Below are 72,089 nucleotides of genomic sequence, written 5' to 3' on the forward strand. Positions count from 1 at the left end.
TTTGAAGATGATGAAGGCAAATGAGAAGAAACGAAAAACAAGTTGGCTAAGTCCAAGAAAAGGAAAAAACAACTTTGGAATACTCTCATTTGTGTATGTATTTTGGGTGTTAGTTTTCTATTTCAATCCATGTTCTTGAAATGAGCTCCAAGAAGGCTGCCCTAAACTAAGTTGCTTTGTTTTTGTTATGTTTTAAGGGGCTGAAATTTATGTCAATTATTAGGTGTTACCTTAGACAAAACTGCCAGGTTGTGTAATTAAATTGTTGTGTAATGAAATTGTAAGGTTGAACTTGACAGTTTTAGCTTTATTTTCTGTGGTTCTTTGTGTTGCAATTTATATACAACATTACTGGTTTAGGAAAACATCTCTAACAACACAAATCTAAGGATGTATACAAACTGTAATGTTATATACACAAACATTACATCTCTCACAACACAAATTTAACATTAATAAATGCAGTCATAGCTGCTGCACAAGCATAAACACAAATTGTAATGTTAATTACACAACCTGAAACCAGTAAACTTCATCTCTCACAATACAAATTTAACATTAATAAATGCAGTCACAGCTGTTGCACAAGCACAAACACAAATTTCAGCAATAATAAACTTACAACTGCATAATCATTAACCAAAAATGAGTGCAATTACATCTTGTTGTCAAATACATTTACAAAACAAATCAGTACTGTTAAACTAATTACAGTTACAAAATACAGTCAAAGCTACCACTAATAAATTATTCTTAAAGCAGCCACAGCTGCCAATATCAGTGAACTACCAAAAAACAGTCTTAAATGCAGTCACAGTTGCCAACCCAGCTACCAACATTAATGAATTATCAGAAATATAGTCTAAATGCAGTCACAACTATCAATATTTATACAAGGAAAACTATCAGTCTACACCAACTTCTTATAGAGATTGAAAATTGGAGCTTTCTTGACTCAAGTGTGCAGCCTTGGACCTTATTTCCATTTATTTTTTGCCTCTCATTTCTTGTAGTTGACTGGAGGTCATAAATTTTTTTTCTTTTCATTTTACACCAGTTTTGGGTGTATATCCGAGATTTTCAGTCACAATTGCTGAAGATTTGGCAGTTTTTAATCTCTCCCTAGGCATTCCCGGCTGCTCAAATGAAAAAAGTGTTAACATTTATATAAATAGTAGTAAATAAAATTTAGATAGTAAAGGGACTAATAATACACTTACTAGCTACTACAATTCATCAAATTACAGGGATATTGCATTCATCGTTTAGCTGTAGCTAACTGATTGACACGATTAACAGTAACGTAGCCACGACTATACGAGCAAATTCACTTGCACAAAGGAAGAAAATCAAATCCTAAAACAAAAATCAGTAACAAATCCTAAAACTAATGCAAATTAGCATAATAATCATTAATACTAACTAAAAAGGTGTTGTCGAGGGTCTGGGATTTCAGTAAAAACTACTAATAACACACTAGCTACTATAATTCATCAAATTACAATTATAGTAACAATGCATTCACTCGTGATTCCTGCATCCAACACCAACTAATTTACAATTCTGTTGTAGTTAACTGATTGACACAACTAACACCAATGCATCCTCGACTATACAACCACAAAATAGAATTATCCATATGTCAAACAAGTACAAAAGTAACAAATCTTAAACCTGATGTAAATTAGCATAATAATCAACTAACAAACCCTAAACCTCACGAAAATTAGCATAATAATCAGCTAAAAAATCCTAATCCTGTTGTACATTAGCGTAACAATCAACTAACAAATCCTAAATTTATCGTAAATTAGCATAACAATCACCTAATAAATCCTAAATAGCAGAACAATCAGCTAACAAATCCTAAACCTGTCATAAATTAGCACAATAATCTGCTAAAAAAATCCTAAGCCTATCGTAAATTAGCATAATAATCAGCTAACAAATCCTGAACCTATCATAAAATAGCATAACAACCAACTAACAAATCCTAAACCTGGCATAAATCAGCACAACAATCAAGTAACAAATCCTAAACCTATCATAAATAAGCATAATAATCAGCTAACAAATCCTAAACCTATCGCAAATCAGCACAATAATAAGAAACCCTTAAATATTACTAACCGAAAAGGCGTTCACGAGGGTTTTGCGAAGCCTCTCGAAGAAATTGATCTACAATATTAGCAGCATCCTCCGACGACACACCCCCTGAACCACCACCACCACCATCACCCGTACCGGTACCTCAAGAATCAAGCAGCTCAGATTGATCATCATTATTATTATCAACAGATAAAGAATCAATATTATCCTTGTTCTTCTTCGAAGACGATGAAAATATAAGTCACCTTATACTAGCATCTAAGTCAGCCACCTCCCATGACTCCGGTGGAGCTCCAAGATCATCCGTTACAGAGCCCTCCATCGATTCAATTTTTTTTAATCAAATTTAATAATTTTTTTTTTAAGTTAGAGAATCATCGAATTAGGATTATGGGAAATTTGGATATAGAGATTTGGAGAATTTTCATAGAGATTGAGGGAGTCTAAAAGGGGAAAAAGGGGGGGAAATTGTTCTAGGGTTTCGAGAGAATGTGTGAAGGGGGTATAAGGTATTGTATAATTTTTGTGAATTCTCTATTGGGTTTGTGCTCTCATCAGATGAATTTTGGTTTGGATGGATGTTTTAATAGAGCCAGGGTAAAATATGAGAGTTGGGTCGGGTCGGATTAGATGGGTTAAAAGAGTAATAGAGTCGGATTAAATTTTTAATAAAATAGGAAAATTAATTAGACACGTGGCAATACAAGAGGGCGAGTGGAGTGTACTCCACTCATTAAACTTGGGCATGGGTGTCGCGGGGAGGTAATAGTATCACTTTTATATAATTTAAGTTTGTAAAAGGTCACTTAGATAGTTTAGATATGGCTTAAACTTTTCTTGTATAGTTTGGGATGGAAACGACGTCTTTTCCTCAAAAAAATTAATTTCAATATACCCCTTAAAGTTGTAAAGGAGGAAATTGACTCGGTACCTCATATATATGTTTCAAATTGAAATGACTACATAGTTTCACTTTTCTAAGATGATTAACTTTTCAAAATATTATTTCAAATTAAAAAAACTTTTAAAATATTACCGTTAATAATAACCATAATTATTTTTCAATATCCCTCTGCTGGTTTGATAAATAAAAAATATATTCTTGTATCCTCAAACTATTCAAGAAATTATTTATTACTCCCCTTCACTTATAGTGGAAAGAAAATAAGTTAGTCCTATTTAAGAGTTAATATATTTAAGGCTTTGATACATATTTATTAGAGAAAAGGCTCAAATATGCCACTGAACTATCAGAAATGATTTATTTATAGCATCGGTTAAAAGTTCGGCTCATCCATGCCATCACCGTTACAAAATCAACTCATCCATATCATTACTTTTTAACAGTGATTTTTCAAAAATAGTTTTGCCATGTGGTCTCTTATTAGAGATCCACATCATTACTTAAATAAATCATTATTAATTTCAAAATATGAGACCCATTAAAAAGAACCGATTCATTTAACATGATTCGACTCACATCCATTTAATATTTCCACATTGTCGATCAAATACCCATTTAATATCCTCACATTATTGATCAAGCAGCCTAAAAATTTCAAAAGCCCTTAGTCCATCTATTTAATTTGTTTTATAAATAACATAAATACCAATCCTTTTAAAAGTAATTACACTCTCTCTCACTTTTTTAATTATTTTACTCTCTCCCTATTAATATACATAACATAGCCGACATATAGATAGCATTCTGTGTAATGTTGGGATTTTTGTAATATATTTTGGGGAGTTGAGATTTTTTGTAATATTGAAAACATAAGTTGTGTATTTGTGTAATTTTTAGTTTTTTTTTTCCTCCAACTTTTACCTTCGATTTCAAGAAGACGAAGGAATTTCTCATGTTCGTTTAAGAAGTTAAAACCAAAATTACACCTAACTTTACACTGTTGAAATATCGTTTGCATAAGTTTCTTTAAACATGTCAAAATACAAATATATTTGTTAGTTTCTTGATTATGTTCTAAACCATGTTGCTAGAATCCTTCAAAAATATTTTACCCGTTTTGGATGCTCTAAATTTTGAGGGTCCGATACCTACTTGATGATATTTTTAAAAGTCTTCAGCGAAAATCTTTTATTATCGACCTTTAAGAATAACTTTCTTTCATATAACTTTAAGACCATCATCCAATTCTAAGATATTTAATCAGCATTTACTATCATTTAGTGATAGATTAACAAAAAAATCATGTTAGCTACATACATGCTATTTGGCGATGTATTTTCGTAGTTTCCTGATATGGGTGTAGCAAGCTGCCCAACAAGTTCACGATCATTCACACGTAGCTAAGCTTCGGAGTTACAAAAATTTCAAGCCTTGTTCATGCAAGTGGCCGTTTGTGAGTTGGTGATTGATCCACGTAATGGTCTAAAGGTTTTTAAGTGTGAAGAGGGGCCTTGAAGTGTAATAAACTTACACTCCAAGGCCACCCCATGGAAAGGGCAATCTGGTCATTTTCTCCTTCATTTATGGTGTAATATAAATAGACAATATTAAGGTTATTTGGCAGCTGCTCACACGTTGAAAGTGTTGTGCACTTGATATTCCGGTGGAATGTCAATCTTGTAGGCGTTGTTATTGATTTTCTCATGTACTTGGAATGGACCATCACCCCTCGACATCAATTTGGACTTTCTTTGAGATGAAAATCGATCCTTTCAAAAATGCACCCACACTCAATCTCCCGGTTCAAGAATGAGTTTCTTTCTCCCCTTGTTGGCTTTCCTTGTAATTTCTTGGTTTTTCTTCTCAAGTCGAAGCCGCACCTTCTCATGTAACTTCTTCATAGAATCTGCCCGCTTGCTTCCATCTAAGCTAATCATGAGATCACTTGGCAGAGGCATTAAATCCAAAGGGGTAAGGGGGTTGAGACCGTATACACACTCAAAGGGAGTCATTCCCGTACTTGAGTGTATGACACGGTTATAGGCAAACTCAATCAATGGTAAGTGATCCTCCCAAGAAGTCATTTTTCCCTTAATCATGGAACGTAGCATAGCACCCAAAGTCCTATTTACTACTTCCGTTTGGCCATCAGTTTGTAGGTGGCAAGACGTAGAGAACAACAACTTGGTACCAAGCCTACCCCACATGGACTTCCAAAAGTGACTTAGGAACTTAGAGTCCCTATCACTCACAATGGTCCTCGAAACGCCAGGCAATTTGACAACATCATCAACAAATAAAGAGGCTACGCTAGGTGCGTCATCATATTTAGAGGAAGGAATAAAGTGCGCCATCTTAGAAAATCGATCCACTATAACAAAGATACTATCCCAGCCTCGTCTAGTCCTTGGCAGCCCCAACACGAAATCCATAGATATATCAAGCCAAAGACGTAGAGGGGTGGGCAGCGGAGTGTACAACCCATGAGGTAGGAGCCGAGATTTGGCTCCTTTGCATTCTACACATTGGCCACAAATCCTAACCACATCCTTGTGCATTCTTTGGGAATAGAATTGCTCCTCTAATATTTGAGGGTCTTTTTGACCCCAAAATGACCCATTAGACCGCCATCATGTTCTTTCCTAAAAAATAACTCTCTCAAAGAGTTAGAGGGTACACACAATTGTCTACCTTTAAATAAGTAACCATCAAACTTGGCATAGGGATTTGAACTCCTAGCCGAATCCCACTTGTCCCTACCCAATTCTTTGCATTCCCTATGCATTCCCTATATATAGGAGCAAAGTGAGTGTCCTCGGGATACAATCCTCTTAAGCTCTTGAAACCCATCAATTTTGATGACTAAGTGGACACAAGAACATGTTTTCTAGACAAAGCATCGGCTACTACATTGTCCTTACCCTTCTTGTATTGTATAACATAAGGGATGGTTTCAAGAAACTCAATCCATTTGGCATGCCGTTTGTTAAGCTTGTCTTGTTCCCGAAGATGCTTTAAGGATTCATGGTCCGTTCAAATCATGAATTCCTTAGGCCATAAGTAGTGTTGCCAAGTGGCCAAGGCTCTAATCAAGGCATACAACTCTAAATCATACGTGGAGTAGTTTAGAGTTTCTCCTTTGAGCTTTTTGCTAAAGCAGGCAATAGGTTTCAAATCTTGCATCAAAACAGCCCCTATGCCTACTTTACTCGCATCACACTCGACTTCGAATGTCTTATCAAAGTTGGGAAATTGTAACAAAGGTGTGGAGATGGGCATAGCTTTCAAAGCTTCAAAAGCCTTAGCTTGCTCGTCACCTCACTTGAAGGGTTGATCTTTCTGTATGACCTCGGTCAAGGGGGCTGCTATAGTGCTAAATCCTTTGACAAACCTTCTATAAAAACTAGCCAACCTATGGAAGCTTCTTACTTCTCCAACGGTTTGTGGGATTGGCTAATTTTTGATAGCGTTTATCTTGGATACATCCTCTTCAACCTCTCTTGAACTAACAACAAAACCCAAGAAAACAACTTCATTAACACTAAAGGAGCATTTTTCCAGATTTGCGTACTATTTTTCCTTTCTAAGGACATCAAATACACATTGTAAATGCATCACATGCTCATCTAAAGACTTGATATAAACCAAGACATCATCAAAATAGACAACAACAAACTTTCCAATAAATGGCTTCATCACATGATTCATTAGCCTCATAAAAGTACTTGGAGCATTTGTTAGTCCGAATGGCATAACCATACATTTATAGAGATCAAACTTGGTCTTGAAGGTGGTTTTCCATTCATCACTGGGTTGTATTCTTATTTGGTGATAGCTATTCCTTAAATCAATCTTGGAAAATAAACACTAACCATTCAATTCATCAAGCATATCATCTAACCGAGGGATAGGGTGACGATATTTTATCGTAATCTTGTTAATGGATCGGCAATCCACACACATATGCCACGTTCTGTCTTTCTTAGGCACTAGTATCACCAAACCGTGCACGAACTCATGCTCTCCATGATATACCCTTTGTTGAGGAGTTTCTCAACTTGACGTTGCAATTCCTTGGTGTCCGTAAGGTTGCTTCTATAAGCCGGCTTGTTTAGCAATTGTGAACCTGGCACAAAATCAATTTGGTGCTCAATTCCCCGAAGTGGGGGCAATCCTTGCGGAAGTTCTTCAGGAAATACATCTTCATAATCCTGCAACACACAAGAAATCAAAGGAGAAATGGAAGAATTAGTGGGGTTAGTGTTAAAACAATGAGCCAAAAGTAGCATAGGCGTGTCCTCATCATGATCCACAAAGATTTCCTTTTTTCTAACCAACATCACCATGTTTTCCTTCCCCTTTGATGTTGAGGCATCCTCGTATACCCCTACTGCCCCATCGACGGGTTCCCTTATTTTTTCTTTCTTTTCAGATTTTTTCCCCTTTTTCTTCAATTCTCTCATCTTTTGATGCCACTCATTTACTTGGGAAGGCAAAAGAGGATGAAGTATGACCTTTCGGCCATCCTTCTCAAGTGTATATCGATTGGACCTCCCATCGTATTTGGTAGACCTATCATATTGCCAAGGTCTACCTAACAACAAGTGATACGCTTGCATTGGTATCACGTCACAAAGCACTTCATTGTGCTTGTTTCCCACCTTAAACCGTATCACACATTGCCTTGTGACCTTTAATTAACCACATTCATTCAACCATTGCAACTTGTAAGGAATAGTGTGCGGTGTAGTTGGCAACTTTAAAAAGTTTACCATAGCAACACTAACAACATTTGCACAACTACTACTATCGATCACCAAAGTGCACACACTCCCATTTACAAGACATTTAGTATGGAATAGATTTTCCCTTTGACTTGGGTCATCTATTGCCTTACTAATCATGGCGCGCCTAACTACAATGTTTGGAACCACACACTCCCCTTCTTGCGGATAAACATCTTCACCAACATCATCATCATCATCATGTGGTCCATTCTCGGGTTCCTCTCCATCTTGATGCTCGGCCTCATCCTCCTCCTTTTCAAGACCCACATCTTCACCAAGGTAATACAATCTCCCTTCCCGTAGAATCACGTTGCGTCGGTTTGGACATTCATTGGCTTTATGTCCCCAACCTTAGCATTTGAAACATTTGAATCCCTTTGGGTTAGGATATTTATGAACTTCTTTCTTTGGAGGAATTTTGTGGACTGTTTTAGGCTCGGGCAGCCTTGTAGTGGTGGTTTGGTCCTTGTTTTTGGGCCAACCTGAAGAGGATTGAGCCATCTCCTTGCTTCTAGGCCAACCCGAGGTGGATTGTCCCCTTTCCTTGAACGACGACCTCTCTTTAAGTTCCCTTTCAATCTCAAGAGCCTCTTGAAAAATACCTTCAACGGTATCAAACTTGTGAAATGTTAAATGAGTGGAGATTTCTTTGTTCAACCCACACTTAAACCGGATTATGTCATGACTGATTTTTCCCCCACGATGATCAAGATTCAACATGAGTTGTTGAAACTCATTATAATATGCCATCACACTTTTGTTACCTTGACGCAAGTTGTACAATCTAGTAAGAAACTCATGGCAATAACTCTCGGGAAGGTACCGTTGTCTCATCAAGTACCTCAATCGAAACCAAGGTGGTGGCTTCCCATCAACTAATTCATTACCAAACCGCTTGACGTACTCCCACCAAGTGTTAGCATTACCCTCAAAATGTACTATGGCATAACAACTTTTCTTTTCTTTCGAGATATCATTAACCTGGAAAACTTTGTCACAAGCCGATTCCCAAGCTAAGTAGACCTCGGGGTCACTTTCACCTTAAAGATTGGTAGGCTCAACTTGATGGTGTTGATGCCTACATCTCTCTCTTGGTGTCGGTTTTCTCTTTCTCCATACCCTCGATATCTCCTTTGATCTCCACGACTCCCTCTCATCTCCTCCTCCCTCATGTAAGCATCCTTAAAGGCTTCATATACTTCATATCCTTCTCTACCATATTTCTCAAAGTGGGCTGGATGGTTTTGGACATTTTGAACTTGATTTGGAGGAATTAGATTTTGTGGAGGTGGTGGTCTTTGGTTTAATGGAGCTTGGAAGGGAGGGTTCGGATTTAGTAGAGGTACTTGACATCCAAGTATCTCTTGTGGAACTTGAGCAGTTTGGAAATGTATTGGTCTAGTGGGGTCATGGTTTTGAGGGAAAGGAGGGGTTTGGCTTACGACATTTAGTGGAGCTTGGGGTGGATTTAGCATTTGGTGCACTGTTTCGGGAGTGATGATTGCGGATGAAGTTCTATCATGCCCACTTGAAGAAACATGTAGAGGAGTAGATGGGTGAGAGTTCCTTTGACTCTCCACTTGTTCTAATCTCCCACTAATAGCCAACACATCTCCCTTTATTGTTGTCAAATCCCCTCTCACAGCTCCAACTTCCGTATTTAACCTTTCAAGAGTGGCCCTCATAGAGTTAAGAGCATTAGTATCTATATTTTGGGACGTAGTCCCCTCCACTGTCAAGGTATTACCTACAAAATCAGCAAACAAGTTAGTGAAAAAAAATTCTCTCCTCACTTACACTCTTTCGATCACCTCACACTTTAGTTCCACAAGTGTTGTAAATTGGTTAGTAACCCGTGAATCCTTAAGGTATGAGTAAGCTCTTATCCGGAGTGGATTTTTTTTTGAAGATTCAAAGAATTCTCGTCGGACTAGAACCAAGAAGTAGCAACTTATTCAAAAGATAAAAATACCCAAGTAATCATTGACACGAACAAACGGATTCAAAGGACTAATTGGCAACCTAGTAGGAATGTACTAGTTAGTTAATTAGTTCTAAAACCAAGCAAGGAAACCAAGAATCAACAATTAGAAACTAGAAAATATTCAAATTTGAGCTTATTAGTGACGTGGCAGTAGCAATTGTGACATGGCAGCATGTAATTGGTCTTGGTCCCACACAATAATTTTTTTGTCACAAATTTGAAATTTCAATATTCACACAACTTGTGATGGATGACAATTGATTTTGGAGGAAAAGTAAAAGTCTTGTACTCTTTTTAACTTTTCAAACTCAAAAAGGTGAGATTTGACTATACTAATTCCACAAAACAAGGTCCCTTGATTTAAGGAAAAGTGGTTGTCAAGTCTAGGAAGTGATGTGTGCAAGTCTTCTCACCAACAACTTTATAACTTTTGTCTTACAACCTTTTGGATCTATTTTACACCTTTGTTGTCTTAAGTTGTAAGAATAGATGATGAACAAGATGAACACCACAACAACCTTCAAGAACACAATATCAACTTCTTCAAGAACACAACACAAAACCACCAATTGTCATCAACAAGGTACAACCTACGACCCACTTCAAGTTGCCACAACAATGGTCAATATTATAAGCTCAACTTTAGATCTAGACACTTTTAGTGTTGGTGAGAAAGAAACCAACACTAGAAACACACTAAACAAGTAAAATAACACCTAGATCTAAACACACAAACACCGATCTTGGCCAAGACAATAAGATGGACAGATTTCTCTTTTTCTTTTTCTGGAATTTTTTTTTTAGTGATAACCAGTTTGAGATTCATGTATGCTCAATCTTATAAAAACAAATGGTACATACATAAATCATAATAAGGAACAAGGTTGTAGGAATGGATCTTATTATACATAAAAATGTAACAGGATGGTCCTGAATATAATTATAGTAGGTCAAACCCATCGATAGGACCTTAAATTTATCCTAAAAATTCACTTAGACCCCTCAAGTGTTAAAATTGGTACTTATCAGGCACAAAATGCTGATTTGGCAAGGAGAGTGTGTTACACTCTCCTTGGGCACGTGAACAGTAGATTAAATAATATTTTATTTTTTTAATTAAAAAACTTATATTTAAATCATTTTATTAATATTATTTTTAAGTATTATAATTTCTTAATAAAAAAAATAAAAAAGCACCCCGTTCCCCTTTCATCATGTTCTTCACCCCCCACCTCATCATCTTCTTCGCAACCCCCACCCCCATTCATCATCTTCTTCACAACCCTCCATCATCAGCGTCTTCCTTTGCAAACCACGGTTTCAATCATCATCTTCTTTAGCCATTTTTGAATGTATTTTTCGGCGAGACTCCCCAAAAAATTAACTTCAAAATTTCAAGATTGTTCAAAATTACATGTTTATGAACTTAAATAGCTCAAATCCAATATAATGGGGAATTATTTTCTTGCAAAAAATGAAGAAATTGGTATCCTTGATGAAGAAAGTATCATGAGAACTTTTCTTTTTCTTTTTTTTTTTAAGTTCTGCTGCATGTAGAAAATGGAGAATTTTTTTTTTTTCAAAGTTTTGCTTCCTTCTTGCAGAGCAATGGAGAAGAAAATGGAAGGGGAGGGGGGGGGGGGCGGGGGGAACAACGGGGGGTTTTTTTTTTTTTAGTTCATCTTTTTGGAAAAGAGAATGGAAGGGGTGGCGGGGGGGGGGGGGGTTGAAGGAACATTTTTTAAAAAAATTATAATTAATTTTTAATAATTATTGGACCTACAATACCATGTGTCAGCTTCTAATTAGCCTTTCTTGCCACATCATCGCGTGTGTATTACGCACACTTGAGATTTTAGTTGATTGGATAAAAATTGCTCAATTGGAACCAAATTAGGGAGGTTTAGGGGTTTAATAGGTACAAACCTTAGTTTAGGGGTCTAAGTAAATTTCAGGGACAAGTTTGATGAGGGGCTATCGATGAATATGACCATTATAGTACAACAAAAATAACAACTATGCCTCGATCCCTAACTTGATTACAACATACTATCGGTCCTATCAGACAGCCCGCGGAAGACGTTGACAGGCACAGAAGGCAGCCTATGGCGAATCTCGGATGTCTCATCATGTAGATGCCTATCAGGGTAGCAGGCACTTTTATTTCTTATTATGCCAGCCTAAGAATTTTTGATAACGAAATAGTCCTCCATACTTATAATTACAAATTTTGGGCATCGAAGTTCGAAGAAGATGATATATGAAAATAGTATTAGGATTTTTTGGAATCTGATTGATCCCTGCATGGGAGAAAAAAATCTGAAAGTGGGTTAAGATAATAAGTTAGATGTGAGTGGATTTTTTTAATGGTTCAAATTTTTAGTTAGTCCAATTTAATAACGTGGATCTCTAATAAGTGGTCACACGATAAATTTGTTTTTAAAAAACCATTGTTAAAGAGTAATGACATGGATGAGCCGATTTTATAACAACAATGACATGAATGAGCTGAATTTTTAACTGATGGCATAAATGAGTCATTTCTGATAGTTCAGTGACATATTTAAATCTTTTTTCTATTTATTAAGATGATTAATTAATCCCTCCGTTAATATTATTTGGCCCCATTCTAGAACTAATTATTTCAGTTTACTCATCTAATTTATAAAATAAAATAAAAATTATTATTATATATTTTTGCCCTTTCTATTCTTATAATTAAATAACGACACAACATATAACGGTCAAATCTATGATTAAAGTTTTTCTTAAATAGTGTGCTAGGTCAATTGATGTCAGATACTATGAATTGGGGTGGGGGGAGGTGGGGGGAGTATTTAACAACAGAAATGTACATATTTCCTTCGTTTTCTTTTATTTATCACTAATTTTTTAATTAACTTTTTATTTTTACTTATTATTTTTGACATATCAAGAAAAATATAATTTCTTTTTTTTTCATTTTATCTTTAACATTAATTGTTTTTTCTCCAAATTAATATCAAGATATAATGTAAATATTATTTAATAGAAATATTATAGTAAAATAATTATGTTATTAATTATTTTTTTAATAAATGTATGTGACAAATAAAAACAAATGAAAGGAGTATTAGATTAGAATAATCCTTAAAAAAAGTAATGATAACTATATGTCCTATTTCAAATATGTAGTAAAAATTGAAGAAGAAAAAGAATTAGTGTCTTTTTAATCTTTTAAGGTAACAAATTTATTGGAATTTTTCTTTTTTACTAAATAAAATGACATTATAAAAAGGACCATAGTTGAGAGAAAATAGTACACAAAAAAGATTGATGGCTTCCCTAATTATCCCCCCCTTTGCCTTATACTTTCTCTTCACCACATTAATTTTCTCCATCAACTTTTCTTCTTCTGCATACTTTAGGAATTACAACTATACTATTAAGCTGCAGAACAAAATGCCACAAGCTGTGTCAGTCCATTGCATGTTGAATGGGAAAGAAGATTATGGGAAAAGTACCATAGGTGCTCTATATTTTGTTTACTCAGTTCATGTTGATATTCGTTATAATATAGACTATATTGTTTTGTGTGCACTGAATGAAGGGAATAAAAAAGGAACATTTAATGTGTTTGATTATCAGAGAGATCAGAACCTTTGTACTGAAGAAGATAGTGTTTGCTATTGGACTGTTAATTATGATGGACTTTGTTTTGATGATGGAAAAAATGGATGTCTTATTCACTACAATTGGTGGTGATTTAGGTTCTTCCTAAGTGTTGTTTATAATGCAACAAGTATAATTATATAGTTAATTAATAAAAGTTACTTCTTTAATGACTTTAAATTTCAAATATTGTTGTACATAACAAAAGTTTATTTCAGTTGCTTGCACTTTTAGTTCTACAAATCTTTAAGTTTATATATAGAGAGTGTAAGTTCTATTCACTGTCAATGTATCATGCTATAGCAGGTTACCAGGGGCTTTTGCACAGTAGGTGACAAAAGACTTTTAAAATGAGGTGTGGATGACACAAGTCTTAATTATTTAGTGGAGCTGATAATTACTATATTATGGATTAAGAAAGTTGAAAAAGTTTGAAAATAACCCAAAAATTTTTAAATTTACACTTTGATCCCAATGTTTACCTAAAATAACGGAAAACGGATGAAAAAAAGCGTCTTTCTCTCTCTTCTCATTCATTGTTGTTTTCTCTCTCTTAACGATTTTTGTTGTTCATTGTTTCCGCTGCTTTATTCATCATCTTCTGCTTTATTATCATCATCTTCTACTTCATTATCATCATCTTTTTCTTGTCAACCATTTGTTATTGTTGTTGTTGGTACAACTGCTATCTGACCAATTTCTTAGGTCAAATTTTATTTAATACATCACTTTCCACTTTGTCATTATTTCATAGGTGACTTTGATAAGTAAAATTATGATTTTTGTTCGTATTTGTCATCTGGGTACACTGTTGTTTTTTCAACAATGGATAAAACCCTGATCATGAATCCAATATAAGTGCCCACAATTTAAACAGATCAATCATCTGGTGCATCAGATGAGTAATCTGTTTCATCAGAAGATTTATCTCTTGCATCAGACTGTTTATCTGTTGCACCAGACTAATTATCTGTTGCAACAGATGGTTAATCTGTTTGGAACAACACAAATCATCCCCTGCCACAAACCCAACAGATAACCAATATATTTCAACTCTTGCTATTTCCACTGGATTCAAAATTATTCCTTATGTCTAATTATCCGTCCCAAATTTCCTAATTTGATTTCTCATTTTACTTGTCTTTTTCATTAATCAATAAAAAATTAAAAAAAATCCACGTTTTACCCTTTGCATTAATCACTTTTTCTTCAAATTAAAATGAAAACATCATTTATGAAATTTCGATTGAATAGCAAACAATGGTTATTTCAAACACGTCTACTATCCCACCAACTGATCAGTGGGTTATGGTAAACTAAACATGTTATTAATTATTTTTCTTAATCAATGTGGCATCTCAATTTGGGACGGGTAATTTGAGACAGAGGGAGTACGAATTAAAACGTCAAAGCCAAGCAACAAACTAGTTATCTGTTGAAACAGACTATTTATCTGTTACATTAGACTGATTATCAGTTGCATCAGACTTCTTATCTGTTGCAACATATGAGTAATCTATTTTAAACAACACATCAACGCCTGCCACAAACCCAACAGATAAATCTTGCTATTGCTACTTGTAGATATAAATTATTCCTTTTTACGTCGAATCGTTGACATGGTTGTTGAGAAGATAATAGACAGAATGAAAATTAAATATGGATTAAAATGTCAAAGATCAAACATTGTTTTTTTATTAAACAAAAACAAATAAAAATACATATAATAGACTAAAAGGAAAATAATAATCTAAATATTATTATTATTATTATCATCATTGCCAGCCGGTCAATCTTCAACCGAAAGTAGCAAGGCCCTCCTCAGCCCGCGTATCTCGCGGACCATTCTTGCTCTAACTTCTCTCAGTTCCCATTGCAGGTCATGAACTTGATTCTGAAGTTCATTCACGGCGTCTTGCAGAAAAGCAACGTCCCACACTGAGTCAGCCATAATCTAGAACACATGTGAATTGACAAAAACCTTAAAATCAAAAGTGAAGATCTTAAGAATAACCAAATGTAATACAACGTAAACTACAAATTGGCAAGAAAAAACTTACCTTAGTCAGGGAAGAGAAAGTGGTGGAAGTGCAGGTGTAATATGAAAGACGAGATGCAATAAATAGATAGAGTGTAGTTGAATGAACGATTGAGTAAGGAGGGACCTATTTATAGAGGATTGAATTTGAATGAGAGGCAAAAAGGCGCGACTGTTCACCTCCATTCATTAATTACATTTTTGATTGAATTAAGAAAATAAATAATGTGATAAGTCATGACTTTTCAGATTATTATTTAATTAGTTCTTTCCAAGAATAATTTTTATTGAGTTGTGACAACAGATTCTATATATGTTGCATCAGATAACTCATCTGTGACAACAGATATATCATCTGTTGCAACAAATATAAAATCCGTTGCATCAAATAACCTATCTGTTGCAACATATAATCTAACTATTCACCTCCATTTATTAATTTCATTTTTATTACTATGAAAAGTAATGACTTAATTAAATTAAGAAATATTGAGATAATTCATGACTTTTCAGATTATTATTATTAATTAGTTCTTTCCAAGAACTGTTTTTATTGAGTTGTGACAACAGATTCTATATCGGTTGCATCAGATACTTCATCTGTGACAACAAATATATCATCTGTTGCAACAATAAATAACCTGCTGCATCAGATAATATATCTGTTGCAACATATAATCTACTTTTTTTTTTAAAAAAAACTATCATCATATCATTAATCCAAATTTGCTGACTTTTTTATTTTATAAATTAAAAAAAATACCTTTTCAATTTTCTTAATAAAATAATAACCATTTTTATTTTCTAGCAACAGATTATATATATGTTGAATCTAATAAACCATCAGTTGCAACAGATATACCATCTGTAGCAACAAATAGACGATCTATTTTAATAGCTTTTTTGATTTCTTCTAACAATTGATACATCAGTTGCAACACATGGGGAATTTTAATGCATCAGTAACACTGTTGAATGTATGTGTTTTTGTTTTAGACAAAAAGTCAGGACTCTCTTCACCTTTTTTTTAACAATCATCACATAAGTTAATTAATCCAATATTGTGACTTTTTTTATTATATAATAAATAATTTTAAAAAATAAATTCAAAAATAAAAATGGTGAAAAGTCACGATCAGTTATTAAAATTAAATAACCGTTCTTTTACGGTTATAAATTGTGTTTATCATTTATTTCCTTATTATTTATTTACGAACCATTTTTCATATTAAATAATCAAAAAGTCATGTCTTTTCATCCTCTCAATAACAATAATAACCCTTTTTTATTAATAACCTCGTGTACAACATATGATCGATCTATCGCATCAGATTAACCTCTGCTGACATAAATTGCTCAATCCCTACCACCAATTGTCGACATATTGAGAATAAGGAATAAACATAGTGATAGTTAAATACTAAATAAGAATTAAAAATTCAAAGCCGACCACCAAATGAAGCATAGATTTTTGAATCCCTTGGGTAGATCTGATATATAAAAGGAGGAAAATACATACGCTAAAATAAAAAAAATTACCTAATTATTATTACTACTATTATTATTATTTTCAATAGGACATTTTTCATCCGACAGCAGCAGAGCCCTCCTCAGCCTTACTTTGAAGTCAGCCAAATCTCTCTGGAGTTCATTAAACTGCCTTTGAAGTTCCCGTAAGGACTCGATATGAATCTTCTTGTACGAATCTGGATCATCCATATTTGTAAGGAGGGACCTATTTATAAATTATTATATCTCGGAAAGAAAAGAAAATTGTTTTAAAATAAATATAACAGATGGGTAATCTGTTGCAAAATATATTCTTTCTGTTAGATAACTTATAACATATTGACAATATGTTGCAACAGATGTATATATATTTTTGATTTCTCCAATAGATACGTCATATGTTGCAATAGGTTGATCAACTGTCGTAACAGATGTCTTCAATTATTTGACAATATAAACAGATGTGACATCTGTTGCAACTAGCTAGTCATCTGTTTATTCAATTTAAGCTATAGATGGGCTAGGAAGAATAAGGTGCGTGCAGATGGATCCACTATCATATGTGTGGGAGTTAAATATGTATTACTAATAAGGTCACCGGGACAACACATACAAAGTACAATATTTTTATGAATGCAGTTTTTAACCGATTAGGCACTGATCACTCAAACAAGATCTTGCATTGTACCGTTAAGTTTGATGGTGCACACACCCTATTATGAATTACTAACGGTTGTTGCTCGTGTTTATGCATGTCAAGTTTTGAGAAGGGATCAATATTTGGTGTCATTGCAGAGATCCAATAGCGATTGGACTCAACTTTAGGTGTGCATTGGCCTCCGAGAAGGCCTTCGATGCATCTCACTGCATCAAACAACAACGAAAAACTAATAGAAATTCCCCTGACCCAAATTTATATGGAAGGGTTATTCGAGAAGATGATTATACGCCAGAAGGAGCCGAAGGAGAATTCTTGCGAGGGAAAGAGGAGTTGATGAAAGGCTATATCATCTGAGAGCTAATTGAAGAGGAGACATAGGGTAGCAAGGAATTTCTAGAAAATCTGACTGATGAAATTATCTTAAAACATGAGAAATCTAAATCAAGTGCAAATATGAAAGTGTTTACGGTAATGTAAATCCATCTGTTGTTTCTCTCAAAGAAAAATAATGCAGATGGACACTTTGCTAGGGAGTTGCGACTAGGTAGCGTGGTCGGTATTATCACCTAGATAGAAAATAGCAGAAGACCAAGAAAGCCTCCTTAAGGGAATCAAGGGTTGAAATGTTGTACAGTAAGTCCAGAAAACTTGCGCCAACAACAACTGCAGTTAAAGTAAGGAAGCTAAGCGAAGGCGGCAATTTTTGAATTTTAAATTGCATCCCATGCCTTCTTGTTTGTGGTTCTGATTAGGTCCACTGTTGTTGACCTGATCGGAACCACAAACGACATTGAAAGAAAAATTGAGTATCATTGCTTCCTTAGCAATATGGTTATAATTGATTATGTTTTCTTGCCTTAGCATGCTTTCAACATTCCTTGGAGAAGATTAGATGCTTGTTGTAGTATGTGAATCCCGATAATTTTCAAGCTTGCCTCCAGCTTGCTGATTCTTTAATCAAGCTGGTCGTTGTCGTCTTTGAAATTGGTATAGATTTTCTGATCTCTTGTGAGCTCGATCAGAAGCACTACCTTCAAAGTTGTGGTATTGAAGAAGGCCTTCAAAACACTTTCTTCAGAAACCTAAAAGGATACATGGAGGGTTTCTGTGTTTATTTTAGGTCAAAATGTGTTGATGCACACTCAAGATGTGGTCCCAACCGTTGAACAACTTTCAAGGGATTTGATAAATTAATAAGCAAGGAGTTACATAACATTTGCTCTAAACCGACTCTACAAAGCCTATCAAATGTTACGTAACTCCAGGCTCATTACCCTATTAAAAAACTTTGCCCAAGTAGGTGGAAAAATCAAACGAGCTCAATCTCTCAGCCTTTCTGCAGATCGCTTTTCTCCAATTATGGATGATAAGATATCCGTCATGCAAAAGTCTACAACGTCACCAGAAATGCTTGCCAGGGCGCAAGTCTTCAGAAGGCATGACTAGTAGTCTCTCAATACCAAGGAAGTCTTGTACGAAAGTCTTTAGAAGACATTCGAAAATAAAGAATTTTTTGAAGATGACTACACATAATTATGACATGAACAACCTCACCAGATTCACTCCTCGTTCAAAAGAAAGGGTAAAAATATTTTCATTTGCATTCGCATTTCATATTTGTTTGGTTTGTTAAATAAATAACAATCGAATGCAAATAAAAATATTTCTACCTTTTCTTTTGAACGTGGAGTGAATCTAGTGAGGTTGTTAATGGTAATCATGTGTAGTCATTGTTGAAAACTTCCTTATTTTAGAATTTTTTTGATGACTTTTATACAATACTTTCTTGGAATTGAGAGATTACTAGTTATGCCTTCTGAAGATTTTTGTTGTGGCAAGTATTTCTGCTGATGGTGTAGACTTTTGCATGGCTGATATGTTGTCATCAGTAGAAAATCTTGTCGTAGCGAAAGTATTGGAAAGACATGACTAGGAATCTTTCAATATAAAGTGATATTGAAGGATTATTGTTGATGCCTTCTGAAGACTTGCGCCCTGGCAAGCATTTCTAGCGACGTTGTAGACTTTTGTATGGCGGATATATTGACATCTATAATTGGAGAAGAGCAATCAGTAGAAAGGCTGAGAGATTGAGCTCATTTGATTTTTCCACCAACTGGGGCACAATTTTTTGATAGGGTAATGGGCCTGGAGTTATGTAACATTTGATAGGCTTTGTAGAGTCGGTTTGGAGAAAACGTTACGTAACTCCTTGCTTATTAATTTATCAAATCCCTTGAAGGTTGGTTGACCAAGCTGCATTGAGCAGCGTTCGATAAAAGTGAGTTGTTCAATGGTTGGGACCATATCTTGACTGTGCATCAACACATTATGACCTAAAAACATATACAACGACCTTATATATATCCTTTAAGGCTTTTGAAGAAAGTGTTCTGAAGGGCTTCTAGAATGCCACAGCTTTGAAGGTAGTGTTCTTGATCGAGCTTACAAGAGATCAGGAACTCTCTACCAACTTTAAAGACGACAACGACTAGCTTGAATACAGAATCAACAAGTTGGAGGTAAACTTTAAAATTATCAGAATTCACATACCACAACAAGCCTCTGATCTTCTCCAAGGAATATTGAAAGCATGCCAAGGCAAGAAAATATAATCAATTATAACCATATTGCTAAAGAAGTAATGAAACTCAATTTGCCTTTCAATCTTGTTTGTGGTTCCGATCAGGTCAACAGTAGTGGACCTAATTGGAACCACAAACAAGAAGGCATGGGATCCAATTTAAAATTCAAAAATTTCTGCCTTCGTTTAGATTCCTTACTTTAACTGCAGTTGCTATTGGCGGAAGTTTTCTAGACTGACTGTACAATATTTCAACCCTTGATTCCCTTATGGAAGCTTTCTTGCTCTTCTGCTATTTTCTATCTAGGTGATAATCCCGACCATACTACCTAGTCGCGCTCCCTATCAAAGTGTCCATCTGCACTATTTTTTTTTGTGTGAAGAAACAAAAGGATTTTTCATTATCGGATACATTTTCATTTTTTCACTTGATACAGATTTCTCATGTTTTAGGATAATTTAATCAGCCAAATTCACTAGAAGTTACTTTCTACCCAATGTATCCTCCTCAATTAGCTCTCAGATGATATAGTCTTTCATCAACCACCCATTTTCCCTCGAGGGCATTCTCCTACCGCACCTTCTGGTATATAATCATCACCCCGATCAACCCAATCATAAGAATTTGGGCTAGGGCAATAACTATATTGGTTTTTCGTTATTGTTAGATGCAGTGCTAGGCTTCAAAGGCATTTTCGAAGTCCAATTCACCCTAAAAGTTTGTCCAATCGCTATTGAATCTTTTTACAATGACACCAAAACTAGATCCCTTCATAATGCTTTACAAATAAACATGATCAACAACGACATTAAATCTTAATAGGGTATCCGAACCATATTCATGGTCCCTTAGTCTTATTAGTTCGGACCTACCAAACTTAACTGTAAAATTACCGATATCTTGTTTGAATGATCTATGACTAATCGGTAAAAACAACATTCACAAAATCAGTGTACTCTATGTGCCTTCCCATTATAACATCATCAGTAATACATACCTCCCAAATATGAAGGGGTTCCATCTGCATGCAGCTTATTACTCCAAACCCATCTTTACTGCAACCTCTTGTGATGGTCGGGTAAAAGTCGATCAACTTTCAATTCCTTAGATATACAAAAAAGAGGAAAAAAAATTAATGTCACCGAGAACATTATCCATCTATTGGAACAGACGTGGAGTTTGTTGTATCAGATGTGGAGTCTGCTGCAACAGATGTGGAGTCTATTGGAATACATCAAACCGGCCTTGCTGGTGGTTTGATTTGTTCCAACAATTTCTCCATCTGTTGCAACATCAAAAACAACATAAACTACAAATAATAAACATTAATAACAAAGAAACAACAACATTTATTCCAACAATATCATCAACAATAAAGAAGCAACATCCTTTATTCCAACACCATCAACACTACCACGCCACAAGTTCCAACAACACCAACCCCACCAATAACATCAATAACAGCATCAACAATAAAGAAACAAACAAAATACATACATAAAAATGATACTGCCAACTAGGATTTTAAACTTCTCCCAACAAATGACTTTTTTGCATATTGTAATAAAATTCTCGGTTCATTTATTCAACACTTAAAAGTTCCTTCAAATTTTCAAAATAAATATGCTATGGGTAAATAGTAATTAAATAAAAAAATAGATATAAATGACTTGCAAAGAAGAAGACGAGAATGAAAGAGCAATAATGAACCATACCTTAATGTCAAAAAGGGGATCAAAATAGCAATTTCAGTCGAAGAAAGATATGGATCGATTTAGATCCGAAAGGATCCTTATGAGAAGAGAAGTGAAAGAGAGAAAAAAAAGTTGTGATAACCCTAAAGAGGAGAGAAAAAAATGAGAGTTAAATAAAATAAATTTAGGGTTGCAGCTGAAGGAAGAGAGATGAGATAATTTCTATAGATGTATTGTGTACGTAGACATGAGGGTTTTCAATATCATTAATTAATATTCATTAATTTCATTAATAATTTGAGGGGCATGAGGAAGACTAGTGACATTGAAAAGACAAGATAAGACTGATCAATGAACTCACTTTTGAGATATCTAAGAAATATTTTTTACCGCCTTTAGTAGTAAGTACTACTTTATCTACTCGGACAGAAGATTGCTTTAAAATTAAAAAAAAAAATTCAAACAGATATTCCATCTGTTGCAACAGATATAAATATCTATTTAAAAATTCAAACAACTCACTCATCTATTATAACAGATATAAATATCTATTTAAAAATCCCAACAGCTCAGTCATCTATGAATATAGATGAAAATGTCTATTTGATAATTAATTAAATCAAATATGTCATCGGTTACAACAGATATAAGTAGCTGTTTAAAAATTTCCAACAGCTCAGTCATCTTTCACAACAGATGCAGATGTCTATTTGATAATTAAATAAGATATGTCATCTGTTGCAACAGATATGAATATCTATTTGAAAATTTCCAACAGCTCAACCGTTTGTTGCAACAGACATGAGGGTTTGCGTTTAGGTGGAACTAGGGATTGATTTAGGTGGAACTAGGGATGAATGAATAAGATCATAGGGTCAACTACAAATCCAATTGAGTCTTTGCAATTGCATGGTGTTGGTATTGCGTTCATCCCGACCTGAGTCATCGATCGATCACTCTAAGTTGAAATGATTTCTCATCAACTCAATGTTAAGATAGTGATAGTACCTAAATTGATTTAGCTGGAACTAAGGATGAATAAATGAGCTCATAGGGTCAATTACAAATTCAACTGAGTCTTTGTAATTGCATGGTGTTGGTATTGCGTTCATCCCGACCCGAGTCATCGATCGATCACTCTGAGTTGAAATGAGTTCTCATCAACTCAATGTTAAGATGGTGATAGTACCTACATTGATTTAGGTGGAACTAGGGATGAATGAATGAGCTCATAGGGTCAACTACAAATCCAATTAAGTCTTTGGAATTGCATGGTGTTGGTATTGCATTTATCCCGACCCGAGTCGTCGATCGATCACTCTGAGTTGAAATAAGTTCTCATCAACTCAATGTTAAGATAGCTATAGTACCTAAATTGATTTAGGTGGAACTAGGGATGAATGAATAAGCTCACAGGGTCAACTACAAATCCAATTATGTCTTTATAATTGCATGATGTTGGTATTGCGTTTATCCCAACTTGAGTCGTCGATCGATCACTCTAAGTTAAAATGAGTTCTCATCAACTTAATATTTTAAAAACTAATCTTTTAAATTTTTAAAAACTAATTAAGATCAATTCGGATCAAATTAACAATTTCAAAACTTGTCATTCTTTTCTAAAATTACAAATCAACCCATAAAAATCATCTATTTTCCCAAAAACTTTTTATTTCAAATCTGAAGTTCTCGCTCTTCTCTCTCTCTCTCTCTCAACAATACAAACAACAACTACTCAACATATTGCTCAACCCTCCAAAACAGATTGATTTTCTTCCCATTTATGACCACATATAGTTATTATTTTCGACTTCATTCCCGCATGTATCTGTTGTTTTCTCTGTCTTAGTATGTAACAGAGTTTGAGAAGATTTCTATATTTGTTCTTTATTCTAAAAAATTGGGATTTTTAGTTAATGATGAAAAAGAAGACTTTTAGTTACATTATCTTCAAGAATGGGTTAATAATTTTGAGTTTTGATGCTAAAAAAGTAGAAAGAACCCGAGAAAACCCTAGTTTTTCTCTCAGTGTTTTGTTGACTGTCATGGTATTGTTGGATGGTGTTTATGAAGTTGTTGGTGGTGTTGGTATTTGTATTTTTTGGTGGTGGTGTCGGTTGTCTTGGTATTGGTATTGGTGGCATTGGTGGTGACATTGGTTGTGGTGGTAGTGGTGGTCCATCTATTGGAATGGGTGAAAGATTTATTGGAAGATATTAAATAGGTCTTCAAATAGATTCCCCATCTGTTTCAACTGATGGGTTATCTGTTGGAGTATTTTTTTTGTAATGTGGTGTAGAATATTTTATTGAAATTTGTCCATCTGTTACAACAGGTGGAATATCTGTTGGGAGATATTAAATAGGTCTTCAAACAGATTCCCCATCTGTTCCAACTAATGGGTTATCCATTGGAGTATTTTTTTTTTGTAATGTGGCATAGAATAATTTATTGAAATTTGTCTTACCTTTTTAAAAAAAATTATGCAGACATCAAATGCAATGTACTTTTTTCTATTGTTTGTAGTTAAAAGATGTCTCTCAAAAGAAAAGAAACTGAATGTGGATCAACTTCTGACCACCCAACAAAAAAGGTTAAAGTACAGATAGATTTGGAGGAACTTCCAGAACAATCTCAGTCAGGGAAAAATGAAGCTGAGGAAAGTGATTACTCCTTCTCACCAATGGGGAGTGAAATAATATAGAAATCCCAGCATGATTTTGTCAAAACTATTAGTATCCAAGGGTTTCGACTTACGATGTCGATGAATAGCCCTAATGCAATATTTCATGATGTTGTACTTAAATGTCAGTTGGGAAAACCTTTTAACAAACTTAGGAGTATTATGAAGAAGAAAAACATAGATGGACTTTCTAGGAAGAGCTGCTTTGCATACTTTCTTGAGCTGTCTGAGGCTCGCCCTCTTCGTTTCCCAATGATCATGGTATATGGCCTTCTCAAGTGCAGGATCAATTATGCGGGGGATGATGAAGGTTCGAAGGAGGGCAGAAAAAGATGGATGAAGTCTGGATCAACTACTGTGGCATGCCAGTTTATTTTGGATTGAAAGAGTTTTCCATAGTGACGGGCTTGAGATGCGATCGTCCAGAAGAACCTCTCATCACGGAAACACTCCAGAAAGGGTCCACCAAACGGAAGGTAAAAAAAGATGGGTTGTTAGGCATTGTTGGACCTAGCTATAGAGGGGAGAATTTGATGGTAGATCTCGAGAATAAAAACATACCAAAGCACTACAGGGAGAAATTGTGCTTATTTTGGTTTGTCCATTCCATTTTATTGGCAAGAGACGTCAGGAAAGTCATAGTAGATGATTTGTTGGCACTTGCTGATATTTTGGCAAATTCAATGATTATCCCTGGGGTTATGACAGCTACTACTTGACTGTCGAATATTTACTAAAAAAGCTAAATCCAAAGACGACCACATTATACGACTTTTCTTGGGCTTTCATGGTAAAATTGATCACTATTTTTAGTCATTCATTAATTTATATTGAATATAGCTATTATGACTTTTTTTTTACTTACTTCCTGTTTACATATTTTAGGCTTGGACATGTAAAGCCATTCCTCCCCTTCGAAAGCAGTTCAAGAATTACCCGGATAAGGTTTCTCATCCAAGGATCCTTAGGTGGTTGGCTGCAACGAAGAGCAGCATAAAATATATTAAGGAGGATGCTCTCTTTAACCCTCCGGATGATGCAGTACATCTTCTTTCAACTAAAATAATTCGCCTCAAAAAAAGATATTGAAATAAATGTTCCATTTGGTGCGATAGATGGGTCGTCTGTTGCAACAGATTACCCATCATCTGTAATTGGTGCAACAGATGGGTAATCTATTATGATAGACGATCCATATTTTGCAACAGATTAACCATCTATTGCTCGGGTTCTCTGAACCCTACTCAACAGATTACCCATCTATGCAAGTTATGCAACAGATAGGTAATCCTATGCAATATATTATCAATCTGTTTTGACATACAGATCAGCTGTTGCGGCAGCTAATCATCTGTTGCATAAGTATGCTGTGTTAACATCCATGTAACCCGAGCTCTATGTAACCCAACTGACTATAAATTATTATTATATGATTTAAATGCCTTCTATTTTTTTATAGGTTGTGCATCCTTGGATCGTGCCTACCATTGATGAGTTGGGGATGACTTCTTTTCTTACTCTGGGCCTTGTTGATATAAAAGAAGACCCAACGGTGGAGTTAATAAAGAAGGAATTGCCTAAAGCAATATTCATAAGAAGAGCAGTTAGGCAAGGTCAGTCTAATGTTGAAGCTCTTCACGACCAACCTCAAACTGCAACAGATCTGGGTGCTTTTTCTGGGGGTGTTGCTGGTAGAGTTGTTTGTGATGGTGGCAGCCATCCTAATGCTGCTGCTACTACCAGTCGTGATTATGAGCATATTGGTGCTCAGCAAAAAATAAATACTTTTGAAAATACCCATTGCACAGGTCCTTCCTCTCACTCCTACATCAGTCCTTTTCACCCTTAAGTAGTCCCTCTCACCCCTCCTCACCCTCATGTTCTCATTGAAAATGCAAAGTGTGCAAGGACAGAGAGGATAAAATCCTTAAAAAGCTAGAGGCTATTGCTAAAGTTGCCAGGGAGTTGAAATCCAGGAAGGGTGTCATACCATCCAACGAGGTGAGGGAGCCATACACTCCTACAGTGGCGGTTAGAAGGAAGAGAAGAAAAATTAGACAAACTCTCTCCGTTCTGAAATCAGCAAAAATTACAACTCCTCCCACTCCAAGAGTTGTTGAAGTTCAGGGGCCGTCAAAGAAGGTGGACATATTCACGGTGCTTGGCAAGGAGAAGGAGAAGAAACTGGAAGAATTCATGAAGACGAAGGTTCAAAAAGAATACATCATGCATTCATTTGTCGCCAAAGACTTCATGAATATGACAAATATGCGCGTGTGGTCCGAGAACAATGTAAGTTTACTTTTGCTAATCTAGCCTTCTAATCTACTCCATGAAGAAAAATCTACACAACAGATATGTAATTTGTTGCAATAGCTTGGTATTCCGTTGCAACATAATACACATCTTTTGCATAAGTTGAGTTGGCTGGGTAATCTGTGAACAGATTCAGAGAACCCTATGAATCGGATTCTTTCCACTATGTTTTTATTCTTTACAATTACTAACCTATTTAAAAATTATCTTCTTATACCACAGTATGTTGATGAAATTCTCTGCCTCATGAGGGACAGACAATTAGCATACCCAGATGTTTATGATGCTGCCGATAGGATAATGGACCTCAATTTCTACAACATTTTCAAGGAGAGGTACACTAATCTTCATGAGCTAGCTGATTCCGGTAGCCCGAGATTTGATGAGTTAGTTTCTACATTTCAATGGGATGAAGAAGCGAATAAATATGTTAGAAGGAAGAGGTCATATCCACACGGCAAGAGCTGGACCAAGGCAAAGAGAATCCTTCCAGTCATGAACGTGAATATCACATATTTTCTCGCTGTTGACATACTACTATACGAGGAAAAGATTAAGGTTTATGATTGTAACTTGCCTGTCTTCAGTGAGAAGACATTTTTAACCCACATGCAACCACTCTTGAAATTTTTGCACAGGTTATTGACGCAGAGTAAGCTGATGGATCATTTGCCGGCTGAAGACTTAACGAAGGAATCATGGGATTTTAAAGGTCGAAATAAGAACATCCATCTCCCAAAAAATACAATCAGTGCAGCGTGTGGGCCATACTCGCTTGCATACATCGAGTGTTTACTGACCGGTACACAAATGACCGGTGTGTGCGACGCCGTTGTGGGAAAAATGCAATGGGTTTGGGCATATGGGTTACTAACTAAATGGTTGGAGCCCGTGTATAAAGAAGAATATGTACAAATACAGAGACGGACATGATAACAAATTTTCATTTCAAGCCAATTCACTTTACATGTAGTGACAATAATTTTTATGTCTGGCCAAGTTGAATTTTTATAATGCAACAGATTTTATATTTGTCGTAACAGATATAGTACCTGTTGTGACAAATTGATTATCTATTGGGATAGGAAGACCTATTATATAAATTTCAGTAGATGACCTAACTAAATGGTTGGAGCCTATGTATAAAGGAGAATATGTACAAAGACGGAGACGAACACAATAATAATTTTTCATTTCAAGCCAATTCACTTTACATGTAGTGGCAATACTTTTTTTGTCTGGCCAAGTTGAACTATTATAATGCAAAAGATTTAATATCAGTCATAACAGATATAGTACCTGTTTTGACAAATTGATTATCTGTTCGAATAGGTTGGTCATCTGTTACGTTATGCAGATGTTCCCAGTCTGTTTGTCGCAACAAATATACGATCTGTTGTAACATATAATCTATCTGTTGCAAATGATCGATAATCCATTGGAGAAAATAAAAAAGTAAGAAGACCTGTTATATAATTTCCAGCAGATAACGTACGTGTTGCATCTCATGTTGCAACATATGTCTAAATCTATTTGATAAGATATGTCGTCTGTTGTAGCAGATGTATTATCTGTTGCGATATTTGAATCTAGTACTCCATTTCAATTAACATGTTCAAAATTAAGGATTAAATTATAATCATAGACAACATAAAATAAATCGAATTCTTCGAAAATTACATAAAATAACTCAACAAATAAATAAAATGTAAGAAAAATCATTATGGATACAAACGATCTACTCTACAAATAAATCAACAAGTTAAATCAAGGAGGATAGGTTATTACATTGATGGACTCAAGCTATAAAGATCAAATCAATATGGATAAGTTGTTCTTCATCCAATGCTATGGAATTCAGCTTTGATCGTCGTGATCTTTAATGTCACTTGCGTATGGCTTCTGAGCTTTCGCTTCTTCATATTTATAAAAAAGAGTAGCATATGTTTTGCGGAGTAATCCGGCATCAAGTTAATCATTTGGTACTAGTAATCCATTGCTTAAGTACTCGGCGTAGGTGGCAACAAAAGGACCACAATTCCTGCGTTATAAAAAAATAGATAATCCATATCTTGCAGTCTATGCAAGCGTTGTGAAATTTGTGAAATGAAACTAAATCATGACACTTAAACTTACAGGTTACCAATGGTTTATTGATCAATATCTTCAACATATTGTACATCAAATGGATTAGCCATTTTATCCTGGTATGCTTTAATTGTCGACTAATCAGTACGAACCTTTTGGTCCAAAAAGCCACTCATATCAAGGTAAGTAGATAATATTTTGGATAGCTTTTGTATCTCAGACGACAGCCCAGAACATCTCGTACGCGACATCGAGTCATAAACTTGGATGCGCCTCTCTTTTAGAACGACGAGAGCCAACACCTAATGGAATTCATCACCATAATTGATTGGGATGTACACTTCGTCGACCAAATGCCAACGTAAGCCATCCGGAATGCTAAAACCTTTGATGTTATTGATTTAAGCAATCCTTTTTTCGAAAACCTTTCGACTTTTGTTGACAATACCTATCGTAGAAATTATTGATGTAAACTTTGTACAAATAATTACCTGTCGTATATTTGTATTGTTCTTGTGTTTGCAACTTGGCCTTCTTTTGGAGGTAGTAAAAAATGACATTGATGTGTTGCACATATTATCAAACATTTTGGATTACGTGATGAAAAAATTAATACACAGATGCAATTAAATAAAGTATTAATTAATAGTAATATGTATGACATTTAAACCTCATCATTCCAGCAAGTTTGGGCATATGACATCAAATAGAACCAATTTTTCATTTCGGGATGTGCAACAACAAAGTCGAACATATTAGAACCAAGACTCAATTCATTCACTTTGTAGCGTTTGTCATTTAGTTTTCTACATGATGATTTATATGTGTTAATGTCACGTTCTTACAATAAGAATAATATAAACCAATATCTTTAAAAATTGATTTATGTACCTGCCGGCATGATGCTTTAACAACCCATTGATAATCCATTCTGAATAGTCATTGATCAACTGTGTTAATTTTATTGGAGCCTCATCCGAGATGTTAAACCCTTCAAAAGGGTCATGCTTTCGTTCTACCGAACTGACAGGATCCATTTTTTCTTCTTCTTTGGAAGCATGATGGATTATCAACGGTGATATTATTCTCTTCAGCGGTGACTTCTATTGTGACATCTACCTGAAAAGCCAGAATTTTCAATGCTAATTACAGATATATAATAGATTGTCTATCTGTTGTAACAGATGAGCCTTATGTTGCAACAGATGGGATCATCTTTTGGGACAAATTCAAACAAGTAAATTAGAGTAGTACGATAATTTTGAACACATGACTCATCTTTTGCAACATAAGACTCATCTGTTATAACAGATAACGAATCTGATGCAACAGGTTAGACAACAGTTGCAACAGATGTATATATTTGTTTGATAATTTTCAGCAAATGTATCATCTGTTGGAATAGGTAATGTACATTCACCTTCTTCGGCTCATATTTCTCTCTTGTGGACCTTGCACACTGAACATCGGCGCAAGACAAAGGTAGAGGCATTGTAATTTTATTTTTTTCGATGCTTGATGATGCCTTGGAAGTATATTTCCTTCTCCTCTTAGCCGCCTTGATCTCTAGTGAAGTTTATGGATATGTAATCCTCTTTGATGGAATGACACTCCTATTAGATGCCATTTCCTTTACAGAAGTAGTTAGTGCATTAATAGCATTAATCACTCCATCGTGTTTCGCCTTGCAGTCTTTACATCTGCATGCAAAACATTCTCTAGATGTGGAAAAATATGGAAAAAAATTTTTACAACCAGTATGATCATAATCAAAATGGCATGTTGTTTCAAAAATGGTAAGAGGTGCATCATTGGCCCCAACAGCATCACCACTACCACTACCACTACGACTACCATCGTCAACAGCAACAAGCCCACCCTCCAAAATTATTTTTCTTGCAATGGTTGTTGCTCCAAACAATTCTATTTTTATTCCATCAACGACCTTAGGGTCCGATAAAGTTTGCACAGACCGTAAAATAAGAAAAATGGCATCTTCAACTCTCAGTTGGTCGGAACAAGCCACGGATGGACAATCTAAAATAAGTCGGTACATATATTAGAATGATGATGAAATTATTTAAAGTAATATTAATTAAAATAAAAACTCGATTACAATTGGACTTACTGCTTTCTTGGGGGGGGTTGAAAAGATCAAGAAATTTTACATTTCTATCGGTTTTGGCCGACAACCATCTCAGGATTCTTTGACAAGAAACTGCTTACTGGTAGTTCATTGCCTCAAATAATGAATGGCTTCAAATGCCCAAGCCTATAACATAACTTCAATAAATCAAAAGCATTATTGAATAAAAAATTGATGAATCATATCATGATAAAAGAAATATTTACCATGAAGGCCCATGAAAAGCCATATAAGTTTACTCTTTTTGGCGTTAACGGAGTCAACAAATATTGGACACTCATTTTGAAGCTTTCATAACCCAAGGATAGCTGTTAAATGCCTTAAGATCCTCAGAGAGCTTTATTAATCCAACACTTATGTTAATGTTAACGTCTCTCACCCAAAGAATATTATGTACAAACCAAGTACAATGATTGCTTGTGCTTCTTTGAGAGTCCTTTACCTTTCAACGCTTCTATTAAATTTTTATTTTTAAAGCTTGGACCAACAATCGACACCAGGTCATCTCGATCACTCGACTTACCTTTGATCTTTTTGGGTGTGCGGGGTGCTTTTTTAGGTCAGAGTAGGTATAACTTGAGAAGGAGAAGGAGGATAACATTTTTGTCTGGTAACTATGGCAAACTCTTTCCAACCAAAACAAATAGACATGCCACAGTAATTTATCCACACCTCATCCATCTTGTCTTTGTTTTCATACATAAACCTACGTTTGAGAAGATCATATGCCATTTTCATCTGGAAACGAGCATTGTTGTCCTCCGACAAATCAAGATATTGCCCAAAGCAGCTTTCCTTGAAATAAGCATCCAATTTTTGTTCTCGAAGTATTTTTCTGAAGGCGTCAAAACATTAAATCTGTGGCACCATCGCACTGCATTCTCACAGGATAACGATCAATACTGAAGGTTTTGACCAACTCTTTCGCGAAAGGGCTATTAGCATTTGGATCATCTCTTTTGAGACATTCCTCCTCCCCGTGTTCATTATCTTCTGCTCCTGATTGAGATAACCCTTGTAAAGCAAGCTCATAGAGTGGTGGATGTAGTCGAGCTGCTGAACTTGTTCCTTTTCTTGGACTTGATTTGGTTTCTTTTCTATTAGGAGTCGTATTATCTTAAATTAACAGGAACATAAAATAGATTATTATTGATTAATGCATCATTAAAAAGGGATAACAGTAAATCTAACATGCACACGGTAAAATAATAGTTCCAACAGAACACACATCCGTTGCACCAGGTATGTTATCTATTGCAACATATAACTGACATGTTGCAACAGATGAGTAAACCATTGAAAACAATAAAAACAGATCTCTAATTTGTTGCACCAGGTATGTTGTCTATTGCAACATATAACCGACCTATTGCAATTGAATCTTCTAATTGATAAAAATGGATGAAAATTTTCAGACTTAGAAAAAATATAAAGTTAGTTAAAAAGATAACTATAAATTAATTTTGATTAGAGCAAAAAAAGGACTCAACTTTCCTTGATTATATTTTGTCATAATTATAATTATATTTTAAAAAAAATATATTATTATTACATTAATAAAGTTATCATGTTTATCTTTTAACATTACTTGATGGTGTAAAAAATTTTATACACTGAAAAAATTTAAACTCATACATATATTGATGGTGCAATTTGTTTTGTCGTCCTCTGTACGTAGAAAATTACTTAGTCTGTTTGGTCAAGTTTTTCAAAAGTTAAACACTTGACCAATCACTTTAACATTTCTAAAATAATTTTTAAATTTGCTTAAGTTTCTCCCAGATATATGATGACTTACATATCCATCTCAATATTTTTTTGAAGTTTCTCCCGGATATATGACTTACATACCCAATATTCTTGGCAAATAATAGAATCAATGAGCTGGTCAATCAATCTTTTGATCAACTAATCGAGACATAAATCACTCATTAAGAAAAGGGTAAATAAGACAAATGATCAAACTGACAAGTGACAAGTCAAGAATACAAGATAAATTTGTTTAGAGTGTGTAAACTTTCTTATATATGCAGATATATGAATATGAAAATATTTTATGGTCTCAATCATTTTGTATGAAATATTAATTCGATCAATCACCTAAAATTGTACCATTACACAAAATGGTGTAAACTTACTCCAATGTATTATACAATTTTTTACACCATAAAAGAATATTTCTTTATATTCTTCTCTCTCTTGCATATTATATTATTATTTTTTATTTCATAAAACAAATCCTTTCTTCTTGTTCGTTTTTTACATATCAATCTCATATAATTTATATTTTTTCTTATATATTTATCAAATATAAAATTATTTTAGATGATAAATTTTTTAGACAATATAAATTATAAGAAAATATTATAGTTTTTAGATAATATAAATTTTTAAATATTATACATTATACATATTAATGGATAATCCAAATAAAAGTGAAATCATTGAAGAAATATAATTAAATAAATATTAAATTAAGATGCAAAATTAATACTATTATAAAGACATTACATAAAAATAATTAATTATATTAGGGACTTAAATGAAATAATTAAATTTATAATATGTTAAATTTAAAGTGTTATATAATTAAAAAAAATTATAAAATATAATGGTGTTAGATGAATAGAGTCACATCAAATTTGATATAACACTACTACCCACACATCAAAATAATATAAAATTTGATATTGGGTTGGCGCTGCAAAACATCAAATTTTACATCAAAATATGGTGTAAAATTTGATTTTGGGTTGACGGTTATCTAGCAACAGTAATGATGTGTTTTATTATAAGAGAGATAAGTCCTATTGTGCTGAAAATAAACTTTGCTATTGGATTTTTACTGATAATGGACTTTGTCTTAATGATACGGATAAGGGATGTCTTATTCACTACAATTGGTGGTGATTTAGTTTCCTAAGTGTTATTTATAATGTAACAAGTGTAATGTTGGTTATATAGTTAATTGAAGTTACCTCTATAATGATTTTAAATTTCAAATAATGTTATATAACTTCTCTAATCTCCCGCACCTATAGCAAAACCTTAGTGCAGTAGATTGCAGTTTTAGTGCTACAAATATTAAGCATATACATATGTTCTTTTCTTGAGGTTGCTATTTGTTTTCCCTTCTATATGCATACAATAAGACTAATGAGGCGTATGTGACGAAATTATGGTTTACCTTGTTATTAATATTCCTTGTACCATGAAATTAATACACTTACAGTCCTAGACGCCTAATGTTATGAATGGGCCTAGATCCATATTGGAAAAACAATCCAAGAGCATATTAAGTGGCTATGTGTGGGATCCGGGTTGATAAATAGCACTTGTGGGAGCAAAATAGGTTATGAAAATTGTGATAATTGCTTAGCCAAAAGCTTTGCTTCTCATCCCCAATTCTCTCTAGACCTCTCATCCCCTTCTACTACAGTTCCTCTTCTTCATATTGTAATTTGTCCTTTCCATATTAATCAAAGTTTATTAGTTCCGTTCACTCTGTGTATTGATTGTCGAGTTGAGAATTTGGTATCGTTACATAGGTGCTTTCGTTGCTCGTACTCCCATGTCAGCAGTGGTACTAAATCGATTCAGTGGCGGTAATCCAAAGGACTGGATTTTTCAGGCCGAGCGATACTTTACTTACCTTGGCTTCCCCGAGAAGGATTGGCTACCCCTTCCTTCCCTCTATCTTGATGGTGAGGCACTCGGCTGGTACCGTTGGATGTATCGCAACAAACAATTTTTGAATTGGAAGCATTTCAAGGAGAAGTTAGCTTCGCGTTTTCAAGATCGAACCTCTCCAAAATCTCATGTGTTACACTCACAACTTACCAATATTCTAACCTTGCTACAGAAGGTACAGGACAACCTAGACAAAGTCTATATCTCAACTCCTAGTACACCTAATCATACGAGCTTGTCACAACAATAATTCAATAGGTTCCAGTAGAAAATGCACATTCAGGTCATGTGGACCAGGTGTTCGATGAAATTTCTCACCAGATTACAGACTTAGTCCATGAATTTGACACTGCTTTTGACTTGGTACCGAATATTTCAGATGGGTTGCAAATACCTTTGCAGGTAACTCAGCTGATAAGCAAACCTACTTGGTGTGGTGAACCTGAAATTGATTGTTCTGATGATACACGCTCTAGGAAATCAACTAGCGAGGAAGATGAATGTCTCGACACTAATACGAGCATAGTGTTTGATGAAAGTCTCTAGAGAAATGAGTTCCACTTAAAATGCCAATTTGCACATCTAAATATTATTATGACTGAAAAATCTATTTTCCATATGAATTTTCCTTCTAATTTTAATGGACCAACAAGAGTTGAGGAAGAGGCCTCTCTTTTCTCTCATGTCGATAATGCTTTGATTGTCGAGTTTTTTCCTTTCATAACCACCCAATCATCTTTGGCCGATTTTGGTGATCTAGTAAAATATGAAATCATGAAAGATGACTTACCCACTTTCTATTGGTTCGATACCGGACAACATTTATCCCTTCCCATTCCCTTTGTGTTTCGGCATATCAAATGTGGTGGTCTTTTGTATGTGCTGGAATATAGAAATATTGGTGATCATCTTGTTGCTTTTGATGTTCAAGATGGTGGTGTCATAATTATCGACCGTGATGCGACCTTACTTTCTGGAGATTCCCATAGGAAATACATGTGGTGCTTTGAGTTTGTTGTCATGAAGCTGTCTTCTCTTAGTGCACAGACTTGTCTCAGGTACTTCCTTTTATTTCTTATCGTGCAAAAGGCATGCTACATACTTGGGCGTGCTAACATATGTGGCACAATTTTATATTCTTACCCAATGACTAAAGTGTGGGATCCTGGACAGTTTTGGAGTGTGAATTTCTACACTAGTGGAATAATTGAGCATCAAACTATTGATGTAGATATTCGTGATATCTCTTCAAGCCTTGCTAGCTTTACCTCAACTGCAGATATTCTTTTTGAGACTTTTTTATCTACTCCGATTGTGAGGTGTCAAAAGACTGTTGAATGTCTCATGATTTTTGATAAAATACCACAAAGATGTGTTGTTTGTTGGATTGAATGGATTGAAGCTTATGAACTAGCAGAAAATAATGATGGAGTTTTTAGTTGCTATACTAATCCATTCATCGGTATGAATTTTAATTGTGGTGATTCTGTTATGTTCTATATCGGCAGGTTTCTTCTGATGGTTTCTCTTAATAACCAGACCACTTCCTCGACTCTCACCCCTTGTGATATTGTACTCCTTGCGACTGACAATATGGTTACATAGCTAGCTACAAAAGTAATTAAGATCTTATTCCCTGGTCATCCTAAGAAGGAGGTGGAATGCTATCTCACAAAAGATGTTGCCTTCAGTGAGCACATGTTAGTTGGTTCTTCGTATAGCGTGTGGGAAATTATCTTATTCTATGTCACTTGGTTTTGGTTGCTACAAGGAGGCACTTCAAGAGTTCTTTTAGTAGCCACACAGCTGATTTGGGAAGACGTAAGCAACAAACAAAGCAGTTGGCCGACAAACATTGTGATCAGGTTATACCTTACAAAACATTGATTAGTTGTATGCAAGGGTTTGACTTTCTTTTCTGCTGCTCCTTTGAGTTTCTATGCACAAGTTTGGTGTGTAAAATGTTTCCAAGTTTATCAATATCAAGTCACGTCCCTAGTAGTATCCATGAGCACATTCGTGATGGTGTATATGACCGGGCAGTATGGGAACACAGCCATATAGAGTCAAATTTTTTGCCTTCTCATGTGGGAATATTACAATATGTCCATCCGGAGAGTGACAAGATTATGCCACTAGCTTCAACTTTTTATGAGGCTATTAGAGCCAATGTTGTAGTTGTAGCAGGCTACAAGACTTTTTTTATGGGATTGTTTTGTAGGACATTGCTAAGAAGATTTTTTGGACACCAAAGTAATGCTGCAAGGTCTATCAAGAATTCCAGACATATGAGGAAGTTCTTTGTTTATGTTCAGTATGGGCTTTTGACAATGCTGTTATTGGTGCAAGGCGTTATAACTCGAATCTTGAGGACAGAACCGTTAGAAATGATAACTTTGATTCTTAGACTTCTAAGAGATGAGGCAATCTCCAAGCTTTGACTAAATAACCTGTTATTAATCTCTTGGTGTTGGGACGTGATACAAGTCAAATAGGCATCAGTGCTTTTGATCACGCAACTCGAGGTCAACACGATAAGGTCCAAGCCATGATCACCCTACGGATTCAAGAATGTTCTTGGAGGACCTTCTTTGAGCTCCTAATTAAATAATGTCGTGTTTAGAAGATAGCTTGGAGCCGAGGAAAGCCATGGAACAAGAAATAAAGAGAGCCTTTGTGGGTTATTTTCAAAATAGCCACTTTTGGGATAGTTTTTTGTAATAGGCTATTTGTGCAAAGACAAATACTATAAATAGGTGCCTTAGTCATTTCATTTCCTTAGTTTTTGAAGAATTATGAATGTAAGATCTTATGAGTGTATGAGGCAAGCCTGGAATCGCTCGTGTTGATCTTTTATTTTAAAACGTGGGTTGTGTTATGAACCAATTGTCCCACATTAGAGAAATAGAGAAATAATGAGGGGTTTATAGGCAAAATAGGTTCTCCCACCTATCAGGCTAGTTTTTTGGGTTGGGCTCTCCCGTTTGGTTTATAACATTGGTACTTTTATTGAGAGTCCGACGCGTTGGGTCGTGACTCGAAGTGGTGGCCTGCGCGCTAGGAGTGGTGACTTGGATCCAAGAGGGGTGCCAGCCGTGACTAACTGGGTGTAGCTGTGACCAATGAGGATCGATCCACATATGGGGAGCCGCGCATTGGTCCGTGACTCATAGTGGTGGCTTGTGTACCAGTAGTGGTGGCCTAGACCCAAGAGAGGTGCCAACCATGACCAACTGGGAATAGCCGTGACCAACGAGGATCGATCCACGCATGGAGCTACGACTCGAAGTGGTGGCTTGTGCGCCAGAAGTGGTGGCCTGGACCTAAGAGGGGTGCTAGCCGATTGTCCTACATTGGAAAAATAGAGAAATACTAAGGGGTTTATAGGCCAAATGGGTTCTCCCACCTATTAGACTAGTCTTTTGGGTTAAGCTTTCCCATTTAGTTTATAATATTGGTGCTTTCATTGAGAGTCTCACGCGTTGGGTCGTGACTCAAAGTGGTGGCCTATGCGCTAGGAGTGGTGGCCTGAACCCAAGAGGGGTGCCATCCGTGACCAACTGGGCATAGCCGTGACCAACGAGGATCGATCCACGCGTGGATCCACGACTCGGAGTGGTGGCCTGGACCAAAGAGGGGTGCCAGCCGTGACCAACTAGGCTCAACCGTGACCAACGAGGTCATTGGTTCTCAAGCGGAGGCGAATGTTATGAACCAATCGTCTCACATTGAAAAAAAAAAGAGAAATGCTAAGGGGTTTATAGGCCAAATGAGTTTTTTCACCTATCAGGCTAGTCTTTTGGGTTGGGCTCTCCCGTTTGGTTTATAACAGGTTGCTCGGGAATTCAATTTTCTTGTGGTCTACATAAGAGTTAGATGTGTTGATTGAAATTGAATAGCGGATTAGGGGTTTGATACACCCTTAGTTTGTTATTCATTCTCTCATTGTGTCATCATCGTTCTCCTCAAGATCGGACCACTCGGCTGGGGCCTCATCACCACTCTCCACCTAAGCGGAAGGAAGGACCAACAAAATTTGGGTCACAGCTCTAGCAACATATTTGTTAAGATGATTATTTAATAACAGTTGTTAGTCCTGATTTAAGTGTTACTATATATAGGTAAGTTTTTAACACATACTCCCTTTATCCCAATTTATATGAGTTAGTTTTAGTTCTCATGGAGTTTAAGAAACAATGGAAGACTTCAAAAACTTGTGGTCCAAAATAAGTTAGAGATGTTTGTATGACCGTTAATAAGTTATTAAGGATAAAATTGGCTTTAACAATGAAATTATTATTAAGCATAGAAATGTGTCATTCTTTTTAATCTAATTAAAAAAGAAAGTCGGTCATAAAAATTGGAAATGATGGAGTATTAGTTAAGACAGTTATTTAACAACAATAATAGTAATGCATATATATTCGATTCAGTTAGAATATTCTTTCACTAAAAAGGTAAATAATAACTGCATGTCTTATTTTAAAGGTCAAACCCATCGACAGCTCCTCAAACTTGTCCCGAAAATTCACTTAGACCCCTCAACTAAGGCATGTACCTATCAGACCCGTAAAGTGCTAAAATTGATAACTATCAGGCACAAAATACTGATTTGGCAAGGAAAGTGTGTTACACTCTCCTTGGGCGTGTGAATAGTGTCTTAAATGCTATTTTTTTAAATTTATTTTAAAAAATAACATTTCAATTTATTTATTACAATGATAAGTTTTAATTTAAAAAAAAAAACACCCTCCTTCTCCCCCCTCCCCACCCCACCAACCCCAACCATCTTCTTCTCTATTTTTTTTCTTTAAAAGCAGCCCTTCTTCGCAGCCCCCCCTACCACCACCACACACTCTCTAGTCCCAGCCATGATGTTAATATATGAACTTTCCGGCGAAAGTTCCAGCTATGATGAAAAACTTTAACGGTGAAAAGCAATCTTGTTAATTATAGCAGTACCCTTCGGGTAATTAATTACTTCACAATTCAAATGTAAAAAGAATCAAATTGAAATAGGATAAATAAATAGGTGTAAATAATTTTAATTTTGTGTGTAGGGTTGAAAAATTGGGTTTAAGAAGTATAGCAGGACAAGCCAAGTTTTGGGGAACAATAGTATGTGTTGGAGGTGCCATGTTGTTGTCATTATATTATGGCAAAATTGTTATTGGCAAATTGGGATTTCACTGAAAATATGCAGAAAATTTTGGCCTCCATTGATTTCGTCTTCAATGGCGACTTAGGATGACGAAGGAAATTATTAATTGGGGTGTTTTTTCAGTGGGTGTGACGACGTCGAGGGTGGGGATGGGGGAGGGGTTGTGATGAAGAAGACGACTACTGGGGGTGGGGGTGTTTTTTTTTATTTTTTTCAATTAAAAAATTATTATTAAATAAATAAATAAATAGAAAAATAGGAAAAAATAGAAATTCCATGTATAATTTATTTTTGCCACTTTTTTTTTTAATTGGTTATTTTTTTCACGTCATCGAGTGTGTATTGCACACACTTCAGCTTTTAGCTGATTGACAAAAATAGGCTCAATTGAATCAAAATTCAAGGAGTTTAGAGGTTTGATAGGTACAGACCTTAGTTTAGAGATTTAAGTGAATTTTTGGGACAAATTTGAGATCCTATTGATGAATTTAGCGTATTTCAAATAGTAAAAACAAGGGGAGAAGGGGGGACCTAATTAATGTCTTTTGACTTTTTAACATGACCAATATATTGGAAACTTCTTCTTTTTTTTTTTTTTTACTAAAGTGACATTATAAAAAGGAGTAAGAGAGAAAGGGAATACCACCACTTGAACAATATTTGATGGCTTCCCTAATCCATCAATTTGCCTTTTACTTTGTCCTCACTATATTAGTTTCTCCGTGAATTTTTCTCCTACATTAGCTTATGAAAACTATACTGTTGAAATGCACAGCATATTACCACAAGATTTAACAATTCGTTGTATATTGAACCAGAAAGAAGATCTTACAGAAAGGACCATAGGAGCTTTAACTGATGTTTACACAGTTTATGTTCCTATTTATGCTGGTGAAGACACTATTCTTTTGTGTGATATGTGGACAGAAGATAAATCAGGAGCCTTTGATATGTTTTATTATAATAGAAATCAACCCCTTTGTGTTGAAAATAAACTTTGTAATTGGATTATTAAGTATGATGGAATTTGTCTTAAAGGAGTAAATGATGTATGTCTTGTTCACTTTGATTGGTGGTATTAGGTTTCTAAGTGTTGTTTATCTGAGGCGGAATCGAGATTTAAACTTCGGAGATTCTGAAAATTAAATCAAAAAGGATAAAAGTTGATATAACTAAAACATATTCTTGAAAATTTAATTTTGGAACATGGTTTGAGTGTCTGTGAAAGAAACAATAGTCTTTTCTTTGGCAGAGATGTGATTTTTTTTATTTTTTTTAATTATCAATTTTTTGTTTTGCTTGTTCTAAGCAATTTTTTATTTTAAAACAAAAATTGTATATGTTACTGGAAAAATGTAAGCCAATCATGTATGTAGTAGAAAAGAAACTATTACGGACAGAAATCTGTAAAGTATTCGTATGAACTCTCATGTGCTACTGTAGTTCCGCCTCTGTTGTTTATAATGTAAAAAGTATTTGATGGTTATGTAGTTAACTGAAAGTTAGTTCTATAATGATTTCAAATTTCAAACAATGTTTTATAAAGGCCTAATACATACGCAGCCGCCTTAAGTACGTACGATTTTTCAGTTAGACACCTCAAGTGGATATTGTTCCATTTTGACACCTCAAGTGGCCTTCAGGTGTGCCACTTTGATACGTTTTGCCTTGTTGGCAAAACGCGTGCGGAACACTCCGCAAAGGCGCGTGGAAGCCTGCTGTTTTGCTGATATGGCATATAAATGACCCCCCAACGGTAATATACTCATATTTCATCTTCTTCTTCATTCCCAAATCAAATTTTAACCCTAATTTGTGACTCTTCTTAGAATTCTTTTTATGAAAAACTTCTCTCTTCTTCATCTTCTTGTGTAATTTTTCAAAAGTTCGAGCTCGTCGTCCATAGCTTTTTGCGAAAAAGATTATCGCTATTGTAAATGTGGTAATGAAGCATTACTAAAGACTTCTTGGACTCAACAAAATTTTGATCGTAGATTTTTCACGTGTAAAAATTCGAAGGTAATGTTTTTTACTTCTTAACTTAATAAGTAGATTAATTATTGATTTTGTTATTAATTTTGTAGAAATGGAACGGGTGTGATTACTTTGATTGGTATGAAAAACGACATTCTTCACAAGCAAATAGGGTGATTTGGGGTTTGTTGAAGAAAGTTAAGTCCTTTGACGATAAAGAAAATCAAGCTAGAAGATATAATATTGTTGGTGTCGTTGCTATTTGTTTGTTGTTGGGGGAATATGGACATTAAAGCCAAATTGTTGAAGTTTGTCATTGAAGTTTTGATGGCCTTGAAGTTATGATTGCCTTCCTAGTGTTGAAGTTGCAAACAAACACCAACAAGTTAATAAATATGCTCCATATTGAGCTCAAAGAAACATCAACAAGAAGTTCATAAATATGCTTTATATTGAGCTTCAGTTAAAACTAATTAATAATCCAAAAAACATGCTCCATATTGGAGCTCACAGTTTGCATGATACTACTTAAAGAACCTGAAATTACAGGTTTCAAAAACCAAAAAACCAAAATGTTTACTTCAATAACTAAATTGATTGTTTGATACAGTAAATTACACAATAGAATAGAACATGCTACATCAGACTAAAATGCTTTTTCTTGACTACTTCTTCTTCTTTTTGTTGGCCAGCTGCTGCAATTGATTAGTGGTGACCGCATCTTTGTTTTTCCATTTCAAGCCTCTAGGCTTATAACCAACATCAACCCTGTAGAACTTGCATCCTTGTAAGTGGTACCACTTTGTAGGTTCCTTTGATTTTATGTCCCAGGCTATTTTTTGAAGAAAAAAGAAGGATCAATAAACATTATATATTTGCCCTTTACTTTTAAAGAAATAATGTGAGTTAACTTGCATTCAGTAGTTGGGTTTCTCTTGCACTAGTATAGATCCCAAATCCAACATTGTTTGACCTTCTTGATCCACCTTCAGCAACATCCTTTGGGGTTCCAACTCTTCCCTTTTTCTGCTCAATAATTACTCTACTTCTAGGAGGTAGTTGACTATTGATTCCTTCTGTAACAGGAATTCTTGTATCACCACAAAAGGTAGATGTTTTAGCTTCTTTCTATCTTCTAACTCTGCTTGTATCATCACAAATTATAGTTGAAGATACAGGTTGACTTGAGCTACATGATGCTGATTTTTTTGATGTTGAAGGTACAAGTTGACTTGAGCTACATGATGCTGATTTTTTTGAGGTTGAAGGTGCAGGTTGGCTTGAGCATTTAGGTTGGCAACTTCCTTGTGAACTTTGACCATTAAACTGAAATACTTGGCTATGTGCTTGTGCATTGGGATCAGTAATCTATAAAATCATAGCACACTATTTAATAAGTTATAAAATCAAACTAAAAAAAAAACTTCTAAAATCAAATAAAAGTGAGTGATTTACCTCGCAAAATCTTTTGTTATGACCTTGTTGATGACACTTGGAGCATGTTATTTTTTCACCTTTTTTGGACATCTTTTCAGATTTCTTTACTAGTTCCCCTTTGCCTTGTTTTCTATTTTTTGTAGGTCTACCAGACATTTTTTTAAGTTGAGGGGGCTCAATCTTTAGATTATTTGTCTCAGGCCACATCTTCATATTGGAGATTGGTTGGATAAAGTGATTATAAGCTTTCAAGAAGGTTTTCTTATTATACCAATGTTCCATATAAGGTTCAGGCTCTTTTTCAACATGATACAACACACAAATGACATGTTAAAAAGGAATGCTTCTCAACTGCCAAGCTCTACAACTACATGACCTATTATTCAAGTTCACAGTATGTCTATACTCCCCTTCTCCAACCCCAAATCCAACATCAGCATTCCAAAGCATCTTGCAAGCCCTAGCCCTATTCTTATTCTCCTCTAAAATAAGTCTAGCCATAGGTGCAATATCACATATCCAAGTATTGAAAAAGTTAAATCATATTCACAGTTCTACTCGTGATTTTTCTCCTAATTTCCTCCAACATGGTAATGATAGATTTATGTCTAGGGACTACGATCCATGAATTAAAGGTCTCACATATGTTATTCTCAACAGCATCACACTTACAATGCTCTTTAAAGAAAGCCCTAACCCATGACTCCCTAGGATAATGCAGTAAATCACCAATGATATCATTACCTTTTGTACCAAGTTGGTTAATAACACAACCAATTGCATTTTGTCTTGAATTTGCACTTAGCCCTTACTCTATGAGCTTCATTAGGTCTTAAGACAATCTGAACCCTATTTTCCACTGCATACCTCTCCAAAGTTTTTCTACATTCCTTAGGACCATTAAAAATCATACCAAGTTCAAAAACAACAGCAACACAATCATCATCAAATATAGTGATTATGGCATTATATATATATATATGTGTGTGTTCTTTTCTTGATGTTGCTCTTTGTTTTGCCTTCCATGTGCAAATAAAATTACTTACATGTAAAATTGCCCTTATATGCACTCTATCTGCAATTAAATCATAGTATATGATATTTAGTGTAATTAATTCAAAACGTAATTAATGTCTTTCTGATATACAGATATTCTGAGATTAATTTCTTTTAACTAAAATGGCTAATAAAAATCTTTTTGATCTACAAAAATCTCAAAGATTAATTAATTTTGACTAACGTGATAAATAAAAAGGACCAAAAGGAAGCAACCAATACCACATAAACAAGATTTATGGCTTCCCAAATTATTCATCACTTTGCCTTTTACTTTCTCCTAACTATACTAATTTTCTCCAACAATTTTTCTCCTTCTGTAGCTGAATACTTTACTCCTAGAATTGAAAATACAACACCATATGTTATAACAATCCAATGCAAATTGAATGGAATTTCTCTTAAGAAAGAGATAATCAATCCATTGGGGGGTGTTTACAAAATTAGTGTTCCAATCTATGATGATAAAGAGAACACACTTTGGTGTTCAATGCAATTAAAGGAAAAAATAGGAAATTTTAAGATGTTTGATTATAAAAGAGATAGGGCTATTTGTGTTGATAATTATTGTGATTGGTTAGTCCATATTGATCAAATTTGTTTGACTAGTGTTGGTATCTTGGATTGTGTTGTGGCTTACAAATGGTGATTTTATGTTCAATATGGATTAAATAAAGGGTCATAATTAATCCGATTGACTTATCTAATTCATGTTCAGTTATTTTTTATATAGTTATTTAATTATCAATATTTTTTGCATTAATATATTGAAAAAAAATGCTGAAAAGAATATTAAGTGTGAGTCTAGGCATTAGGCATATATTTATTTTATTCTAAGAATTTTTTTAGAAAGGTATACTCATAAAACTGATGTGTAAATTGGTAAGGTTATGATAGTTTTGTATTAATATAAATAAGTTTAAATAATTGTTAAAAACAATAACAAAAACGAGCGTAATATACAAATCAAAAGAAAAGTCCATATTACGAGGTTAAATCCGGAGAAGAAAGATCTTTAAAATTTATTTTTCTTAATGAAAATTGTGGTAGAAGGTGCTCCGAAGCTTAAAGGTAAGTTCTACAGAGTAACAGACAGATCGGTCATGTTGTATGGAGTGGAGTGTTGGCGAACTCCCACATCCAAAAGTTAAAGGTGGTGGAGATGAGAATGTTGCGATGGATGTGTGGTCATACCAGGAAAGATGCGAGTAATGAGATTATTCAGGAGAAGGTGGGAGTGACATCGGTGGAGGACAAGATGCGGAAAGTAAGGTTACGTTGATTCGGGTACGTGATGAGGAGAGGTTCTGATGGTCCATTGCGGAGGTATGAGACTGGCTATGAATAATTTTAGGCGGGGTAGAAGTATGTCGAAGAAATATTGGAGGGAGGCGATTAGGCATGATATGGAGCAGTTACAGCTTACGGAAGACATGACCCTTGATAGGAAGGTGTGGAGGATGCGGGTTAAGGTAGAGGGTTAGGGGTGTGGGTGTGTCGGTAATAATAGGGGAACATTCTTTATTTGTGTCTGAAGTTTCTTATTCATGATGTTGAGTCTTGTCTATGGTTTCGCATATATAGTTTTTAGTTTTATCTTGTGGTTCTAGTATTATCTTGTGGCTAGTATTGTTAGTTTATTTTGCATATTGTACAAGTTTATATGCATTTATGTTTTGTGTTTGTTATATTGTTATTGGTTCTAAGCCGGAGGTCTCTCAGAAACAGCCTCTTTACTTCACCTGAGGTAGTGGTATGGTCTGCGTACACTCTACCCTCCCCAGACTGAGAGTCTTTGTTAGTTAGACCTTTGAAGTCTATTTTTTAATTAAATAGACCCTAAGTCTTTTTATTTGGGGAAATGACCCATTTTGTGAATTATTTAATTTTTTTGTGATTTAATTTTTTTTATAAGTTTTAATAACTACAAACTAGTCCACAAAGGACAAGTCAGCAGTACAAATAAAAGGGAAAAATCCCACCAAAAATTCTTTCACGGGAATTTCTTAGCGGGAGTTCCTCCTCTCTTTCTTCTTCCACTCTCAATCCATTCTGATTATATATAATATGAAGGGATTCATTGAGATACTAAAGCTCTTCTTATTTTGGTGAATTCAATAAGTTTTTCAAAGTTTTGAAGAAGGTTTGAAGGAGAAAAAACAAGAAAAGCTACGATCAAGTTAAATCAAATTAAGGTCTGTTTCGAAGTAGCATCAACTTGAGATTGTGTTCTAACATTCTATCAAGACCTCAAATTGAAGGTACGCTGACAATTTCTCTATTTTTATAGAGTTCTATGCAAATGAAGTTGGTTTGCTATAGACAGATCAATAATCGGTCTAACAGATATTATATCAGTCTATAGCAGAACAATTGTAGTAATTAGTTCGACATATTAATCATTTGTCCTTTTTTATTTTGATTTTTATATTTACAATAATGTTTTATTTTACTAATTTTAAATTATATATTGTAGGCAAAAAAACATGAAAAAAGTTGTCTTACTTGTTGATTATTTTGGAAAGTGGGTGGATGATAAGATATCTTGGAGATGGAATTCTCAGAATTACACGGTTAGAACAATGCTTGTGAGTGGTGATGTTATATTTGATAAGTTTATGGAAACTATCATCAGAAGAGGTGAACTGAGCTGCGGACATGACCGTATTTGTGTCAAGTATATGACCAATGCAGGAGCTTTTTCGAGGGACAAAGCACTACCCGTTGAGATAATGAACGATGAAGATGTTCAAATTTATTTGAATGATATAAATGGTGAAGGTGGTAGGCCAATTTTAAGAGTTTCCTCACTAGAAAAATCTTTGGAAAGCGGTTGTGGTTTGAGCAACCACCAATCTGAGGATGTTCTCTCGAGTCGAGTTGAGAAATAGGTTCCACATGATAACGAGAATGTTCTCCCTTGCCAAGTTGAGAATGATATTTCACTTGATGACGAGGATGTTCTCCCTTGTAAAGTTGAGAGAGATGCTCCACTTGATAATGAGGTTGATGTTCAATTGCCTGAACTATTAAAGGATGCAACGATTAGATCATATCATAGCTATATTTTCCTTGATGGTTCAGGTTTTCTTAAAGGATATCGATTTCTGAATAAAGAAGATGCAATGACCAAACTTAATCTTGTTGCAATCATAAAGGGTTTTGAATTTACCACAAAAAAATCTAACAAATCATTGTTAATTGTTATCTGTGTCGAGAAAAGCTGCAAATAGAGGTTTCATGTTGCTAAATTTCTCAATTTAGATACCATTCGTATCTCCAGGTATTCACCTAATTACTCATGTGACTTGAGGTCTATATCTGAAAGATATAGGCATGCTTCTGCAAAAGAAATTGCAGAGCTTATCAAAGAGAGATTCAGAGAAGGAAAAGGTCCTATATTGAATGAAATAAAGAACATAGTGAGTAAAGAGTTGGGTTGTGATGTTAGTTACTGGACATGTTGGAAGGCCAAACAACTTGCACAAAATATGATATGGGGAACACCTGAACATGGCTATGCAAAATTAGAAGCATATCGTTACGAGATTGAAAAAGCAAATGAAGGTAGCTTTACAGCTTTGGAGGTTCAAGAGGACAGATTTTTGTACTTTTTTGTTGTATATGGACCATGCATAAGAGGATTTAGGAATATCAAAAATGTCCTCACTGTTGATGGAACTTTCTTGATGGGTCAATAAGGTGGTGTAATGCTAATTGCAAGTGGACAGGATAGTGAAAATCAAATATATCCTGTAGCTTGGGTAGTCGTTGACTCCAAGAATGAACTTTCTTGGACTTGTTTTTTGTGCCAATTAGTAAATGTTGCGCCAAATACATCTGAGTTGTCCATCATATCAGACAGAAATCCAAGCACAAAGAAAGCAGTTGCTATAGTTTACAATCAAGCTCATCATGGAGTATGTACAAGGCACCTTGGTGAAAATATTCATACAAACTATCATGTTGGTTCTTCATTCCTTAGTTTATACTATCTTGCAGCAAAAGCATATCGAATTGAAGAATTCAATGAGTATTTAGAAGAAATTCGACGGAAAGGGTATGGTAATGTTGTTAAGTACCTCAAGAATGTTATTGGTTTCAAGCGATGGAGTAGAGCTCATTTTCCTGGACACAGGTATGATGTCATGACCACCAATATTGCAGAGTCTGTTAATGCTAGACTTGTAACAGAAAGAGAACTTCTCATCATTGCTTTAATGCAATTCAAAGGTTGTTATGTAGATGATTTCATGAGTGTCGTGGTCTAACATTGTCCACAAATAACTATTTAGCTCCAGCAGCAAATGCTTTAGTGAGAGAAACTAGACGTGAAATAGCAGACAAATTATATGTACACCAACTTCATGTGAATGAGTTTATTGTTCAAGGGGATGGTCAAGATGCAAGAGTTAACGTTAATGCCAAAACATCCACTTGTAGGGTGTGGGATCTTCAGCAATTGCCTTGTACTCATGCATTAGCATCACTCAGAGCTCAACGATTACCAAACTATGGTGAAAGAGTTTACAATGTATGTTCACCATATTATTCAGCAGACTTCCACAAGTTGGCTTATTCAGAAATTATAAATCCTGTTCCTCTAGAAGAGCAATGAGACTGGGTCAGAGAAAGTATAATTAATCTGCCCCTTGTGAAGCATAAGAAAGGTCCAAGAAAAAAAACGTGCTCAAACTGTTGGTGAAGTTGTCAGAAAGCATAACAAGTGTTCTATCAGCAAGCAAGTGGGCCACAAAAAGACTACTTGTCCCGATAAATGTTCTTGAACTCTAAATATGTAACTAGAAGTTCTTTAATATAGAATACTAACTATTTTGTGGGTGAGTCAATTGTATTACTCTTTATTCACTAAATTTCAAGTTAATCTATCTGACAGATTATACACTTGTGGGCGATTAGACGAAAGAAAATATGACGTACATTCACTTTTACCAAAACTAAAACAATTGTATGATATACTACAAAGTATCTCGGACTTATAAACAAGAATACCAAGAATTCATTACCACATGCAAAGATGCCACATCTCTCATAACAGACAGATTAGAAATCTGTCCGACAGATTATACACTTGTGGGCGATTATACTTAAGAAAATATGACGTACATTCACTTTTACCAAAACTAAAGCAATTATATGATATAATAAAGAGTATATTAGATTTATAAAAAGGAATACCAAAAATTCATTACCATATGCAAAGACGCCACATTGCTCATGATAGACGGATTAGAAATCTGTCCGACAGATTATACACTCGTGGGCGATGGTACAAAAGAAAATATGACGTACATTTACTTTTACCAAAACTAAAGCAATTATATGATATACTAAAGAATATAATGTACTTATAAACAAGAGCACCAAGAATTCATTACCATATGCAAATATGCCCAATATCTCATAACAGACAGATTAGAAATTTGTCCGATAGATTATACACTTGTTGGCGATTATACTTAAGAAAATATGACGTAAATTCACTTTTACCAAAACTAAATCACTTATATGATATAATAAAGAGTATATTGGACTTATAAACAAGAATACCAATAATTCATTACCATATGCAAATACGCCACATATCTCATAGCGGACAGATTACAAATCTATCCGACAGATTATACATGTGCGCGATTGTACAAACGAAAATATGAAGTACATTCCATTTATACAAAAACTTAAGCAATTATATGATATACTACAGAGTATCATGGACTTGTAAACAAGAATACCAAAAATTCATTACCATATGCAAAGACGCCACATCGCTCATTACAGACAGTTTAGAAATCTGCCCGACAGATTATACACTTGTGGGTGATTATACTTAAGAAAATATGACGTACATTCTCTTTTACCAAAACTAAAGCAATTATATGATATAATAAAGAGTATCTTAGACTTATAAATAAGAATACCAAAAATTCATTACCATATGCAAAGACGCCACATCTCTCATAACAGACAGATTATACACTTGTGGGAGATTATACTTAAGAAAATATTACGCACATTCACTTTTACCAAAACTAGAACAATTATGTGATATAATAAAGAGTATCTTGGACTTATAAACAATAACACCAACAATTCATTACCATATGCAAAGACGCCACATCTCTCATAACAAACAGATTGGAAATCTGTCCGACAGATTATACACTTGTAGGCGATTATACTTAAGAAAATATGACGTACATTCACTTTTACCAAAACTAAAGCACTTATATGTTATAATAAAGAGTATATTGAACTTATAAAAAATAATACCAAAAATTCATTACCATATGCAAAGACGCCACATCTCTCATAACAGACAGATTAGAAATCTGTCCGACAGATTATACACTTGTGGGCGATGGTACAAAAGAAAATTTGACGTACATTCACTTTTACCAAAACTAAAACAATTATATGATATAATAAAGAGTATCTAGGACTTATAAACAAGAGCACCAAGATCATATGCAAATACGCCACATATCTTATAGCGGACAGATTACAAATCTATCCGACAGATTATACATTTGTGCGCGATTAAACAAAAGGAAATATGTAAATTCACTTTTATCAAAAATAAAGCAATTATATGTTATATTAAAGAGTATCTTGGACTAATAAACAAGAACACCAACAATTCATTACCATATGCAAAGACGCCACATCTCTCATAACAGACAGATTAAAAATCTATCCGACAGATCATACACTTATGGGCGATTGTACAAAATAAATATGAGGTACATTCACTTTTATCAAAACTAAAGAAATTATATGATATAATAAAGAGTATCTTGGACTTATCAACAAGAACACTAAAAATTCATTACTATATGCAAAGATGCCACATTCCTCCTAACATACAGATTGCAAATCTATCCGACAGATTATTAACTAATCAGACCAACCCATAGTTTGTCTGACAAATACAAAAAATATTTACACAAAACTACAAACTATCAGCGTCAATCTTTCTTTTTCTTGAATAAGTCTTCACATTTTTTGGATTCTCCATTACTTTTTTTTTTCCAACCTCCGTTTCATAAGGAAAACTGTATTTCAGGTTAGTTTTCTAGCTCGTTTCGCTCTTGTAGTGCCTTCTTCCGCAAATTTAATAGCAACATCTTTCTCAACTACATTGTTTCCTTTCTTTTCATCCTCAACGGCTACCATTTTTTCCAATGGATTTGTTTGTTATCGTCTACCGTCAAATCAGACTTCTTTTTGCTTAAATTTTCTACTTGAACACGCAATTCATCTACTATACCAGTCAACTTGTCAACTTTAAATCTAAACCATCCATTCTATCATGCAGCTTCTTGTTCTGAACTTTCATTTCATCGAACATCTCTTCACAGAATTTAACAAGCTGAGAAATTTTGTTCAATACATTAGTATCTTCAGTAACTCCATTGAAGGTTGTCTTCTAAAACTAGTTTCATGCCTTTCATGATCCACAGCAACCGAAAATTCAGGCCTTTCGAGGGAGCACTTGATCAATTGGGTCACACCATCAACTATTTTTGTCAACCGATCAATATTCTCATCCACTTCATCTTCCAAATTCTCCCAATTAACCAAATATTTTTTTTGACACAAAAGTGGTAGGAACAAGAGTAGGATGCACCATAACCTACAAGAAAATAAATTGTTGAATAGAATTAAAATAATAAAACTTTTAAAATGAAATACTGCGCCACACCCAAAGAACTTAACTATATACTTCTTTGTTTTGTATTGTTAATAGCACAGTTTGATAATCAGGGGGTGACCTTTTCTTACCATACCATCGAATCAATCTTGGAAATAATGAACAGGGAGATTTTATTACTGGTTGTCCAAAAGCTTCTCCTAGTATAGGAATCGCTTCAAAAGCCCACACATGTATTGAAAATTAAAAGTTAAAAATTTCATATTGATACATAATTCAATATTTATCTCATTATAAATAATTTAAACTTACCATAAAAGCCCAGGGAAATCCTTGCAAGCCATAACCTTTAGATTTAGATTTATTTTCCTTCCATTGTGTAGACTTTTTCTTCAAGTTTACATCTTGTCACATCCCTTTTCTTACCAAAAAGATTGAATTTTAAGGTTCCGAAAGGGTTTTTATTATTTAAGTGACAAAAATAAAAATTTATTTCGAAAAGGACTTTTTATATTCAAAACTCAGAGTCGCCACTTGGCATAATCGGGTGTGCCAAGTCACCTTTGAAAATCCTTTTTCAAAAAGGTTTTGACTCTAAAACTGATCCGCGAACAGAGATTCCGGTTAAGGAATTCTGTTGACCGAGGGAAAGGTGTTAGGCACCCCTCGATCCCGTGGTTCGACCACGGTCACTTGGTGGAGTATATCAACTAATTTGACACTACAAATGTACAAACCACACAAAAACACATAAAACAATCAAACAAAAAAACAAAACAAATAAAAAATATAGTGTCCAGTCCGAGTTATACAGTCCCAAAATAGAAAAATACAGAAATATAAATCCTATTCTAAACTAATCCTAGACTAAGCTCCAATGCCTCACCCGATGCCTCGGTCCTTCATCACGATCGTCCTCCGAGTATAAAATACTTTGGGGCATTCCCCAGATAAAATAACACAAGTACTTTCGGGCATTCCCCGGCCAAATAATACAAATGATCCCAAAGTGATAAAGCCAAAAACCATTCAATCACACAGTTTAAATATTCAACAAACCATAATCCCTAAATTTGACTACTCCTAACGTTTGCCTTTTTTTGCTTCGACCTAACATGATACTACAAGATTCGCAAACTCAATATTAATTTTGCATTAAATAAAACAACAACGAAACCAACATTAATCCAAATTGACCCCTTTTTTTATCAACTTTCGATTCTTGCCCCCAAATAACCAATTCCAACAATGGCACATATAATTATTCAAATATCAGTTCATTCAATTATCAATTCAACTTTTCAAAAATCGAAACCAACACCAAATACATATGCACAATAAATATTTGAAAATGTCAAGCACACGAATCATTCACAATTATGTAAATTAGAGGGAGAAAAGATAGAATTGGACCTCAATGTTCCTTTTATTCAATCAACTTGAATTGATTTGGAAGCGACGGAAGTCTTGGAAACCAATGAACCTCGAATAGACTCCAATCAACCGTCCTCGACCTTGAAACTCTAACAATCCCAATCTCGGTATGCCTTAAGTGTATTCACCCAGATCCCATCCCGGTATAAAAAAAACTCTAAAAGCACGATATCAAAATACAAATCACGAATGAACGGAAACCAAAGTCTCTGAAACCTAATTGAGAGCTGAAAACCAGTCAAAATCTAAGATCCGGTCTATGTTAATCCCCCTTCTTTATGTTGTATTGCGTGTATATATTCTGTAAATTGAGAGTGATGGTGAGAATTGTGTGGTAGTGGGGTAGGGTAGGTATTTATTTTCTTGGGAAAAATTATAAAAATGGGGTTAAATCGTGTGATATCAAAATAGCAAATATTTTTTGATGGGGCAAAATTACGTCTATATCATGCCCCTTTTGAATGCAAACACTTAGTGTTTTCATACAAAGAAGTAGACGACGAGGCAGAATTTTATCCCGATAATTATTCGAAGAAAGAAACAGAAGGAAAAAGGGCAACCGGATCTTGACGGACATCCTACCTACCCAAATTATGAGGGAATCAAGTGACCGGTATCTTATAAGATTTGAAGGAGGTGGACTATACCGAGTTGGAGAGTCGAGTGAGGTTCCATCGAGGTTCCGGTCCGCGGCTCTGTCATTACATCAAAAATGGAAATTACAAGTTAAAACATAAATAAAATTACAAAATCCTATCTACGCAGCTTTCCTTGACTCTTGACTCGAGTTTTATCACCCTATTCTTTAGGCGGGATCCAGACTTGCAATTTCTTTCAACTTGTTGCTTGATTTCCATTGCTTCACTTCGTTGATCAACTTTCATTTATTTGCCCTGCTCTTCAGGCGGGCTTCTGACTAGCCATTTTTGTCTTCTAATTTCATCACGTTGTTTCTCAGGCGGGTTCCTGGAATTAAAATAAGACTAGAACAAAAATTATCCAAAACGAAAATTATAATAAATAAAGATTTCATTTTTTGAAAGTAATAACTCATTCTTCTGGGGGGGTCCTGAACTGAAAGTAAAATCCCATTTTTCAGGAGGATCCTGAACGAAAGTAAAATTTCATTTTTCATGAGGGTCATGGACAGAAAGTAAAGTTCCATTTTTCTGGAGGTTCCTGAACAAAAGTAAAATTCCCTTTTTTTCAGGAGGGTCCTGAACAGAAAGTAAAGTCCCATTTTTCAGGAGGGTCCTGAACAGAAAGTAAAATCCCATTTTTCAGGAGGATCCTAAACAGTAAGTAAAATCCCATTTTTCAGGAGGGTCCTGAACAGTAAGTAAAATCCCATTTTTTAGGAGGGTCCTGAACATAAAGTGAAATCCCATTTTTCAAGAAGGTCCTGAACATAAAGTGAAATCCCATTTTTCAGGAGGGTCCTGAACACAAAGTAAAATCCCATTTTTTAGGAGGGTCCTGAATAGAAAGTAAAGTTTTATTTTTCAGGAGGGTCCTGAACAGAATGTAAAATTCCATTTTTCAGGAGGATCCTGGACAGAAAGTAAAGTCCCATTTTTTAGGAGGGTCCTGAACAGAAATTAAAATCCCATATTTCAGGAGGGTCCTAAATGAAAGTAAAGTCCCATTTTTCAGGAGGGTCCTGAACAGAAAGTAAATTTCCATTTTTCAGGAGGGTCCTGAACAAAAAGTAAAGTCCCATTTTTCAGGAGGGTCCTGAACAAAAAGTAAAGTCCAATTTTTTGGAAGGATCCTGAACAAAAAATAAAGTTCCATTTTTCAGGAGGGTCCTGAACATAAAGTAAATTCTCATTTTTCAGGAGGGTCCTGAACAGAAAGTAAATTCCATGTACATGTTTTCCAATGATAGTTGAACTTAATGAACAAAACTTTGCCCCTGTTTCATCAAAGAAAAAAATTTTCAGTTGAAAACTTAGTGGTGGTTTGCAGAATTTGGCTTTCCAGGCATCATGCTCCAGCAGTTGTTCCTTTCATCTTTGTTTCAAATTGCTGACACTTGCCCCTATCTTGTCGCATCATTGACCCAGACCAGATCGGGCAAATGCCATTGACTCAAATACCGAGCTTCTATTTTACCATACCTCTGAGATGCACCTTTTGACATCTGATACTCCTATAAATCCAGCAAGCTGTCGGTTGATAGACTTCCTTTGCTTTGTGTTGAATTACGATCCTATTTCTTTCATATGCTGGTCCTTGGCTTTTCCTCATACAATTGGAAAGACTGGTAGCAAGTTTTGAAATTTTTTCTTGTTTGTTTTGACACAGAATAGACTCAAAGAGTGTAAAGAAATGATGGTCACTTTTCTTTTGATAAAAGACATAAAAGGACAAAAATATGAATGTATAAATGAAAGAAAAAGTGTAATGTCCCTCTTTTTAACAAAGAAGAAAACTTTTCTGAATATGGCAACCAACTCCAATGACTATGACATACATTTTGGATTAAGTTGTCTGATCTTCCTATCCAAACTTTCCATTTGTTGTTGAGTTCGTGCCTTTGCCACTGAGCCGCTTCTTCAAATTCATTGGACTCATATATCTCATTCAATTGACGACATCTTGAAAGACTTTCGCCAACAAATCTCTTTCCTTTTCACTTTTCTCTCGAACTCTCCATTGCCTTACGGTCTCATAAGGGTTTTCACCAATAAAACTTTCATTTTTATTTTTCTCAATTCCCCATCTCCTTATGGTGCCCGTGAGGGTTTTCACCAGTAAGACTCTCTCATTTTTATTTCTCTCGGCTCACCATTGCCTTGTGGTGCCCACGAGGGTTCTCACCAATAAGACTCTCTCATTTTTATTTCTTTCCTGACTTCTTATGCCGAGGAAGACAATTAGTACCCCATAATGTATCATCATATCCATTGCATGCTTAGCCTTAACGTTATCAAAGATTGATCTGAAGGTTTTTCTTTAATTGTAACTTGGTTTTTGGATAAGGTTCGGAAGAAAAGGATGGCAGGAGGCTCAGACGACACTTGAAGTGGGGGTGGGATTTACAACTTTTGGAATCGACTCAACAACATGTTAGCTCATGCTCCAGTTTTTTATTGACTGGGTGACTCTAAAATCTTTATTTGGTTGGACCGAGCCCTAAATAGGGCAGCCTACGTATCTCACTCTCAAGAAAGGAGAATCAGGTTGCACGTAGTTCCATTTGCTTGCTCTTTGTTTTGGTTTGAAATTTTTCTTTCTTTCTCTTTTTTTTCTTGTATTTTTTATACTTACTTTTCTCTTTTTCTGGACACTTTACTTTTTACTCTATTTTGATTCGAAAAGAGGGGTATGAAAGAAAAATAAAACTTAGCTCAAATGGGGTAAACAAAGGATGACACAATGTTTGGATAGCAGAATGAAATGCCTTCATCATATCTACCTTCAAGAACGCAAGTACTAAACATGCAAATAGAACCAACAAAGGATAAAATATCATACATAATATCTTTTGACCACATCAGGATTGATAGCTATCTCTGACAATTTGCCTTCAATATCTGTCAAATATAAGGCCCCATTGGGCAACACTTTCTTTACAATAAAGGGACCTTGCCAATTTGGGGAGAACTTGCCTTTCTCTTCAACCTGATGAGGAAGGACACGTTTCAATACCAACTGACCAACTTAAAAATTCCTGGGACGGACCTTTTTGTTATACGCTCAAACCATTCTCTTCTGATATAACTGGCCATGACATACCGACGTCAATCTTTTTTCATCAATCAAGCTCAACTGTTCCAATCGAGTTTTGACCCACTCATCATCATCATTCTCGGCTTCAACAATGACTCGATGAGAGGGAATTTCTACTTTTGTGGGAATGACTTTTTCTATCCCGTACACCAATCCCCAACACTAATAGTTCCTAGACTCCTATATCAATAGCTAACCTCAAACCAAGAATGCACACTTCGTATTCCGCCATGTTATTAGTACAATAAAATCAAAGTTGTGCTATTATCGAGAAATGTTGCTCTAATTCAGAGATAAGAATCGCACCTATTCTGACTTTTTTCATGTTGACAGCTCCATCGAAGAACAACTTCCAACCTGGATCAGCATCTATAACGACTTCATCGACACACAACACTTCTTCATCAGGAAAATATGTCTTTAGTGCCTCGTACTCTTCATCAATGGGATTCCCAGCAAGATGATCAGCCAAGGCTTGGGCTTTCATGGATGTTCGAGTCACATACACAATGTTGAACTTGGTGAGTAATATTTGCCACTTTGCCAATCTACTTGTCAGCATAGGCTTTTGAAAGATATACTTCAAAGGATCCATGCGAGATATGAGATAAGTAGTGTAGGACGACAGATAATGCTTCAAATTTTGTGCTACCCAAGCTAAGGCACAACATGTCCTTTCAAGAAGAGTGTACCTGACCTCATGTGTTGTGAACTTCTTGCTAAGATAATAATAGCCTGCTCTTTTTTGCCCGTGACATCATGTTGACCCAGGATACAACCAAAAGAATTGCCCATGACAGATAAATATAGGATCAAAGGCCTACTAGGCTCTGGTGGTACCAGCACATGCGTATTTGACAAGTATCTTTTGATTCTATCGAACGCTTCCTGACATTCTTTAGTCCATTCTACCACAGCACTCTTTTTCAGCAACTTGAATATGGGCTCACAAGTTGTTGTGAGTTGAGCAATAAACCTGCTGATGTAGTTTAGTCTACCAAGCAAACTCATCACCTCCGTTCTATTCTTGGAAGGGGGAAAATCCTGGATGGCTTTGATTTTTGAAGGATCCAATTTAATTCCCCGACGGCTGACTACAAACCCCAACAGCTTTCTAGACGGAACCCCAAATACATATTTTGCCGGGTTGAGTTTGAGATTATACCTACGAAGCCTTTGAAAGAACTTTCTTAAATCTTTAACATAGTCAGCCTGACTCTTTGATTTAATAATCACATCATCTGGATAGACCTCAATCTCCTTATGCATGATATCATGAAACATAGTGGTCATGGCTCTCATGTATGTTGCTCCAGCAATCTTCAAATCAAACGGTATCACTCGCTAAAAATAGGTCCCCAATGGTGTGATAAAAGATGTCTTCTCTGCATCTTCATCATCCATAATGATCTGGTGGTATCCTGCATAGCAATCCATAAAAGAGGAAACCTCATGTTTAGCGCAGTTGTTCAGCAAAATATGGATGTTGGGCAGCGGGAAATCATCATTTGGACTTGCTCTGTTCAAATCACGGTAATCAACATATACTCAAATTTTTCCTTCTTTCTTTGGGACAGGAACAACAATGGATAACCACGTAGGATAACGAGCCACTCGAATGACTTTGGCTTCAAGTTGTTTCATGATTTCCTCTTTGATTTTAACGCTTTCATTAATTTTAAACTTCCTCAACTTCTGTTTCACAGGGGGGAATGTGGGATCAGTTGGCAATTTATGAGCCACTAATTCAGTGGTTAAACCAGGCATATCATTGTAAGACCATGCAAAAACATTCTTATAATCAATTAATGCTTGAATCATTCCATATTTTAGCTGTGGCAAAGCATGTACACTGATTTTAGTTTCTCTAACATCTTCTTGATTCCCTAGATTGATTGGCTCTGTTTTATTTAAATTAGGATTCGGCTTATCTTCAAACTGTTCTAACTCCTTGCCTATTTCCTCTAGTGCCTCTTCTTCATTATATTTCCCCTCTTGCTTCATTATATCTTGATTAGTTTGGATTTTAAGATCAGGCTAAAAATTCTGCATGCATGTCATGTCATTAGAATCAGCATAAAGAGAATTGTATAAAGAAAAAGATAATATCAAAATATATTAGGCACAAAATAAGGGGAGATTGTATTTCATTAAAAGAAAAAGATAGGAGGGTTTAAACACAAATAACAACAAAATGTAAACAAGCTAAATTCCAAATTACAACCCTGGAATAACTCGGATAAATAGAAAGAAAAACAAAATGAATTACCAAAACTCTATCCTGACGGGGAGGGAGTGACTTCCCAATTGTTGAGATGGACCTCAGGACCTATGAACTGCATGCCTGACTTACTGGTACCCTTTCCTGCTTCAACCATGTCAACATCAATCAACAGGTTCTGTAAGTCATCAACCAATTTAGCTTCAAATTCTACAGGCTTTGTGACATCGCTGTTGATAAATGATTCACTGAGTAGAAGCATTGGGCGAGGGAGTGACCATGTTTCCTTTTCCTTCCCTTGGCCTTCTTCAAATCTTCAGCCGTAGGTTCAAATCCTAGATCAAAAATACCTATGTTCTCCCTCGGACATATGGGACGAACGATACCATACAGAGACATTCCCAAACCCTTCCCTGGCACAAATTCATATTTCAAAAGCTCACTCACCATCATGATAGAAGTGGAAGACAATTGTGGTCCCAGAATAACCTGTCCTTCAACGATACGATTCACCGACACTGTATCAAAAGATTGATAGACAAATGTCTCCTCTACATTGTTTGCTTCAATAAGGGACAAGGGAGAATCTGCGTAGGCGGACAAATCCCCTTCACCATGAAGAACCACTTCTTGCCTATCATGCTCAAACTTGATCATTTGGTGCAATGTAAATGCAACCGCCTTGGCCTTGTGGATCCATGGTCTTCCCAACAATAGATTGTAAGAGGAGTTTATATTCAATACTTGAAACTCTATGGCAGACTCAACAGACCCTATAATCAACATTAGTTCTATTTTGCCAATGGAGTTTGATTTTGCACCATCGACAGCCCTGACACATACATTGTTGGGCCTTATCCTCTCAACACCAATATTCAACTTTTAAAAAATAGAAATAGGGTAGATATTTGCACCTAAACCTCTGTCAATCATAACATAAGTGACGTAGAAATCTTTGCATTTCACCGTAATGTTAAGACCCCAGTTATGCCTTGTACCTTCAACAGACAATTCATCGTCAGAGAAGCTGATCTGATTGACCTCAAAGATTTTTTCAACCATTTCCTCAAGCTGATTTACTGTAATCTACCTAGGAACATATGTTTCATTTAATACTTTCAATATAATATCACGATGTTTCTTAGCATGCAATAACAAAGATGAGAGAGAAATTTGAGCAGGGGTTTTCTTCAACTGATCTATTGTTGAATACTCTTGTAACTTCATCTTTTTCAAAAATTCCTCGGCTTCTTCTTTGGTGATAGGTTTTTCTATAGATGAAGGTCCACTCACAATTGGCTTGGACTTTCTTAAACTTTCAGGCATGAAGCATCTTCCTGACAGAGTCAAACCCCCTATCTCATCTACATTTTCCACTACTTTCTTCCCCTGATAGGTCATCACAGTCCGCTTATAGTTTCAGGGAACCTTTTTTGTATCAACTATCAGAGGTTGGGTCATCAATTTGAGAATAATAGGCGTTGCCAGTTCTCCTTTCACCGTCAAGATAGGCTTATCCAGAGCTCCTACGACCATCAACTTAGGTTTATCCTAACTTAAATCAACATATCTTCTGGCACCTTGCACTGTGATCATAGGTTTCTTCGTGCTTTCTTGGGCTTTATCTTCTCCCATTCCTTCTTGGCTTAATGACATTGCTTTTAACGAATCTGCCACATTTACTGATTTGTCCTCATTGGTCTGTATTCTGAAAATAGGCTTATAACACCTTGACGACTCTTTCCCATCATATATTAGTTCTAACATATTGGTTTCAGCATGAGTTGGCAACGAATTCTGGTAAATGTTTGGAACTTTCGGGGCCTGGACCAGAATTTGATTTACATTAATTAAATCTTGGACAACTCTCTTCAAATACCAGCATTTCTCGATATTGTTCCCCGGTATGTCAGAACAATACGCATATCTTAATGAATAACAAGATTTCTCAAAGGTGGATTTAAAAGCCTTCCTTGAATTAGGCTTAAGACCATCATCTTTCTCAACCAATCAAATAAGCTAGTATATGACTCTCCAAGAGGTGTAAACTAATTTTTGACCGCTTTCTCTTTCTTGTACTTGGGCCTAGGTTGGAAATCGGGTCTAGAGTGGTTTTGGTAAATTGGTGGAGCTGATAGGCAATTTTGTGGATCTTGCACGCGCCATTACGGGTAAGAAGGGGTTTGGGCATATGGTTGCATGCTATATACTGGGTACGGGGGTGGTGGAATGGAATATAATGGGTTTTGTAGAGGGTAGTAATAGTGGGGAGGAATATATAGAGCTTGGGCGTAGACTTGGGCTTGGGATTGGGGGTAGGGGAGAGGCGGTCTTTTGGGATAGGAATGGGTTCCAGCTATAACATTCACCACGTCCTCTTTCTTATTTTTACCTCTGACCGTACCAGATCCACCTTGAATTGCTTGTGTGGTGGCTTTCAACGCGACAAAACTCACTATTAGGCCGGTCTTGATTTCGTCCTCTATTATCTCTCCCATTTTGAGGACTTCAATAAAACACTTTCCCATTGTCGGAAGTAAATGTTGAAAATAGGTGTCATCATGTGCTTGAATGAAGACCTCTACCAGCTTACTCTCCTTCATTGAAGGCTTTACCCTGGCAGCCTATTCATGCCACCTTATCGCGTATTCCCTAAAGCCTTCAGTGCTTTTCTTTTTTATGTTGACCAAGGATTTTTTGTCAGGAATCAGGTTGATGTTATATTGAAAATGTTGCACAAACTCAGAAGCTAAGTCATCCCAGTTGTTCCACTTGTCGATATCTTGATCGACAAACCATTCTGAAGCCAGATTGAAAAGTCTCTCGCCAAAGAAAGCCATAAGCAACTCCTCTCTTCTCCCAACAGCCCTCAATTGGTTGCAATAACATCTCAAGTGTGCCACGGGATAACCGTGCCCAGCATACTTCTCGAACTTGGGCATTTTAAAACTGAAGGGAAGGTTGACGTTTGGGAACATGCAAAGATCTTTATAGAAAACACTCTTATAACCTCCGATTCCTTATAAATTCCTCATAGCCTGTTCCAAACTTTTCAATTTCCGCGCTATGACCTCCTGTTCCTTTGTTGTGATAGGTTTATCCGTATCAAATGAAAAGGCAGGTGGTTGAGTGTACCCATATGGTTCATTCATTCTCAAAGTAGGCTTCGGGGCAAAATACTGACTATCTGGAACCTTCAATACTGGCTTACTGGTAGACCGAGGAAGCACCATTGTCGGACGCACAGCATATGTGAGAGCTTCAGGTAGTGGCAGAGCCATAAACACAGGCACTGTCGGTGGCACCGGCTGAGTCACAGGCCTTGGTTGAGGAACTACTAGGGGCACACTATAAGTGCCAGGGTAATATTGCCACGGAGTGAATCCTGGTTCGTGCTTTGGTGACTCAATAGGAACAGAGAATTGCACCTGAGAAAACGGTGGAAAATTGGGGGATATTCCTAAGATCTTCAGGGAGTGGAGGAGGAGGCATGCCACTAGCCCACGCTCGGTGTAGATCTAGCAATTGTTGTATTAGTCTCAATACCTCATCATTGTATTCTGAACTTTCTTCCCTGGGATCCTGATCTGGGTCAATGAGTGAATTTTCAATCTCCCTACTAGCCATGGCAAGCTTTGCTTTTGATCTAGTGAAGTACGGATGACTAGCCAGAGTGCTACAAACCAACCACTTATCTGAATGAACATGCTCATCAAAGACAAAACCTGTTAGGATTAGGTCAGGCAACAAGCATAGAAATCTCATTGTATACATCATAGGTTTATGCTCATTTCTACCGGCCTTTGAGGGTAATAAGGCTATTTTTACATCATCTCGATTTTCCCATTACATTATCACACCTCATTCTTTCTACTTTTCATCTTCACTCCTCTCTTTTTTTGTATCAGTCTCTGTTCTTTCCCTTTCTTGTCTCATCATCCTTTCTTTCTTTTCTTCTCTCGTTATCTACCTTTATTTTATCATTCTTTATGGCTTTTGATTTTCTTTAAAAGAGGAAAAATAATGAAAAACAACGAAACAAAGTTATTAGATCGAACCCAAAAGTAGGTTGCCTACGTATCATATTGTACATGAATCAGATCTTGCGTAGTTCGGGCAATGCATGCTTAACACCACAAAGTTGAAGTTTTTTTTCCCTTTTTTGAGAAAGAACACACAAAAGGAAACAATTCTGCAACTTCACTACATTTCATAAAAGAGAACTAAAACAAATTTCGAGTTTAAAGAAAGCTTAAAAAACGATCAAAAAAGACTAAACAATATTCTAGACCCATAAGATAACATGTATAATACTCCTAGTAAAGACTCTTAACGTTTAAAACAAACTTGACCCCGACTGAACAAAGACATAACAATATAAGGACAGAAAAATAAAGGACTCAAACTAAATAAAATATAAGAGTTGCTCTTTCACATTGGTACGCTGTGGGATGACCCTGGCTGAGATGGACCTATCTGTGAAGTTCTCTTTCTCCCATTCAAACTCTGTAGCATATCCTGCAAAGATACCCTGATATTTGGAGAGTGCACCTGGAGAGATTGTTTTGATACCTTTCTACATTCTTGAGCAAATCTGATAGCTGAACTCTCAGTGTCTCCACTTTGGCCCCCACACTTTCATCCTGACTGTCATCGATAATGCATTCTTCATGTATTCTTTCTTTAAGTTGTAAGGGCAATGGCCTACTAATACCCTGAGGTATGGTTTGCAGCCAGATCTCATATCTTTGAGTGTACCTTAGATTATCCAAACATTCTTTGAAAGTATCCACTCCTAGCTTTGTTGCATGATTCCAGAAATGCTCGTATTTTCTCTTGCCTAAGGCTTGGTCTTTGAAGTACTCAAAATTCTTTTGAAGATCCATGACTAGTGGCACATCCTGCGACCTACCCAACTGTCGCATTCCCCTAGAAGGAGTGTATGGTTTGGCGCAATTAAGCCCTAACATAACCAGAAGGAGTTGCATCTGACAACCCAACAAGATTACTTTTGGACGAAGCCACAAATAGGTCCACAAAATATTATCCTCAGTCCTTGACTCGAGAAACTCAATCCAAGCATCGACTCCCATAGGTAGCGAGAATTTATCCAAGCGCGTCCTGAGGTCCATGGCTTTCACTCAATTGGGCATGCAACGATCAATCACATCCGATCTAACTAAGAAAGGCGTATGGAAATGCTCCATCATCCACAGTTGCAATATCAGGTTACTGCCCTCAAAAAATCTCATCCCCCCCTTCACCTCGGTTAAAGCCTTATATATTTCTGTTAAGATCATGGGTACGATAGTAACCTCGACCTTGTCCTTTTGCTTAGTGACCTTGTCCTTTTGCTTAGCGCTCTTGTCCTTTTGATCCTTATGAAATAGAGCCATCACCACAAATTACAAACGTGTATTAACACATCTTTCTTCTTGTGGAAACACTAGAGTGCCTAACAAGGCGAGGGTGAAGACTTCAAGATGCTTTCTCTCTCACTTTTGCTTAGTCATATAAAATTCATCCCCAAAGCAGTCAAAACCTTCCAAAGACCTGAATCTCGTGAATAAAAAATCCAAGGAAGTCTATGATTGATTCAAACAACCCAAATGCATATTGTTACTCTTCAACCCACAACCTTGTAGAAACCTATTGCCCAAGTGGTTCCGAGCTCAGATCATGCTTTTATCAATATAAGGAAAATGGAGTAGACCGGATATTTCTGCCAAGGTAGGCATCATCTCACACTTTCCAAACCTAAACACCAAATTACTAGGACCCCAAAAGGTCAATTAGCATCTATCAGATCTAGCTGGGGCGAAATATGCAGAAGCTCCGTAAGAGCACCTAATACTTTAATTAGCTCTTGCTGGTCAACATAGTTGAACATGCCCCACCACTTGATTAACTTTTTAGGCACCTTGCCGACCATCCAGACTTTAGACTTTGTGGACAGATCCATCCTGTAATGACACATAAGACATTATCTCAAAATTCGATAGGAACGAAATAATCCCAACCCTTGGGACTTTGATGCAGACATACGTCGAAGGGACAGACCACTTTATGACTCCAATTCGCCGAACAGTATCACTAAATAAAATCAGCCTACTTGGCTAAGACTTGCTAACAACACTAAATTATGAGGAAAAAGACCTAGGCTAAGGCTAAGACAAAGGCAAAAATAAAGATTACCGGACCCATCGAGGGTTGCCTACGTATCCCGCCCCCTAATGACGAGAATCAGGTATGCGTAGTTCAACCAGATTGGACAATTAAGGAACAATGGACAGACCGAACTATGACATGAGGGATACGACCAAGACAAACAAATAAAAACTTTTTTGGGTTTTTTAATTAGACACTTCAAATAAAATAGACACCAACAACAATGAAAGAAAAATCTTTTTGGTATTTGGAATGTATAAAATTTCTACCATCTTTTTGCATTTTCTTTTATAAAGACCTACTTATCATAAAAAATCTTTTTGATGTTTTTGAATTGTGAATGCTTGCTAAAGAAGACAAAGGAAAATCTTTTTTATGTTTTTGATTTTTTTTCTTTTTTTCCGAAAATGAGTGCAAAAGGGATAAAGAAAATCTTTTTGGTTTTTTAAATTGTGAAAAACGAAAGTCATAAAGAACACTAAACAAACTACAAAACACACTTTTTGGATCACCTTTTCTTTTTCTCTCTTTTTCAACACTTTCTTGTCTACACACTTTACTTCTAACACATGCTTTCCCCGAATTAGTTCGTCAAATGACCACATTACCCTCAAAGATACAACATTTAGCACATAGAGATGTTTTAAAGGCGAGTTTTCTACAAAGGGCCAAGTGGGCCCTGCTAGGTCTTCAATATGATGCATATAAGCATGACCTAAAGGCTGACCTACGTTGGGGTTCACTACCAAGGCTGTTTAGGGGAGCGTATGGTCGATAGCGACTTACTTTAGCTGGACACCTACTCCATACAATCCAACGGCTCCCCCCCTAAAATAAGGGTGACTCAACTATAGATCGTGTTCACACGTGTACTACAGACTTGTTGTAGAAAGAATGACTCGGGTTATGCACATGATGCCAGATATAAAGTGATAACACATAAAGAAAAACTATAAACAAAGAGCACGAAAACGCACAAAAGTGATAACAATAACACAAACAATAATCACAAACAATGTTTATACACTCGTAATGCCAAACAAAGTCGATACGACTCCAAAAAAAGCTCGAATTATGAAAAGTTCCCCAGCAGAGTCGCCAGAGCTGTCACACCCCTTTTTTTACAAAAAAGATTGATTTTTAAGGTCCCGAAAGGGTTTTTATTATTAAAGTGACAAAAATAAAAAAAAATTTCGAAAAGGAGTTTTTATATTCAAAACTCAGAGTCGCCACTTGGCATAATCGGGTGTGCCAAGTCACCTTTGGAAATCCTTTTTCAAAATGATTTTGACTCTAAAACTGATCCGCGAACAGAGATTCTAATTAAGGAATTCTGTTGACCGAGGGGAAGGTGTTAGGCACCCCTCGATCCCGTGGTTCGACCACGGTCGCTTGGTGGAGTATATCGACTAATTTGACACTACAAATATACAAACCATAAAAAAACACGTAAAAAAATCAAACAAACAAACAAAACGAATCAAAAATATAGTGTTCGGTCCGAGTTATACAGTCCCAAACTAGAAAAATACGGAAATGTAAATCATATTCTAAACTAATCCTAGATTAAGCTCCAATGCCTCACCCGATGCCTCCGGCCTTCATCACGAACGTCCTCCGAGTATAAAATACTTTGGGGCATTCCCCAGATAAAATAATACAAGTACTTCGGGGCATTCCCCAGCCAAATGATACAAATGATCCTAAAGCGATAAAGCCAAAAACCATTCAATCACACAGTTCAAATATTCAACAAACCATAATCCCTAAATTTTCCTACCCCTAACGTTTGCCTATTTTTTGCTTCAACCTAACATGATACTACAAGATTCGCAAACACGATATTAATTCCGCATTAAATAAATCAACAACGAAACCAACATTAATCCAAATTGACCCCTTTTTTATCAACTTTCAATTCTCACCCCCAAATAACCAATTTCAACAATGGCACATTCAATTATTCAAATCTCAGTTCATTCAATTATCAATTCAACTTTTCAAAAATCGAAACCAATACCAAATACATATGCACAATAAATATTCGAACATATCAAGCACACGAATCATTCACAATTACATAAATTGGAGGGAGAAAACATAGAATTGGACCTCAATGTTCCTTTTATTCAATCAACTTGAATTGATTTGGACAGACGGAAGCCTTGGGAACCAATGAACCTCGAATAGACTCAAATCAACCGTCCTCGACCTCGAAACTCGAACAATCCCAATCTCGGTATGCCTTCAGTTTCTTCCCCAGATCCCAGCCCGGTATCAAAAAAAATAACTCCAAGAGCACGATATCAGAAGAAAAATCGCGAATGAACAGAAACCAAAGTCTCCAAAATCTAACCGAGAGCTGAAAACCAGTCAAAATTTGAGATTCGGTGAGCTGTGATGGAAGAAAGTTGACAGAAAAAGTCGAATTTCGGCGACTGTGTCGCTAGAACAGTAACCAGAAACCATCTCTCCCTCACCCTTCTCGCTCTATTATTCAAAAATTTCACTCTTCTTTTCCTCACCGTTTCTCTGTATGTGTGCTTCCCTCCAATTTTTCAATGAGTGTGTGCCTCTGTGGGTAATGCGTGAATCTGTGTTTTGTGTGTACAGAGTAGGATCTGTGTATTGCGTCTATGGTGGTGTTGTGAGGAAGAAACAAAAATGGTGTCTCTCCCTTTTTTTTTTCAATGATTCCCCCCCCCCCCCCAACTGAATTGTGTGTGTGAATCATGGTCCCCCTCCGTGTGTCTATATGGTGTTTTTGGAGAGAAAAAAAATTTTCAGTGGGTTCTGTTGTGCTTTTCGTGTCCAGGTCTATGTTAATTCCCCATCTTTGTGTTGTCTTGCGTGTATATATTCTGTAAATTGAGAGTGATGGTGAGAATTGTGTGGTAGTGGGGTAGTGAGGTGTTGTCTTTTAATTGGAGGAATAGAGGTTAGGTGTCCATTGTTGATTGGGTGGGTTGTTAGAATATTAGAATGAGACAAAGTTTGTTATGACTTGTTATTTGGATAAAACAAAATAAAAATAAATACATAAATAAGTAAAAAATGAGGTATTTATTTTCTTGGGAAAAATTATAAAAATGGGATTAAATCGTGTGATATCGAAATAAGAAATATTTTTTTGATGGGGCAAAATTACGTGTCTACACATCTAAGAGGGACTCAATTGTCATCTCAAAAGAACGTCTACCCCAAGGATATGCATTAAAGCAATCCCAATTTGTCACTATTTGCATCATCTCAATATCAACAATTCTCTTTGAATCACCAGCACATAAAAAAGAGTGAACAAACCACACCATAGCGATCTTCAACTTTGTTTGAGTGTCCAATCTATTACTTTCCGACTTTTTCTTCAAATCATTTCCAATTAGATTTCTATCTTTATTCATCACTACACCTAAAAAATCTTTTGCCTTCTTTTCCTCGTATAAAGCCTTATTAGTGGGGTATTTTCCACAATTCAATCCGGTAATCACAGCGAACTCCTTCATACCAAATCGAATTGGCTTCCCTTCAATTATGAACCATACCTCTTTTTTCTTTGATCTTGAAACACGACGTTGTAGAAGATAATGTACGATCTGACCACAAAATTTTTTGTGCCAATTGTTCAACTTCACCTTTAATAAGCAACCAAAACAACTATTGATAAATCGATCGTACATTTTTGCCTTCACCAATTGCTTCTGTATATTTTCAATAACATCCCACCTTGATAAAATGGACACAAGTGCATCAACGTGGTCTTCGTCATCTAACTCCTTACTCAAATAATATTGGGAGAAGTCTATCGAGGTTTCACGTTCAGGTCTTGCTAATGTATCATTCTCCTCAGTAGACTAATTTTCGTCGCTCGATGCCTCCAAAGACTGATCCCCTTCACAGGATAGATCATATTCCTAAAGATAATAATGTAAACAAAGTTCATATCAAATTAACGAAAAAAAGGAAACTCAAAATTATTATCTATGATCCTTTTTAAGTTTTGAGATTACTCTTCAATGTCATAACTGTCTCTCTCTTCAATATTTAAGTAGCAAAGTTTAAAAATAAACAAGATTAATCTGATTATCCTTGAGCTCGTAATCAACATTTTTTGCATTGACTTTTCTCATGAGTTCTTGACAAAGAACAAATAAAATCTATTCAGAAAAAAGTACAACAATGAGTTAATACAAGATGAATGAGTATTACTCTACAAAAAAAAAAAAAAAAAACATTCAAGAAAAATACATTTTTAATAAAAAAAATTTGAGAAAAGAGACAGAAGGAACCTGAAACGTGGGATGTCTGATGAAGGAAAAAATCTTCTCTGTAATACAGTATTAGAAGGGGACAACAATTTGAAGTTAGGATAGAAGAGGGAGAAAGTTAGGGTTTTAGTTACCTTTATCTACAAATAGGTCCCATACTCTTTAATATATTACTATGGTCCACTTTTTAATTAAATTATTTCTTTTTTAAAATTTTTACATGATAAAAAGACTGGGGGTCATTTCTCAAAATGAGAACTTAAAGTGGCTTATCAGTCAAAACTTCTCCCCCAAACCTCATTAGGTGGAAATACACTGGTATGTTGTTGGTGTTGAAAATTGTAGTAGAAACAAAAAGGATTGTAACTATTTTCGTATATGAACTGATTAGTCAATTCCACATTTAATTAGGATGTGTCTACCTCTTTAATGTATCTTTATTTCAAATATCAATAAACATCGATTATGATTGGATTGATATGATTTGTTCAAAACATCTTGGTGGATTCTATCGAGTCCTAGACATATTAAAAAAGTTAAGTACAGGGAGTGCTTCTCCTTTTAATGAATTTACATTAATCGGGTCTTTAAACGGATATCGAACATCAAGTAAAAATTAAAAAAATATATCAAAATACAAGTGCAAGTCCGCTAATTAATTCTCTCATAATTATCTACTGATTTGATTAATGATAATTATACTACGAGAAACTAAAAACAGTCCCAAAAATTGTAATTTTATGATCATAGAAGATATAGTCCATGATTGTCATCTAATGCTACTTATTATCATACAAAAAATAAGTTGGTGAAAGCGTGAGTGATTCGCTTCTGAAAAAAAAAAGTACAGGTATTTATCACTTAATTATAATTAACTAATAGATAGTCTTATTTCAATTTTAAATTAATAAGATTTTCAGTTATGCAATTTTGTGCAAAAATTCAGTGTGAGAAAATATTATCGATATCAAATATCTTAAATCAATAGTGAGTTTAGTCAAATGCATGTAGTCCTCCTTCCTGTAATTATGATTTTTGATATATATATACATATCATATTCATGCCTTACACCTCCGTCGTTATAATGGATATTTGTTTTTTTTTTAAATGACAGCAGGATATTCTCTTTAATTTGACCAAAGTCCTATACTAGGAACCTGCAAATTATTTGAATCTAAATTGAATAGCTCTCCTCATTTATTCATCATCTAAATAAAGAAAAATATTTACAAACTTTATTATATTCTTCCATAATTTATATACGAATTGATGAGTCATTTGCTGGTCATATACTATATATATTATCATCAAATATCCATACAAAAAATAATCATTTCCCCACTAACAAAATTGATGGCTTTTCTTACACATCAATTTGCCGTTTATTTTCTTCTCACAATTTTCTCCATGATTACTCTTTCAATAGCTGATTATGAGATACATGTTGGAAACCAAACACCAGATGATTTAACAATAGAATGTTTTTTTGATGATACATTTCTTGGAAAACAAACATTTAAGTCATTGGAGATTTACAAATTCAATGTTACAATTGTTGATGGAAATCCAAATATTGTTTGGTGTCCAATGTGGTTAGGAAAAAGGCCTGGATTATTTAAGATTTTTGATTATAATAGAGATCAACCTAATTGTGCAGATAATGTTTGTCACTGGTATGTTAAGCAGGATGGGATTTGTCTTTTTAGTGCTTATCAATGTGCTGTGCATTATAATTGGGCATGGTGATGATATATCAATTAAATTACACGGAAAAGAGTTGTTTGATTTCTATGTTTGTTGAAATTTTAATCGTATTTTGAAGATGTTATGCTTTGTCGGACTCTGGATGTATAGCGAGAGCTCTTTGATGATAAATAATAAAATATCGAAAAATTAGACTGACGTTTCATTCTATAGAATTTGTTGTATTAGCTTGTGGGATATGAGTAGGTTTATGATTTTATTCCTTTTTTTGTAATTTCTTTTTTTTATTCAATAAATAAGATATGAGTCTATGTGTCAACCCCAATCCACGTAGAAAAGTGAAAGCCTAAATGAATAGATTAATTTACAAAAAGAAGTCAATTTATAAATTTAAGATGTCAACAAAATTCAAA

At 35.4% G+C, this 72,089-nt stretch overlaps 1 protein-coding gene across 1 annotated transcript; it reads left to right on the forward strand.

Moving 5' to 3' along the window:
• Positions 1 to 48,183: 48,183 nt before the first annotated feature.
• Positions 48,184 to 49,091, forward strand: LOC124896559. Its single transcript, XM_047408110.1, has 2 exons — positions 48,184 to 48,706; positions 48,769 to 49,091. The coding sequence occupies exons 1-2, from the start codon at positions 48,184 to 48,186 to the stop codon at positions 49,089 to 49,091; spliced, it is 846 nt and encodes a 281-aa protein (XP_047264066.1).
• The last annotated feature ends 22,998 nt before the right edge of the window (positions 49,092 to 72,089 follow it).

The sequence above is a fragment of the Capsicum annuum genome, chromosome 3, assembly GCF_002878395.1.
Source record: "Capsicum annuum cultivar UCD-10X-F1 chromosome 3, UCD10Xv1.1, whole genome shotgun sequence".
Classification (NCBI taxonomy): domain Eukaryota; kingdom Viridiplantae; phylum Streptophyta; class Magnoliopsida; order Solanales; family Solanaceae; genus Capsicum; species Capsicum annuum.

What these genes read in the sequence shown, in the direction of transcription:
- LOC124896559 (XM_047408110.1), top strand. Translation starts at nt 48,184, where the DNA reads ATGCTAATTGCAAGTGGACAGGATAGTGAAAATCAAATATATCCTGTA. An exon ending in TGCTTTAATGCAATTCAAAG is followed by an intron (nt 48,707 to 48,768) that starts GTTGTTATGTAG and finishes ATAACTATTTAG; the next exon opens with CTCCAGCAGCAAATGCTTTA.